Genomic DNA, 72,089 nt, shown 5'->3' with positions numbered 1-72,089 from the left:
AATGATAAAAATGAACTCATTCCACAAAGGATTGTTACTGGCTATAGAATGGTAATAGATTTTAGAAAATTGAATAAAGCTACTAGAAAGTATCATTACCCTCTGCCATTTATTGATCAAATGCTAGAAAGATTGTCTAAGCAGACACACTTTTTTTCTTGATGGATATTCTGGTTTTTCTCAAATACCTGTTTCACAACCTGATCAAGAGAAAACCACCTTTACTTGTCCTTTTGGAACTTATGCTTATAGACGTATGCCTTTTGGTTTATGCAATGCACCTGATACCTTTCAAAGATGTATGACCGCTATATTCTCTGATTTTTGTGAAAAGATTGTTGAAGTTTTCATGGATGATTTTTCCGTTTACGGAACTTCTTTTGATGATTTATTAAGCAACCTTAATCGAGTTTTGTAGAGATGTAACAAACTAATCTTGTCTTGAATTGGGAGAAGTGTCACTTTATGGTTAATGAAGGTATTGTCTTGGGGCATAAAATTTCTGAACGAGGTATTGAGGTGGATGATACGTCTCCAACGCGTCTATAATTTTTTTATTGTTCGATGCTGCTATATTATCAATCTTGGATGTTTTATAATCATTTTGTAGTCATTTTATATCATTGTTTGGTACTAACCTATTGACATAGTGCCAAGTGCTGTTTTCTGCATGTTTTTTACATCGTAGGAAATCAATACCAAACGGAGTCCAAATGCCACCAAACTTTACAGATATTTTTTATGGACCAGAAGACACCTAATGGGCCAAGGCGGCGCCTGGGGGGCTCCGAGGGGAGCACAACCCACCATGGCGCGCCATGAGGCCCAGGCGCGCCCTGGTGGGTTGTGCCCACCTCGGGGCCCCCCCAGACCGCCTCTTTGCTCTATAAATACCCCAATATTCTAGAAACCCTAGGGGAGTCGACGAAAATCAATTCCAACTGCCACAGAGTCTAGAACCACCGGATCCAATCTAGACGCCATCACAGAGGGGTTCACCACTTCCATTGGTGCCTCTCTGATGATGCGTGAGTAGTTATTTGTAGACCTTCGGGTTCGTAGTTAGTAGCTAGATGGCTTCCTATCTCTCATTTCATTCTCAATACAATGGTCTCTTGGAGATCCATATGATGTAACTCTTTTTGCGGTGTGTTTGTTGGGATCAGATGAACTTTGAGTTTATGATCAGATCTTTTTATATCCATGAAATTTATTTGAGTTTCTTTGATCTCTTATATGCATGATTGCTCATAGCCTCGTATTTCTTCTTCGACATTTGGGTTTTGTTTGGCCAACTTGATCTATTTATCTTGCAATGGGAAGAGGTGCTTTGTAGTGGGTACGATCTTTCGGTGCTTGATCCCTGTGACAGAAGGGGAACCGACACGTATGTATCATTGCTATTAAGGATAAAACGAGGGGTCTATCTCTACATAGATAGATCTTTTCTACATCATGCCATCGTTCTTATTGCATTACTCCATTTCCCCATGAACTTAATACACTAGATGCATGCTGGATAGCGGTCGATGTGTGGAGTAATAGTAGTAGATGCAGGCAGGAGTCGATCTACAAATCTTGGACGTGATGCCTATATAATGATCATTTCCTTGATATCGTCATGATTATTTGAAGTTCTATCAATTGCCCAACAGTAATTTGTTTACCCACCATTTGCTAATTTTTTCTTGAGAGAAGCCACTAGTGAAACCTACGGCCCCTGGGTCTCTTTCTCATATTATTTGCCTTTGCGATATACTTTTCCTTTGCTTTTATTTTCAGATCTATTAAATCAAAAATACAAAAATAACTTGTTGCAATTTATTCTTATTTATTTTATTTGGCTTTCGATCTATCAATATACTACAATTTATTTCACGTCCTTTTGCCTATCTTGAGGCGCCGCTAGCTGAAAGGGATTGACAATCCCTTTTACACGTTGGGTTGCGAGTATTTGTTATTTGTGTGCAGGGGCCGTTTATGTTTTGTTGCTTGGTTCTCCTACTGGTTCGATAACCTTAGTTTCATATCTGAGGGAAATACTTACCGTTGTTGTGCTGCATGATCCCTTCCTCTTTAGGGAAGTACCGACGTAGCTTCAAGTCGCATCAAAAGGAATTTCTGGCGCCGTTGCCGGGGAGGATCTGCAACATATACCAGGTTCCTAATCACAAATCTCATCTCCTCGCAATTTACATTATTTTCCATTTGCCTCTCGTTTTTCTCCCCCCATTGCCGTTTTATTCGCCCTCTTTTTCGTTCGCCATTTTCTTGCCGGATCTGTTTTTGAGTGCAATCTTGTTGTGTAGTCATCATGACTCAAGAGAACACCAAGTTGTGTGATTTATCAAATACCAACAACAATGATTTTATTTGCACTCCGATTGCTCCTCCCGCCACTAGTGCGGAGTCTTGTGATATTAATACTGCTTTGCTGAATCTTGTTATGAAAGATCAATTTTCCGGTACTCCTAATGAGGATGCCGCGCCCTATCTTAATACCTTTGTGGAATTATGCAATATGCAAAAGAAAAAAAGATGTGGACAATGATGTGGTGAAGATGAAATTATTTCCATTTTCTTTGTGTGATTCTGCAAAAATTTGGTTTTCTTCTTTGCCCCGCAATAGTATCGATTCTTGGAATAAGTGCAAAGATGCTTTTATCACTAAGTATTTTCCGCCCGCAAAAATTATTTCCCTTAGAACCCAGATCATGAATTTCAAGCAACTTGAACATGAGCATGATGCACAATCTTGGGAAAGGATGAAAATGATGCTAAGGAATTGCCCAACTCATGGGTTAAATCTTTGGATGATCATACAATTTTTTTATGCGGGATTGAATTTTGTTTCTCATAATCTTTTAGATTCCGCCGTGGGTGGTACTTTTATGTAAATTACTTTGGGTGAAGCCACCAAATTTCTTGACAATATAATGGCAAATTATTCACAATAGCATACCGAAGAGCTCCTACTAGTAGAAACATTAATTCAATTGAAGAAATTTCTTCTTTGCGTGAAAAAGTTGATGCTCTTATGAAATTGGTTGCTAGTAGAAGTGCTCCTATTGATTTCAATGATATGAGTTGTGTGCTTATTTTGATGGCTCTATGGTTTTCTTTGATGAGTTTTTGCCATAGAAAAGTTGGAATACAATAGATATAATGCAAGAAAAAAATATGAATTGGTTTGCTACACTTATAGTAGTGATTTGTTTTCTTATACTAACGGATCTCACGAAGGCTTTGTTGAGTTTTGTGTGATTGAAGTTTTCAATTTTTGGGTTATCTTATGATGGATGAAGGAATAAGGAGTAAGAAGAGCCTAAGCTTGGGGATGCCCCGGCATCCCAAGCTATTATCCAAAAGAGAGCAAGCAACTAAGCTTGGGGATGCCCCAGAGTGGCATCCCCTCTTTCTTCTAACGACCATTGGTATTTTACTCGAAGCTATATTTTTATTCGTCACACACTATGTGTTTTGCTTGGAGCGTCTTCTATGATATGAGTCTTTGCTTGTTTTATTTTGTGTTTTAAGTCTTGATTCCTTACTGGACACACCTATTTGAGAGAGCCAAAATTATGTCATGACTTGTTAGAATTTCTCCCTTTGCTTCACTTAAAATTTTATGAGCTATGGACTTGCTCTAGTGCTTCACTTATATCTTTTTGAGCATGGTGTGCTTTAGTATTTTTGAAGAAATTCTCTTTTGCTTCACTTAAATTAATTTGAGAGAAAGAAATATTATGCTCATGATCTTCACTTATATTTGTTTGAGCTTATCAAAATCAACATATGAAAATTAGTTCAAAAGTGATAGATATCCAAGAAGGATATAATAAAAACTTTCATGAAGATCATCGGACAAAATAAACTTGATTCTTAGTAATAGTTTTGAGATATGATGATGTGATACTTGAGTCATGTTGTAATTATGCTTTAGTAAGAATATTGGTGTTAAGGTTTGTGATTCCCTATGCATGCACGAAAGTCAATAGTTATGCAATGAAATTATATCCTACTTGTGGTGCATTATTCGGTGTTAATTATGCTTAATGCTCGCTTATGAGATTATTCGTTTCTTGGTTGGTCGCTTCTCAATCTTTTGCTAGCCTTCATTTTGCATTAAGTATGATCACTACTTGTGCATCCAAAATCCTTTAAACTAGTTTTGCCACATGAGTCCACTATATCTACCTATATGCGGTATTCTTTTGCCGTTCTAAGCAAATTTGTATGTTCCATCTCTAATTGTCAAAATAAACTTCTCTTCTGTGTGTTCGTACCGCTCGCGAAGCGGTGAAGGGTGGCTAATATTTTCCATGCTAGTTGTGTTATTCCCATGATGAGTGTTTATTCACTTGTCATTGCACGAGAGTAAGGCAAAGGTATTAGGGATGCCTAGTCCCGAAATGAAAAATTAATTTATTTTATGTTGTCAAATAATAAATTCCTTGGAAAGTGTTGGTATGGAGGGCAACCGTGGATACGGCTAGCCATGGAAAGTGAAAGTATGGTTGAAAAAGGAATAAACTTTATTTTCTATTTGGGAACCGCCTATTATATATCTAGCATGGAAAGTGTTGGGAACTCTAAGTCGTTTTCGTTAGTGAGAAAGGCACACCTCCCAAAATGTTTTTATCTCTAAGTTTTTCGCTTTGAGATCTAGCACCTCGACAAATCCCTACTTCCCTCTGCGAAGGGCCTTTCTTTTACTTCATGCAATTTTTATTTTTGAATTTGACTCTCCATCTTCTCTTATAAAGCACCAACTAGGAGGCACTATGACCGTACTTGAGCATTGGGTGTAGTTAATATCCGAGTGTGTTTCATGAATGGATCAATGACTGAGCATGATGGGCTAGGGATAGCTTATTTTAGCGTTGATATTTTGAAAGACATGGTTGCTTGTTGGTATGCTTGAGTATCTAAATTATCATGTCAAAACTAGACTATTGCTTTGAACAATATAAAATTCCAAATGTCCATGCTATAAAGAAAATAATATGATATGACATGTTAGGCAACATTCCACATCAAAAATTCTGTTTTTATCACTTACCTACTCGAGGACGAGTAGGAGTTAAGCTTGGGGATGCTGATGCATCTCCAACATATCTATAATTTTTTATTGTTCCATGCTGTTATATTATCAATCTTGGATGTTTTATAATCATTTTATATCATTTTTGGTACTAACCTATTGACATAGTGCCAAGTGCCAGTTGTTGTTTTCTGCATGTTTTTTACATCACAGGAAATCAATACCAAACGGAGTCCAAATGCCATGAAACTTTACAGATTTTTTTATGGACTAGAAGACACCTAATGGGCCAAGGCAGTGCCTGGGGGGTGCTCCAAGGGGAACACAACCCACCAGGGCGCACCAGGAGGCCCAGGCACGCCCTGGTGGGTTGTGCCCACCTCGGTAGCCCCCGGACCGCCTCTTTGCTCTATAAATACCCCAATATTCCAGAAACCCTAGGGGAGTCGACAAAAATCAATTCCAGCTGTCGCAGAGTCCAAAACCACCAGATCCAATCTAGACACCATCACGGAGGGGTTCACCACTTCCATTGGTGCCTCTCCGATGATGCGTTAGTAGTTCTTTGTAGACCTTCGGGTCCGTAGTTAGTAGCTAGATGGCTTCCTCTCTCTTGTTTGATACTCAATACAATGGTCTCTTGGAGGTCCATATGATGTAACTCTTTTTGCAGTGTGTTTGTTGGGTTCAGATGAACTTTGAGTTTATGATCAGATCTATCTTTTTATATCCATGAAAGTTATTTGAATTTCTTTGATCTCTTATATGCATGATTGCTTATAGCCTGATGTCTACTACACAACCTTCTTCTTGTAGACGTTGTTGGGCCTCCAAGTGCAGAGGTTTGTAGGACAGTAGCAAATTTCCCTCAAGTGGATGACCTAAGGTTTATCAATCCGTGGGAGGCGTAGGATGAAGATGGTCTCTCTCAAACAACCCTGCAACCAAATAACAAAGAGTCTCTTGTGTCCCCAACACACCCAATACAATGGTAAATTGTATAGGTGCACTAGTTCGGCGAAGAGATGGTGATACAAGTGCAATATGGATGGTAGATATAGGTTTTTGTAATCTGGAAATATAAAAACAACAAGGTAACTAATGATAAAAGTGAGCGAAAACGGTATTTCAATGCTAGGAAAAAGGCCTAGGGTTCATAGTTTCACTAGTGCAAGTTCTCTCAACAATAATAACATAATTGGATCATATAACTATCCCTCAACATGCAACAAAGAGTCACTCCAATGTCACTAATAGCGGAGAACAAACGGAGAGATTATTGTAGGGTACGAAACCACCTCAAAGTTATTCTTTCTGATCGATCTATTCAAGAGTCCGTAGTAAAATAACACGAAACTATTCTTTCCGTTCAATCTATCCTAGAGTTCGTACTAGAATAACACCTTAAGACACAAATCAACCAAAACCCTAATGTCACCTAGATACTCCAATGTCACCTCAAGTATCCGTGGGTATGATTATACGATATGCATCACACAATCTCAGATTCATCTATTCAACCAACACAAAGAACTTCAAAGAGTGACCCAAAGTTTCTACCGGAGAGTCAAGACGAAAACGTGTGCCAACCCCTATGCATAAGTTCACGAGGTCACGGAACTCGCAAGTTGATCACCAAAACATACATCAAGTGGATCACGTGAATATCCCATTGTCACCACAGATAAGCACATGCAAGACATACATCAAGTGTTCTCAAATCCTTAAAGACTCAATCTGATAAGATAACTAAAAGGGAAAACTCAATCCATTACAAGAGAGTAGAGGGGGAGAAACATCATAAGACCCAACTATAATAGCAAAGCTCGCGATACATCAAGATCGCTTCGAATCAAGAACACGAGAGAGAGAGAGAGAGAGATCAAACACATAGCTACTGGTACATACCCTCAGCCCCGAGGGTGAACTACTCCCTCCTTGTCATGGAGAGCGCCGGGATGATGAACATGGCCACTGGAGAGGGATTCCCCCTGATACGTCTCCAATGTATCTATAATTTTTGATTGCTCCATGCTATATTATCTACTGTTTTAGACATTATTAGGCTTTATTATCCACTTTTTTATTATTTTTGGGACTAACATATTAACCAGAGGCCCAGCCCAGAATTGCTGTTTTTCCTGTTTTAGGGTTTCGAAGAAAAGGAATATCAAACGGAGTCCAAATGGAATGAAACCTTCGGAAACGTGATTTTCTCATCAGATAAGATCCAGGAGACTTCGACCCTCCATCAAGAAAGCAACGAGGCGGTCACGAGGGTTTAGGGCGCCCCCCCCTAGGGTGCGCCCCCTGCCTCGTGAGCCCCTCGAAGCTCCACCGACGTACTAATTCCTCCTATATATATCCACGTACCCCCAAACGATCGGGGACGGATCCAAAAACCTAATTCCACCGCCGCAACTTTCCGTATCCACGAGATCCCATCTTGGGGCCTGTTCTGGAGCTCCGCCGGAGGGGGCATCGATCACGGAGGGCTTCTACATCATCATCCAAGCCCCTCCGAAGTGTGAGTAGTTTATTTCAGACCTACGGGTCCATAGTTAGTAGCTAGATGGCTTCTTCTCTCTTTTTGGATCTCAATACAATGTTCTCCTCCTCTCTCGTGGAGATCTATTCGATGTAATCTTCTTTTTGCGGTGTGTTTGTTGAGACCGATGAATTGTGGGTTTATGATCAAGTCTATCTATGAATAATATTTGAATCTTCTCTTAATTCTTTTATGTATGATTGGTTATCTTTGCAAGTCTCTCCGAATTATCAGTTTGGTTTGGCCTACTAGATTGGTTGTTCTTGCCATGGGAGAAGTGCTTAGCTTTGGGTTCGATCTTGCGGTGTCCTTTCCCAGTGACAGAAGGGGCAGCAAGGCACGTATTGTATCGTTGCCATCGAGGATAACAAGATGGGGGTTTTATCATATTGCATGAAACTATCCCTCTACATCATGTCATCTTGCTTAAGGTGTTACTCTGTTTTTAACTTAATACTCTAGATGCATGCTGGATAGCGGTCGATGAGTGGAGTAATAGTAGTAGATGCAGGCAGGAGTCGGTCTACTTGTCTCGGACGTGATGCCTATATACATGACCATACCTAGATATTCTCATAACTATGCTCAATTCTGTCAATTGCTCAACAGTAATTTGTTCACCCACCATAGAATACTTATGCTCTTGAGAGAAGCCACTAGTGAAACCTATGGCCCCCGGGTCTCTTTCTCATCATATCAATCTCCATCACTTTATTATTGCTTTGCTTTTACTTTTTACTTTGCATCTCTATACCAAAAATACCAGAAATATTATTTATCATCTCTATCAGATCTCACTTTCGTAAGTGACCGTGAAGGGATTGACAACCCCTAAGCGCGTTGCTTGCGTTGAGCTATTGTTTTGTGTAGGTACGAGGGACTCGCGCGTAGCCTCCTACTGGATTGATACCTTGGTTCTCAAAAACTGAGGGAAATATTTACGCTACTTTGCTGCATCATCCTCTCCTCTTCGGGGAAATCCAACGCAGTGCTCAAGAGGTAGCAAGAATAATTTCTGGCGCCGTTGCCGGGGAGGCTCACGAGAAGTCAAGTTAAAATTTTATCTCCCGCCAACGAGCCATTTCTGGCGCCGTTGCCGGGGAGTCTGCGCAAAAGTCAACATACCAAGTACCCATCACAATCCCTATCTCCCGCATTACATTATTTGCCATTTGCCTCTCGTTTTCCTCTCCCCCACTTCACCCTTACCGTTTTATTCTCCCTCTCTCTCTATCCTCCCTCTCTTTCTCTATTTACCTCTTTTGCCTGTTTGCTTTTTGTTTGCTCATGTGTTGGATTGCTTGTTTGTCGTGATGGCTCAATATAATACTAAATTGTGTGACTTCACCAATACCAACAACAATGATTTCCTTAGCACTCCGATTGCTCTTCTTACCGATGCTGAATCTTGTGAAATTAATGCTGCTTTGCTGAATCTTGTCATGAAAGATCCATTCTCCGGCCTTCCTAGTGAAGATGCCGTACCCATCTTAATAGCTTTGTTGATTTGTGTGACATGCAAAAGAAGAAAGATGTCGATAATGATATTGTTAAATTGAAGCTGTTTCCTTTTTCGCTTAGAGATCATGCTAAAGCTTGGTTTTCGTCTTTGCCTAAAAATAGTATTGATTCATGGAACAAGTGCAAAGATGCTTTTATCTCTAAGTATTTTCCTCCCGCTAAGATCATCTCTCTTAGAAACGATATTATGAATTTTAAACAACTTGATCATGGACATGTTGCACAAGCTTGGGAGAGAATGAAATTAATGATATGTAATTGCCCTACTCATGGTTTGAATTTGTGGATGATCATACAAAACTTTTATGCCGGATTGAATTTTGCTTCTAGAAATCTTTTAGATTCGGCCGCGGGAGGCACTTTTATGGAAATCACTTTAGGAGAAGCTACTAAACTCCTAGATAATATTATGGTTAATTATTCTCAATGGCATACTGAAAGATCTACTAAAAAGGTGCATGCGATAGAAGAAATTAATGTTTTGAGTGGAAAGATGGATGAACTTATGAAATTATTTGCTAATAAGAGTGTTTCTTTTGATCCTAATGATGTGCCCTTGTCTACTTTGATTGAGAATAATAATGAATCTATGGATGTGAATTTTGTTGGTAGGAACAATTTTGGTAACAATGCGTATAGAGGAAATTTCAATCCTAGGCCTTATCCTAGTAATCTCTCTAATAATTATGGTAATTCCTACAACAATTCTTATGGAAATTATAATAAGATGCCCTCTGATTTTGAATCTAATATTAAAGAATTTATTTCTTTGCAAAAGAATTTTAATGCTATGATTGAAGAAAAATTGCTTAAGATTGATGATTTGGCTAGGAACGTTGATAGAATTGCTCTTGATGTTGATTCTTTGAAACTTAGATCTATTCCACCTAAGCATGATATCAATGAGTCTCTCAAATCCATGAGAATTTCCATTGACGAGTGCGAAGAAAGAACCGCTAGGATGCGTGCTAAGAAAGATGCCTTTATAAAAGCGTGTTCTTCTAGTTCCTATGAAAATAAAGATGAAGATCTAAAAGTTATTGATGTGTCCCCTATTAATTTTTTTTCAATATGAATCTTGATAATGATGGGACTGAATATGATCCACCTTTACCTAGAAGGCATTCTAAGAATTCGGAATTTGTTGATCTTGATGCTAAATTTGATAAAAGTGGGATTGAAGAAATTAAAACCTTAGATGTTGCTAAACCCACTATATTGGATTTCAAGGAATTTAATTATGAAAATTTCTCTTTAATTGATTGTATTTCCTTGTTGCAATCCGTGCTAAAATCTCCTCACGCTTATAGTCAAAATAAAGCATTTACTAAACATATCGTTGATGCCTTGATGCAATCTTATGAAGAAAAACTTGAATTGGAAGTTTCTATCCCTAGAAAACTTTATGATGAGTGGGAACCTACTATTAAAATTAAAATTAAAAATCATGAGTTTTATGCTTTGTGTGATTTGGGTGCTAGTGTCTCTACTATTCCCAAAACTTTGTGTGATTTGCTAGATTTCCGTGATTTTGATGATTGCTCTCTAAACTTGCATCTTGTGGATTCCACTATTAAGAAACCTATGGGAAGAATTAATGATGTTCTTATTGTTTCTAATAGGAATTATGTGCCCATAGATTTTATCATTCTTGATATAGATTGCAATCCTTCTTGCCCTATTATTCTTGGTAGACCTTTCCTTAGAACGGTTGGTGCAATTATTGATATAAAGGAAGGGAATATTAGATTTCAGTTTCCATTAAAAAAGGGCATGGAACACTTCCCTAGAAATAAAATAAAATTACCATATGTATCTATCATGAGAGCCACTTATGGATTTCCTACCAAAGATGGCAATACCTAGATCTATTCTTGCTTGTTATGCCTAGCTAGGGGCGTTAAACGATAGCGCTTGTTGGGAGGCAACCCAATTTTATTTTGATTCCTTGCTTTTTGCTCATGTTTAGTAATAAATAAATTATTTCGCATCTGTTTTGTTTGTGTTTTTTGTGTTTAATTAGTGTTTGTGCCAAGTAGAACCGTTGGGAAGACTTGGGGAAAGTCTTGTTGAACTTGCTGCAAAAAACAGAAACTTTAACGCTCACGAGAACTGCTGTCATTTTTATTTGGAAATTGCTATTTAGTTATTATTTTTGCAGATGATTAATAGATAAATTCCTCACGTCCAGCAATTTATTTTAGAATTTTTGGGGTTCCATATCTTGCGCTAGCTACAGATTACTACAGACTGTTCTATTTTTGACAGATTCTGTTTTTCGTGTGTTGTTTGCTTATTTTGATGAATCTATGGCTAGTAAAATAGTTTATAATCCATAGAGAAGTTGGAATACAGTATATATAACACCAATATAAATAAAGAATGAGTTCATTACAGTACCTTGAAGTGGTCTCTTGTTTTCTTTCGCTAACGGAGCTCACGAGATTTTCTACTTAAGTTTTGTGTTGTGAAGTTTTCAAGTTTTGGGTAAAGATTTGATGGATTATGGAACAAGGAGTGGCAAGAGCCTAAGCTTGGGGATGCCCATGGCACCCCCAAGATAATCTAAGGACACCTAAAAGCCAAATCTTGGGGATGCCCCGGAAGGCATCCCCTCTTTCATCTACTTCTATCGGTAACTTTACTTGGAGCTATATTTTTATTCACCACATGATATGTGTTTTTCTTGGAGCGTCTTTTATGATTTGAGTCTTTGCTTGTTAGTATACCACAATCATCCTTGCTGTACACACCTTTTAAGAGAGCCATACATGATTTGGAATTTGATAGAATACTCTATGTGCTTCACTTATATCTTTTGAGTTTTATAGTTTTGCTCTAGTGCTTCACTTATATCTTTTAGAGCACGGTGGTGGATTTGTTTTATAGAAACTATTGATCTCTCATGCTTCACTTATATTATTTTGAGAGTCTTAATAGCATGGTAATTTGCTTAAAATCCTAATATGCTTGGTATGCAAGATTAATAATAAAACTTTCATATGAGTGTGTTAAATACTAAGAAAAGTTTGATGCTTGATGATTGTTTTGAGATATGGAGGTAATAATATCAAAGTAATGCTAGTTGAGTAGTTGTGAAATTGAGAAATACTTGTGTTGAGGTTTGCAAGTCCCGTAGCATGCACGTATGGTAAACGTTATGCAACAAATTTGAAACATGAGGTGTTATTTGATTGTCTTCCTTATGAGTGGCGGCCGGGGACGATCTATGGTCTTTTCCTACCAATCTATCCCCCTAGGAGCATGCGCGTAGTGCCGAGGTTTTTGATGACTTGTAGATTTTTGCAATAAGTATGTGAGTTCTTTATGACTAATGTTGAGTCCATGGATTATACGCACTCTCACCCTTCCATCCTTGCTAGTCTCTTCGGTACCATGCATTGCCCTTTCTCACATTGAGAGTTGGCGCAAACTTCGCCGGTACATCCAAACCCCGTGATATGATACGCTCTTTCACACATAAACCTCCTTATATCTTCCTCAAAACAGCCACCATACCTACCTATTATGGCATTTCCATAGCCATTCCGAGATATATTGCCATGCAACTTTCCATCATTCCGTTCATCATGACACATTCATCATTGTCATATTGCTTAGCATGATCATGCAGTTGACATAGTATTTGTGGCAAAGCCACCGTTCATAATTCTTTCATACATGTCACTCTTGGTTCATTGCATATCCCGGTACACCGCCGGAGGCATTCATATAGAGTCATCTTTGTTCTAGTATCGAGTTGTAATCATTGAGTTGTAAATAAATAGAAGTGTGATGATCATCATTATTAGAGCATTCTCCCAAGTGAGGAATAAAAAAAGAGAAAGGCCATAAAAAAAGAGAAGGCCCCCAAAAAAAGAAAGGCCATAAAAAAGAGAAGGCCCAAAAAATGAGAGAAAAAGAGAGAAGGGACAATGTTACTATCCTTTTACCACACTTGTGCTTCAAAGTAGCACCATGATCTTCATAGTAGAGAGTCTCTCATGTTATCACTTTCATATACTAGTGGGAATTTTTCATTATAGAACTTGGCTTGTATTTTCCAACAATGGGCCTCCTCAAGTGCCCTAGGTCTTCATGAGCAAGCAAGTTGGATGCACACCCACTAGTTTCTTTTGTTGAGCTTTCATACATTTATAGCTCTAGTGCATCCGTTGCATGGCAATCCCCACTCCTGGCATTAACATCAATTGGTGGGCATCTCCATAGCCCATTGATTAGCCTCATTGATGTGAGACTTTCTCATTTTTTTTCTCCACATAACCCCCCTCATTATATTCTATTCCACCCATAGTGCTATGTCCATGGCTCGCGCTCATATATTGCGTGAAAGTTTATATGTTTGAGATTACTAAAGTATGAAACAATTGCTTGGCTTGTCATCGGGGTTATGCATGATGAGAGCATTCTTGTGTGATGAAAATGAAACATGACTAAACTATATGATTTTGTAGGGATGAACTTTCTTTGGCCATGTTATTTTGAGAAGACATAATTGCTTAGTTAGTATGCTTGATGTATTATCATTTTTATGTCAATATGAACTTTTGTCTTGAACCTTTCGGATCTGAATATTCATACCACAATTAAGAAGAATTACATCAAAATTATGCCAAGTAGCACTCCGCATCAAAAATTCTGTTTTTATCATTTACCTACTCGAGGACGAGCAGGAATTAAGCTTGGGGATGCTTGATACGTCTCCAACGTATCTATAATTTTTGATTTCTCCATGCTATATTATCTACTGTTTTAGACATTATTGGGCTTTATTATCCACTTTTATATTATTTTTGGGACTGACCTATTAACCGGAGGCCCAGCCTAAAATTGCTGTTTTTTGCCTGTTTTAGGGTTTTGAAGAAAAGGAATATCAAACGGAGTCCAAACGGAATTAAACATTCGGAAACGTGATTTTCTCATCAGATAAGATCCAGGAGACTTGGACCCTCCGTCAAGAAAGTCACGAGGCGATCACGAGGGTGGAGGGTGCGCCCCCCTAGGGCGCGCCCCCTGCCTCGTGGGCCCCTCGAAGCTCCACCGACGTAGTTCTTCCTCCTATATATATCCACGTACCCCCAAACGATCGGGGACGGAGCCAAAAACCTAATTCCACCGCCGCAACTTTCTGTATCCACGAGATCCCATCTTGGGGCCTGTTCCGGAGCTCCGCCGGAGGGGGCATCGATCACGGAGGGCTTCTACATCATCATCCAAGCCCCTCCGATGAAGTGTGAGTAGTTTACTTCAGACCTACGGGTCCATAGTTAGTAGCTAGATGGCTTCTTCTCTCTTTTTGGATCTCAATACAATGTTCTCCCCCTCTCTCGTGGAGATCTATTCGATGTAATCTTCTTTTTGCGGTGTGTTTGTTGAGACCGATGAATTGTGTTGGTTTATGATCAAGTCTATCTATGAATAATATTTGAATCTTCTCTTAATTCTTTTATGTATGATTGGTTATCTTTGCAAGTCTCTTCGAATTACCAGTTTGGTTTGGCCTACTAGATTGGTTGTTCTTGCCATGGGAGAAGTGTTTAGCTTTGGGTTCGATCTTGCGGTGTCCTTTCCCAGTGACAGAAGGGGGAGCAAGGCACGTATTGTATCGTTGCCATCGAGGATAACAAGATGGTTTTTTTTATCATATTGCATGAAACTATCCCTCTACATCATGTCATCTTGCTTAAGGCGTTACTCTGTTTTTAACTTAATACTCTAGATGCATGCTGGATAGCGGTCGATGAGTGGAGTAATAGTAGTAGATGCAGGCAGGAGTCGGTCTACTTGTCTCGGACGTGATGCCTATATACATGACCATACCTAGATATTCTCATAACTATGCTCAATTCTGTCAATTTCTCAACAGTAATTTGTTCACCCACCATAGAATACTTATGCTCTTGAGAGAAGCCACTAGTGAAACCTATGGCCCCCGGGTCTCTTTCTCATCATATCAATCTCCATCACTTTATTATTGCTTTGCTTTTACTTTGCTTTTTACTTTTTACTTTGCATCTCTATACCAAAAATACCAAAAATATTATTTATCATCTCTATCAGATCTCACTTTCGTAAGTGACCGTGAAGGGATTGACAACCCATAAGCGCGTTGGTTGCGTTGAGCTATTGTTTTGTGTAGGTACGAGGGACTCGCCCGTAGCCTCCTACTGGATTGATACCTTGGTTCTCAAAAACCGAGGGAAATACTTACGCTACTTTGCTGCATCATCCTCTCCTCTTCGGGGAAATCCAACACAGTGCTCAAGAGGTAGCACCCCCTCCGGCAGGGTGCCGGAACGGGTCTAGATTGGTTTTCGATGGCTACGGAGGCTTGCGGCGGCGGAACTCCTGATCTAGGTTATTTTCTGGAGGTTTCAGTATTTATAGGAATTTTTGGCGTTGGGAACAAGTGAGGGGGGTCTCCGAGTCGTCCACGAGGGTGGAGGGCGCTCCCTACCCCCTGGGCTCGCCCTCCTATCTCGTGGACGGCTCGGGACTCTTCTGGCCCAACTATTTACTCCGGGGGCATCTTTTGGTCCATAAAAAATCATCAAAAAATGGCACGTCAATTGGACTCCGTTTGGTATTCCTTTTCTATAAAACTCAAAAACAAGGACAAAAACAAAAACTGGCACTGGGCTCTAGGTTAATAGGTTAGTCCCGAAAATCATATACAATAGCATATAAATGCATATAAAACACCCAAGGTCGATAATATAATAGCATGGAACAATCCGAAATTATAGATACGTTGGAGACGTATCAAACATCCCCAAGCTTAATTCTAGCTCGTCCTCGAGTAGGTAAATGATAAAAACAGAATTTTTGATGTGGAATGCTACCTAACATATTTATCCATGTAATTTTCTTTATTGTGGCAAGAATATTCAGATCCGAAAGATTCAAGACAAAAGCTTAATATTGACATAAAAATAATAATACTTCAAGCATACTAACAAAGTAATCATGTCTTCTCAAAATAACATGGCCAAAGAAAGCTATCCCTACAAAATCATATAGTCTGGCTGTGCTCTATCTTCATCACACAAGATATTTAAATCATGCACAACCCCGATGACAAGCCAAGCAACTGTTCCATACTTTTGATGTTCTCAAACTTTTTCAATCTTCACGCAATACATGAGCGTGAGCCATGGACATAGCACTATAGGTGGAATAGAATGGTGGTTGTGGAGAAGACAAAAAAGGAGAAGATAGTCTCACATCAACTAGGCGTATCAACGGGCTATGGAGATGCCCATCAATAGATATCAATGTGAGTGAGTAGGGATTGCCATGCAATGGATGCACTAGAGCTATAAGTGTATGAAAGCTCAAAAATAAACTAAGTGGGTGTGCATCCAATTCGCTTGCTCACTAAGACCTAGGGAATTTTGAGGAAGCCCATCATTGGAATATACAACCCAAGTTCTATAATGAAAGATTCCCACTACTATATGAAAGTGACAACATAGGAGACTCTCTATCATGAAGATCATGGTGCTACTTTGAAGCACAAGTGTGGTAAAAGGATAGTAGCATTGCCCCTTCTCTCTTTTTCTCTCATTTTTTTATTTTTTTATTTGGGCCTTTCTCTTTTTTTATGGCCTCTTTTTTCTTCTTTTTTTGGGCTTCTTTGGCCTCTTTTATTTATTTTTTTTCGTCCGGAGTCTCATCCCGACTTGTGGGGGAATCATAGTCTCCATCATCCTTTCCTCATTGGGACAATGCTCTAATAATGATGATCATCACACTTTTATTTACTTACAACTCAAGAATTTCAACTCGATTCTTAGAACAAAATATGACTCTATATGAATGCCTCCGGCGGTGTACCGGGATGTGCAGTGACTCATGAGTGACATGTATGAAATAATTATGAACGGTGGCTTTGCCACAAATACGATGTCAACTACATGATCATGCAAAGCAATATGAAAATGGTGAAGCATGTCATAATAAACGGAACGGTGGAAAGTTGCATGGCAATATATCTCGGAATGGCTATGGAAATGCCATAATAGGTAGGTATGGTGGCTGTTTTGAGGAAGGTAAATGGTGGGTTTATGGTACCGGTGAAAGTTGCGCGGTACTAGAGAGGCTAGCAATGGTGGAAGGGTGAGAGTGCGCATAATCGATGGACTCAACATTAGTCATAAAGAACTCACATACTTATTGCAAAAATCTATTAGTTATCAAAACAAAGTTCTACGCGCATGCTCCTAGGGGGATAGATTGGTAGGAAAAGACCATCACTCGTCCCCGACCACCACTCATTAGGAAGACAATCAATAAATAAATCATGCTCCAAATTCATCACATAACGGTTCGCCATACGTGCATGCTATGGGAATCACAAACTTTAACACAAGTATCTCTCAAATTCACAACTACTCAACCGTAATATATTAAACCAAAAATACAAAAATACCTTGCTGTAATTTATTCTTATTTATTTTATTTGGCGTTTGACCTATCAATCTACTACAATTTAATTCATGCCCGTTTGCCTATCTTGAGGCGCCGCTACCCGAAAGGGATTGACAATCCCTTTTACACGTTGGATTGCGAGTATTTGTTATTTGTGTTCAGGGGCTGTTTACGTTGTGTTGCTTGGTTCTCCTACTGGTTCGATAACCTTGGTTTCATATCTAAGGGAAATACCTACCGCTGCTATGCTGCATCATCCCTTCCTCTTTGGGGAAATACCGACGTAGCTTCAAGTCGCATCAGTGGTAAAGGTAAAGTTGATGCAACTGAGAATATGCTATGCCCTAAGGATATTAAAGGTATTCTTAGTTTCCTTGGTCATGTTGGTTTCTATAGGAGGTTTATTAAAGACTTCTCTAAAATTTCTCGGCATCTTACAAATCTTTTACAAAAGGATGTTCTATTTTTTTACGATGATTGTGTAAAAGCCTTTGAAACACTTAAGAAAGCCTTAACTTCTGCACCTATAGTTCGATCGTCGTCCTTAAGTCGGATCTAATCATAAACTGAAGTCTTGCCATCCAATATAGACATGCTCTAGATATGGCCAAGCATTTCATTTAGGTGGGATAACTCTTGGGAATTTATTGCTTGGTTATAGGCGGGGCTGACTCGACGTCTGCCCAGCGTATTGCTTGAGGTGTTTTCAGGTGATCCTAGCTAGATCCTGCGCCGGGGTCGACTCTAAGGCTGATGTAACTTCAGAGGCGGGAGCGGGATCTACATCCGAGCCAGATAATGAGAGGGGACCATCCGAAATTATTGCGTCGAAGTTCTCTGGTAACGCCGAGGGTCCTTGCCCGACGTGTTGGGTAACGCTGCATGGATAACAAAAAAAATCTACGCACACGCAAGATCTATCCATGGAAATGCATAGCAACGAGAGGGGAGAGTATGTCTACGTACCCTCATAGACCGTTTAGCAGAAGCGTTTAACAACACGGTTGATGTAGTCGATCACCTTCGCGATCCAACTGATCAAGTACCAAACGTACGACCCCTCCGTGTTTAGCACACGTTCAACTCAATGACGTCCTTGCCTTGTTAATCCAGCAAGACGGGCGAAGTAGATGAGTTCTGGTAGTACAATGGCATGGTGACGGTGGAGGTGAACTTCTTCCCGCAGGGCTTCGCTGTGCACTTCGGAAAAATTGGGCGGAGGTCTAAACTGTGGAGAGGGGCGTCGCACATGGCTAAGAGATTGTTGTGGTGTTGTGTGGCGCCCCTCCCTCATATATATAGGTGGGGGGAGGGGAGGCAGCCATGAGGCGCCCCAAGGGTGGTCGACCGCCATCCTTGGGCTCCTGTCGTCAAGCGCCCCTGAGAGAGTCCTAGATTGGGGGGTCCTCGGGTGTCCGGGCTATTCGATATGGGCCGGACTAATGGGCCGTGAAGATACAAGGTAGAAGACCTTCTCTCGTGTCCGGGTAGGACTCTCCTATGTGTGGATGACAAGATTGGTGTTCGGATATGTAATTTCCTTCTTCCACAAACCGACTCTGTACGACCCTAGGCCCCTCCGGTGTGTATATAAACTGGAGGGTTTAGTCCGTAGAGGCTATCAGAATTCTCGTAGGCTAGACATCTAGGGTTTAGCCATTACGATCTCGAGGTAGATCAACTCTTGTAACCCCTATACTCATCAAATACAATCAAGCAGGACGTAGGGTTTTACCTCCATTAAGAGGGCCTGAACCTGGGTAAACATTGTGTCCCACTTGTCCCTTGTTACCTTCAATCCTCAGACACATAGTTCGGGACCCCCTACCCGAGATCGGCCGGTTTTGACACTGACATTGGTGCTTTCATTGAGAGTTCCATTGTTTTGTCGATGGAAGGATCGATGGCTCGCCTTGTCATCAATGATGATATCACTTCTGGAAGGGCCCTAACTTCAGGACAGGTCCTCTAGCTCGGCGATTTTACCATGGGCGCTCGCTCGGTCATTAAGCCAACGACGGACCCCAAAATCGCCAAACATCATCTCCGCATCGGCCTCGAACACTCTGAAAAGATGGATCCGACAGATATCTCGTCCTTGAACGAGCTTCTAGATCGCATCGCCGCCCTAGGGCTTGCAACAGACTATGATTGGATCGGGCTTAAACCCGATCAGAGGGAAATCAAGTCCCCACTGATCACCCATCTGGTAGCAGTCGTTGAGGAATGAGCCGAGAACGCTTCTTCCCCTAAGTTAAAATCTAGCTATGTTCAGATTTCCGAGCCCTTCGAGCCGTACACCCATCATCGGGAGGAGACTCCATGTCCTCTGAACTTAGGATCAGGCATTGAGCCCTCAAGTCACCTGGACCTTCCTAGTCCTCAACTGGTGACCTCGGAGATTCTTCAAGCTCCGGATCAATCTTGGGTCAGGATTCGGGTTTTAGCCCACCCACCCACCACAATAAATATTCTCCAAGTAATTCAGGCCCTCCAGACATATGTGACCTAATGTATGTACGACAGCAACCTCAGGAAACGGTCCATCACTTTTGGGCCAGATTCCTCCTTGTTAAAAACAAGATAAAAGATTGTTGTGACGACGACGCGGTTGTGGTTTTTTGTCGTAACTGTACGGATGAGGGAATTCTCAACGCCCTCAACTGCCATTGCATACAACACTTTATAGAATTGGCACACATAGTACAGAAATATTGCACGATGGAAAGCGCATGGAAGGCCCAGACAGCCCAGTGGGAACCCCTTGCCTTTAAGCAGCCCACCGTACGGGCAAAACGGATGCACCCTTACGAGGCATCCGATCACAAGCCCATTGACAAGAAAAACAAACCTTCACGGGATACAGAACCGTCCTTGACGAACTACTCGACAAGCCCTACCGGATACATATGACATCAAGCACCGAACCAACACACAGCCTTTGGGCATGTTGGGTACTCCGGCAAGTGGCTAAGAGCGGCGAGGCTATCCTCACCAGTACTACTCCAGAGATGCATTCTTCGGAGGATGATGATCTCAACATCTTTACGGTCTTTGAAATCTTCTCTTTAAATAATCGGCGCAAAAGGGCGCTCCGCGACCTCGCCGAAATCAACCAAGTAACTGCAATGAACCCTTGGAATGACACGGCCATAACCTTCACCGCAGATGACGAACCAAGGGCCCGATCAATCCGAGCACCAGCCGCCTTGGCCTTAAACCCAATGTGGATGGCTTTCAACTCACCAAAGTGCTCATGGATGGCGGCAGCGGACTTGACCTCATCTATGAAGACACGCCCGACAAAATGCAAATGGACAAGAACTGCATCGAGCAAAGCAGTACCACCTTTCGAGGCATCATCCCCAATTAAGAAGCACGATGCTCGGGGAAAATTAAACTTGATGTAGTATTCAGCACGCGTGAGAATTACAGGTCCGAAGAGTTGCTCTTCCACGTGGCCCCTTTCAATAGCGGATATCACACCCTCTTGGGATGGGACGCCTTCGCACGCTTCCAAGCCATACCCCATTATGGGTACATGCAGCTTAAAATTCCAGGGCCCAACAGAGTGATCACTATCACCAATGGTCCCGATATAGCACTCTGTGCCGAAAACAAAACTGCATCCTTGGCCCTCAAGGCACTATCCGCGGCCCTCGCGGTCAAAGAACTAACCACCCTGCGTTCCACAATGGACAAAGACGATGTGATCCTCGACAAGAGGCCCAAATCCACCTACTTCAAACGAGCAGATGAAATAGTCAAATTCCAAGTGCACCCGACGAATCCGAACAAAACAGCATCCATTGGAGCATAGCTGGATTCGGCGGTCGACGCCGCCCTACGAGCGTTCCTGCGCGAAAATTGGGACATCTTTGCCTGGCACCCTTTGGACATGCCCGGGATCCCACGCAGATTGGCCGAACATAGCCTCAATATAATAAAGGGGTTCAAACCAGCCAAGCAAATGCTGCGGCGATTTTCCAAACCCAGACGACAAGCTATGGGAGAGGAGCTAGCCAAACTACTCGAGACCGGGTTCATTAGAGAAATCAACCACCCGGACTGGCTAGCCAACCTGGTCATGGTGCCGAAGAAGGATAAATCCTGGTGACTTTGTGTCGATTTCAAAGACCTCAATAAGGCTTGTCCTAAGGACCCCTTCCCACTGCCTCGCATTGACCAAATTATTGACGCAATCGCGGGACACTACTCATTGTGTTTCCTCGATGCCTACTCTGGACCATCAGATTAAGATGAAGGAGTCTGACCAGGCTGCAACAACATTTATTACCTCGTATGGGCCTTTTTGCTTCAACACTATGCCCTTCGGGCTCAAAAATGATGGTGCCACTTACCAACGCATGATCCAAACATGTTTGGAAAAATAAATCGGCAAGACAGTGGAGGCATATGTGGATGACGTGGTCATCAAGACTAAACACGTCGAATCATTGGTGGACGATCTACGCCTCACATTTGACAACCTCCGAACATATGACATACGGCTCAATCCGGAAAAATGTGTTTTCGGCGTTCCAGCTGGGAAACTACTCGGGTTCATTGTTTCCAATAGAGGAATCGAAGCGAACCCAGCCAAAATCCGAGCCCTATCACAATTGGCAACGCCAACAGATTTAAAGTAGGTCCAAAAACTAGCTGGGTGCGTGGCAGCCTTAAGCCGCTTCATCTCCAGATTAGGAGAAAAGGAATTACCACTCTATCGACTACTCCGACTCACCGATCACTTCAAATGGACGGATGCGGCTACAGCCGAATTGGAAGAAATAAAAACATTGTTAGCAAGTAACCCAATCCTAGCCACCCCAGGTGTTGGCGAGCCTATGTTGCTCTACATATCCGCGACTCACCAAGTTGTGAGCGTTGTGCTCGTCGTCGAGCGAGAGGAAGAGGGACACAAATTTCCCATCCAGAAACCAGTATACTATGTATCGGCGGTCCTTACACCATGCAAATCTCGATACCCTCACTATCAGAAGATAGCTTATGCGGTCTTTATGGCATCCCAAAAGCTGCGACACTACTTCCAAGAGTGTTCGATCACGGTGGCATCCAAAGTATCACTCAATGACATCATAAATAATCGGGATGCCACCGGCCGCATAGCCAAATGCCATCAAGCCCCTACCATTTGAAATAACATAAAAGCCACACCGAGCTATTAAATCTCAGGTACTGGCCAACTTTGTCGCTGAGTGGACAGAAGCCAAGCTCCCTAAAGAATACATCACATAGTCCAACTGGGTCATGTACTCTGATGGCTCTAAAATGTTAGCCGTACTAGGGGTTGGTGTCATCTTGACATCCCCTACGGGAGACACAGTCCGCTACATGTTACAAATCATGTATAGACTCCAACAATGCAGCCAAATACGAGGCACATCTACTTGGTCTCCGAATGGATGTATCCATGGGCATACAATGCCTAGAGGTGCGTGGGGATTCAAACCTCGCAATATCCCAAATAAATGTAGAATTCGATGCAAAAGATCCAAAAATGGCGGCATACCAAAACGCCTTCCTCAAAATATCGGCTCGGTTCGAGGGGCTCGAGTTCCATCATGTTGCTCGGGACAGTAATCAGGCAGCAGACATCCTCACTCGAATGGGCTCTAAACGTGATCCCGTCCCGCCTAACACCTTTGTGGAAAGACTCCTTAAGCCATCCGTGGTATGGCAGGACGAGAGCGGAAATACTAGCCCAGAACCGATCATACCCTCAGCAGCTGAATACAATTCAGATATCGGGGGCTGGGGCACCGGAATAACACCCTCCGCCCATGTAATCATGGCCTTTATTGCTCCATGGACCGAACCCTTCCTGGCCTACCTTAATAGGCCGGAACTTCCTGATGATCAAAATGAGGCCCGTCGCATAGTTCGACGCTCTAAAGCCTATAAAGTTTACGAAGGTGCACTATACAAGAAAAGTACCACTGGAGTCCTTCAAAGGTGCATCTCCGAAGAGGAGGGACGCCAACTCCTGGCTAAAATACACACTGGTCTAGGAGGCCATCACGCCGTGGCTCGGGCCCTCATAAGCAAGGCCTTCCATACAGGTTTATTTTGGCCAACGGCCTGAGCAGACGCACAAGCCCTTGTGCAACGCTGTGTGGGATGTCAGCTTTTCGCCAATCAAAGTCATATGCCGCCCACTGCCTTAAGAACAATCCCCATCACTTGGACTTTTGTGGTCTGGGGGCTAGATATGGTCGGACCCCTTAAAGGGGGAAGCCACAAGAAGAAATATTTACTGGTTATGGTAGATCAATTCACTAAGTGGATAAAGGCCAAAACAGTAAAAATGGCTGAAGCAGGGCCAGTGATCGACTTTATATCCGGCGTGGTACACCGTTATTGTGTCCCGCACAGCATCATCACTGATAATGGCTCCAATTTCACAGCCGATGAGGTGAAAAATTGGTTCACTAACTTGGGCATTAAGCTCGATTATGCATCTGTATACCACCCTCAAACAAATAGTCAGGTCAAATGGGCTAATGGCCTGATAATGAGCGGCATCAAACCCAGACTGGTGCGATCTCTACTGGTGTCAGATAAGCACTAGGTTGGGGAACTCGATTCCGTGCTCTGGGGACTGCGGACTACGCCTAATCGCACGACCGGATACACACCTTTTTTTCATGGTTTACGACGCAGAGGTTGTCTTGCCCTGCGATATTATTCGCGACTCACCTCGAGTGCGCATGTATGAAGAGAGAGAAGCTGAGCTCGATCGGCAGGACGACCTAGACGGCCTTGAGGAGGAGCGTGATATTGCACGAGCCTGTTCCGCATTTTATCAACAACAGGCTCGGAGATACCAAAACAAACAAGTGCAGGCCAAGACTTATAATGTCGGCGAACTCGTCTTACGCCTCCCGGAGAAGAAGGACAAGCTCAAACCAAAATGGGAGGGCCCCTTCATTATAGATGAAATTCTCACATGAGGAGCCTATAGCCTTCGTAATGCATCGGATAATCGCCTCGAGCTGAATCCATGGAACACTGTGATAACCCACAAGTATAGGGGATTAATTGTAGCCTCTTTCGGTAAGTAAGAGTGTCGAACCCAACAAGGAGCTAAAGGTAGAACAAATATTCCCTCAAGTTCTATCGACCACCAATACAACTCTACGCACGCTTAACGTTCGCTTTACCTAGAACAAGTATGAAACTAGAAATACTTTGTAGGTGTTTTTGGATAGGTTTCCAAGATAACAAAGAGCACGTAAATAAAAAGTAGGGGCTGTTTAGATAAAGAAGCAATAAATTTAGTATAGCGAGTGTGGAAAAGTGGTGGTAGGAGTTGCGAAATTGTCCCTAGGCAACTGACTACTTTACTAGACCGATAGCAAGTTTTATGTGGGAGAGGCCACTGCTAGCATGTCATCCCTGACTTGGAATTCTATGCACTTATGATTGGAACTATTAGAAAGCATCCGCAACTACTAATGTTCATTAAGGTAAAACCCAACCATAGCATTATGATATATTGGTCCCCCTTCAATCCCGTATGCATCAATTTCTATGCTAGGTTGAAGCTTCTGTCACTCTTGCCCTCCAATACATAGTCCTATCAACATACAACTAACCCTATGGTGTGATCCACGCGCGCGCTCATATGATGGGGACCAAAGGACAGCAACATGACCACAAGCAAATTAAATCAATCATAGCAATTCATCAACCACCGATAGGACAATGAAAATCTACTCAGACATCATAGGATGGCAACACATCATTGGATAATAATATGAAGCATAAAGCACCATGTTCAAGTAGAGGGTACAGCGGGTTGCGGGAGAGTGGACCACTGTAGATAGATGGGGGAAGGTGATGGAGATGTTGTTGAAGATGACGGAGGTGTTGGTGTAGATCGCCGTCACACGATGATGGCCCCGGCGGCGTTCCGGCGCCACCGGGAGAGAGGGGGAGAGAGCCCCCCTTCTTCTTGTTCTTCCTTGACCTTCACCCTAGCTGGGAGAAGGGTTTCCCCTCTGGTCCATGGCCTCCATGGCGGCGGAAGGGCGAGAGCCCCTCCGAGATTGGATATGTCTCTCTGTCTCTCTCTGTTTCTGCGTTCCCTGATTCTGCCCTTTCACCGTTTCTTAAATTCCCGGAGATTCGTAACTCCGATTGGGCTGAAATTTTAACACAATCTCTATCCGGATATTAGCTTTCTTGAAGCAAAGGAAGGGCATCAACTGCCTTACGGGGTGGCCACGAGGGCCCAGGGCACGCCTGCCCCGTGGCCCCCTCGGGCATCGTCTCGCGTTGATTTTTCTTCCCAAAAATCACATATATTCCAAAAAAAAATCTCCGTCAGCTTTGATCCTGTTTGGACTCCGTTTGATATGGATTTACTGCGAAACAAAAAACATGCAATAAACAGGAACTGGCATTGGGCACTGGATCAATATGTTAGTCCCCAAAAATAGTATAAAAAGTTGCCAAAAATATATGAAAGTTGTATAATATTGGCATGGAACAATCAAAAATTATAGATACGACAGAGACGTATCACACTGCTCGGCTCCGAAGATTCTACGCATAAGTTCTACCGTGTGTTTTATTTCCCGTCCCTTTTTTCTCCTCTTCATTTTTTCTCTCGTTTTTATAAATTTCCTAGGATATGTTCGGATAAGCCGAACACTAAAGGGGGTCACATTTTAAATGTATACACCCCACTATGACTGGGGGATTCTTCGATGAAGCTTATTATCAAAGGCTTAGAGCTTGCACTAAACACGTCGTTTTGTTTATATACACCCTTTTGCCATTATATGCACCTCTACGACTTAAGTTTTGGCCAAGTTGGGTTGCCTCGCTCCTGTGTTTATGCCCTACGTTCCTGATTGTTCGGCTAGGGCGTAAAGGGAGCACCTATGTGATTGTTACAACCGGGTAATCCGGCCCTGTACCTCAGACGGGTGAAGCCGAAAGCTAGCGTTCTTATGAGAATATTTGGCCAGCAATCAAAGGATAGATTGTTACATTCCTGTAACTCTTCGAAAAAATAATGCGGGACAGTTTCCCCGTAATTCAGATCAAAGCCCAGGTGCGCACAATTAAAGCATGCCAACCCAAGGAAAGGAACCCTTAACGGAACTATTCTCCTTGGAAGATGTTTCTTACATATGTAATATAACATATCTACCGAACTAAATTTTTGTCTGTTCGAGCACAATGACTGGGTTGCCTAGTTTCCAAACATAATGAATGTTCCTTACATTCCACAATAGTATCCGGAAACACTCCACCATCTTGGTTTGGAGGTTAAAGCCGAAGTCCTGCAATGACAATTTTTCCACATGTTCGGCTGAAGATATATGATGATCATAGAGTCCATTGATACATTGAATCAAATGCCTACTCCTTATCTATTCCACCTATAAGACTGTCTAAATTATAGTCTTCTTGCGAATATTTTGCAGCTATCATTACTTGGTCATACACCAAGTTCAACGGAATTTCTTTCCCATCTGGTCCCTGCGGTGCCACTCGGGCCATATGATTCAGATCTAACTTGGTAAAGCGTGTTTTCACCATCGCCCAGGCTTCTCGTGCGCCCTCACAGCAGGCGGACGTCTTCCATAGCTCAAAGCAGCACCGGGCACCTTTGAATAGACTCGCCTAACTCTCCATACTTTCTGGAGGGGTATCAGATGGCCATAAAGCCTTGGCCATATTCTTCATGGCTTTCCGGGCCCGCTCATGCACCACAAACAGCTCCTTAAGCATGTCGCCTCGAAATCCGGATACTTCTTTTTCTGGGTGACCAGTTAAAAGACCTGCAGCAATAGGGTTATGACATTCCGAATTGTGGAATAATATGAGTTTCTCTGATGGTTTTAAAATTCATACCAAACATGCCGCCTTTCAACTTCTCATTCTCTTTTCGAGCGGCCAATAACTGAGCCTTTAAGCTCTCTATCTCTTCGTATTTTTGGTATTTTTCCTCCTCGTGTTTCTTCTTCTCGGAAGTGGTTACTGCGGCCTTTTTCACTTCCGCAAGTTCGGCAGTGACGACATTAAGCTGTGACTGCTTCATTTTCATCTCCTAGGATAGTGCGGTATTCTTCTCCTTGAGAACCTGCAGGTCATATCGATCCTTAAATCAGTTGGCCTCACTGCTTCAAGTCTCAGGGGCTACTGGCACATGTATATTAAAATTACACAAACTCTTACCTATATATCCTTTGAGAACAATTGAGTAACTCCGGCAAGTCCGTCTCGAGCGGCTTGGATATATGCATCCACTGAGTTGAGTGCGGTAAATTCTTGCTCAAAAAAGGCTGGAGCACGCATGGCCTCTTTCAGTCGACGGTGATTCATTACGCTCTCCACCTCGGAGTTCATGACAGATACATCATCTGAATCCTCAGGAGGGGGCGGAACTGGCATTGCATCAGCCCTCGTCCTAGTCGACGAGTCCGACGCCGGATTGGCCGACATTCGGCTAGCAAGGTATTTTCCCACTGTTTGCCATGTGCTCCTCCTGAATCAAAGATAGGAGGGAACGTTAATAATCCGGACTCATGCCCAGTCACATACCAAATAGACATACCTCTTTGAAGATTGTGGGGGCTCTACGGCGCTCCCGATCTCCTTCCGTTTTGAATGGTTACCCTGCGGAGGGGCCGCCCTCGAGGGGGTGCGGCCTGCCGAGCGCCGATCCTATGAAGTACGGTTTAGTATAATGGATAAAGGCGCAAGAAGGGACTTCTTTTTGAGAAAGGATCTTTGAATACTTACAATGGATAAGGGGTAGAGGCGGGGATAGTCGGCTGTAATAGCCATTTCCGACCCATCAAGGCTCGCCTGATAAAATACCCCATCATCGAACTCTATGTATATATTCGAATCCTCGCAGAAGCCAGGGTCTTTGTCGCGGTTGTGATCCTCTGGCTGTGGGGCAGGACAGTGAACGTCCTCGATCATCTTCCTCCATGACTGTTTTATGACAACAAAGAACAACTTGATTAGCATGTCGTGACATCAGTGAAAAGCAACACGGATATTCGAAATCTTACCCATTCAATGGGGTTATACATGGAATAACCTTCTCAGCAGTTTAAGCGGAGGAAGTCTTCTTTTTCACCCTTGTACAGAACGGCCTAAATCATGTCCAGTTCGGACAGGGTATCCGGACCCTGGCGTATGTAACGAGATGCGTCATCTTCCCCGTTGTAGCACCATAAAGGAGTTACTCTGGACTGGAGAGGCTGGATACATCTTTTTATTGCAATGGCCATGACTTCGATTATCGATAGCTCGGTATGAGCTAATAATCTGACCTTGCTGAGCAACCTTTTTATTCCGCACTGTCCTCCTCCTTGGGACTTCGGGGACGCCAGTTGAGGCATTTCTTCGGAGGAGCGCTGGAAAATACATGGAGACCGTGCCGAACTGGATCCGGCAGTGGGACATCATCGATATAAAACCACTCCGAAGATCACTCTGGATATACCTCTTTGGGAGTTCCAATGGGGTAGCCTGATCCGGCTATATGCCATACTTTGGCGCTGCCCACTTCGAATATAGAACCTCCCCAACGGCGGGGGACGAGGCAGAAGAATTTTCTCCATAGTTTGAAATGGGCCTCGTAGCCCAGGAACAGTTCGTAGAGGGCAACGAAACCTGAGATGTGCAGAATCGAACCTAGGGTGAGGTTGTGCAGCTGGATGCCGTAAAATTCCAATAAACCCCTGAGAAAGGGATGGATCGGAAATCCTAAGCCCCACAAAAGGAACGGAATGAAGCACACCCTCTCCTCCATATTGGGGTTGGGGAAATTTTCTGCCAGCACGTCGCTGCCAATTGAGGCGAATCCCACTCGTATAGAGACAATATCCGCGAGGGGAAGATATCCCTGCGTCTGGAGTCGACTCAACTGAAGATGAGACACTGAGCAACTCTACCAAGCACCCTCTTGAGGGCCATGGGGGCGCGAAGAAGAGCCTAGGGCGCTGGCCATGTTTTGAAGCTTTTTCATGGCTAGTCTTGGTGTTTTCTACACGATGTGGATGGCACTTAGGGGATCTGACCTATTTATATAGGCGTCCTCCCTGCGTGGCCATGCGTTTTCTTTTTGATAAAAAATTATGGACCGTTCGCATTCTCCCAACGCGTGGAAATCGAGGCGACATGGAAGGAGCCATAGAGGCGGAACGAGGAAGCCAGGGTCGAACTATAGTCCGCCCAATATAGCAAAGAACCAACCTTGCAAAATCCGAAGACATAAGCTGGATACTGCATTGTCATTTGAAGGCCAGTTCGGGGGCTACTGAGGAATTCCTGGATTGCGGGTCCTCGGGTGTCCGGGCTATTCGATATGGGCCGGACTAATGGGCCGTGAAGATACAAGGTAGAAGACCTTCTCCCGTGTCTGGGTAGGACTATCCTATGCGTGGATGACAAGATTGGTGTCCGGATATGTAATTTCCTTCTTCCACAAACCGAGTCTGTACGACCTTAGGCCCCTCCGGTGTGTATATAAACAGGCTAGACATCTAGGGTTTAGCCATTATGATCTTGAGGTAGATCAACTCTTGTAACCCCTATACTCATCAAAAACAATCAAGTTGGACGTAGGGTTTTACCTCCATTAAGAGGGCCCAAACCTGGGTAAACATTGTGTCCCACTTGTCCCTTGTTACCTTCGATCCACATACACATAGTTCGGGACCCCCTACCCGAGATCGGCCGGTTTTGACATAGACACCCCCTTCCTTGTATGCCTATGCGGGGGGGGGGGGGGGGGGGGGGGGGGGGGGGGGCAGGAGGAGGTGGAGCCCCCTTACCTTTCTCCTAGGTGGAGGGAAGGAAAGAGGGGCTAGCCCTCCCTCCTTTCCATCCCTAGGGCCGATGGCTAAGAGAAGGGGTGCGCCAGCCCCTTGTGGGCTGGTGTGTTCCCCCCTCTTGGCCCATACGGCACATTAACCTCCCGGGGCTTCCCGGAACCCCTTCCGGTGATCCGATGACTACCCAATACACTTAGAAACCTTTCCATTAACCAAATAGCATCATCCTATATATTAATCTTTACCCCCGGACCATTCCAAAGCTCCCCGCCATGTCCGCGATCTCATCCGGGACTCAGAACAACATTTGGTCACCAAATCACATAACTCATATATGAAGGAAATATGCCCTAGAGGCAATAATAAAGTTCTTATTTATATTTACTTATATCATGATAAATGTTTATTATTCATGATAGAATTGTATTAACCGGAAACTTGATACATGTGTGAATACATAGACAAAACAAAGTGTCCCTAGTATGCCTCTACTAGACTAGCTCGTTAATCAAAGATGGTTAAATTTCCTGACCATAGACATGTGTTGTCATTTAATGAACGAAATCACATCATTAGGAGAATGATGTGATGGACAATACCCATCCGTTAGCTTACCATAATGATCATTAAGTTTTATTTCTATTGCTTTCTTCATGACTTATACATATTCCTATGACTATGAGATTATGCAACTCCCGAATACCGGAGGAACACCTTGTGTGCTATCAAACGTCACAACAGAACTAGGCGATCATAAAGATGCTCTACAGGTGTCTCTGAAGGTGTTTGTTGGGTTGGCATAGATCAAGATTAGGATTTGTCACTCCGAGTATCGGAGAGGTATCTCTGGGCCCTCTCGGTAATGCACATCACTATAAGCCTTGCAAGCAATGTGACTAATGAGTTAGTTATGGGATGATGCATTATGGACCGAGTAAAGAGACTTGCCGGTAACGATATTGAACTAGGTATGAGGATACCGATGATCGAATCTCGGGCAAATAACATATCGATGACAAAGGGAATGACGTATGTTGTCATTGCGGTTTGACCGATAAAGATGTTCATAGAATATGTAGGAACCAATATGAGTATCCAGGTTCCGCTATTGGTTATTGATCAGAGATATGTCTCGGTCATGTCTACATATTTCTTGAACTCGTAGGGTCCGCACGCTTAACGTTCGATGACGATTTGTATTATGAGTTATGTGTTTTGGTGACCGAAGGTTGTTTGGAGTCCTGGATGAGATCACAGACATGACGAGGAGTCTCAAAATAGTCGAGAGGTAAAGATTGATATATTGGACGATAGTTTTTTGACACCCGAATGGTTTCGGGACGTTTTGGATATTTATCATAGTACCGAGGGGTTACTGGAACCCCCCGAGGAAAGTAATGGGCCTACATGGGCCATAGGGGAGAGGGGAGGCAGCCCACAAGGGGTGACTGCGCCCTCCCTCCCATAGGGAGTTTGAATTGGACTAGGGTAGGGGGCGCGCCCCCTTTCCTTCTTCTCTTCCCTCTCCCTTCCCTCTTTCCCCCTCCATGAGAAGGAAAAAGGGGGGGGGGCAGATCCTACTAGGACTCCTCCTTCCCTCTCCGTGGCGCGCCCCTGGTGGCCGGCCTCCTCCTCTCCTCCTTTATATACGGGGGCAGGGGCACCCCAAAGAACAACAGTTATTCTCTTAGCTGTCTACGGTGCCCCCTCCATAGTTTACTCCTTTGGTCATAGCGTCGTAGTGCTTAGGCGAAGCCCTACGCGGATCACATCACCATCACCGTCACCACGCCGTCGTGCTGACGAAACTCTCCCTCAACCCTCTTCTGGATCAAGAGTTCGAGGGACGCCATCGAGCTGAACGTGTGCTGAACTCGGAGGTGTCGTACATTCGGTACTAGATCGGTTGGATCGCGAAGACGTTCGAGTACATCAACCGCGTTAACTTAATGCTTCCGCTTTCGGTCTACGAGGGTACATGGACACACTCTCCCCCTTTCATTGCTACGCATCTCCTAGATAGATCTTGCGTGATTGTTGGAATTTTTTTGAAATTGCATGCTACGTTCCCCAACAGTGGTATCAGAGCCAGGTCTATGCATAGATGATATGTACGAGTAGAACACAAAGAGTTGTGGGCGATAATAGTCATACTGGTTACCAGCAACGTCTTATTTTTATTCGGCGATATTGTTGGATGAAGCGGCTCGGACCAGCCTTACATGACCACGTTCATGAGACCGGTTCCACCGACAGACATGCAACTTCTTTTGATTGCATGTGATTGCTTTACTTTATTGTAACTCCACCGGTTGTTGCTTTATTGTACGTAATGCAATCACCATGTAATTGCTTTACTTTATCACTATGCAATAGCGATAGTTGTAGAAGCAATAGTTGGCGGGACAACAACAACGCTACGATGAAGATCAAGGTGTTAAGCCGGTGACGATGGAGATCATGACGATGCTTTGGAGATGGAGATCAAAGGCACAAGATGATGATGGCCATATCATGTCATATATTTTGATTGCATGTGATGTTTATCTTTTATGCATCTTATTTTGCTTAGTACGGTGGTAGCATTATAAGATGATCCCTCACTAAATTTCAAGGTATAAGTGCTCTCCCCGAGTATGCACCATTGCTACAGTTCGTCATGCCGAGACACCACATGATGATTGGATGTGATAAGCTCTACGTTCAAATACAATGGGTGTAAGACAGTTTTGCACATGTAGAATACTCAGGTTAAACTAGACGAGCCTAGCATATACAGATATGGCCTCGGAACACTGAGACCGAAAGGTCGAACGTGAATCATATAGTAGATATGATCAACATAGAGATGTTCACCATTGAAAACTACTCCATCTCACATGATGTTTTAGTTGATATGGATCACGTGATCATTTAGATGACTAGAGGGATGTCTATCTAAGTGGGAGTTCTTAAGTAATATGATAAATTGAACTTTAATTTATCATGAACTTACTCCTGATAGTTTTTGCATATCTATGTTGTTGTAGATCAATGGCCCGTGCTACCGTTCCCTTGAATTTTAATGCGTTCCTAGAGAAAGCTAAGTTGAAAGATGATGGTAGAAACTACACGGACTAGGTCCATAGCTTGAGGATTATCCTCATTGCTGCACAGAAGAATTACGCCCTGGAAGCACCGCTAGGTGCAAGGCTTGCTGCAGGAGCAACTCCAGACGTTATGAACGTTTGGCAAGCTAAAGATGATGACTACTCGATAGTTCAGTGTGCCATGCTTTACGTCTTAGAATCGGGAGTTCAAACACGTTTTGAACGTCATGGAGCATATGAGATGTTCGAAGAGTTGAAGTTAATATTTCAAGCAAATGCCCGAGTTGAGAGATATGAAGTCTCCAAAGAGTTCTATAGCTGTAAGATGGAGGAGAACAATTCTGTCAGTGAACACATACTCAGAATGTCTGGGTACCATAACAACTTAACTCAGCTGGGAGTTAATCTTCCAGATGATAGTGTTGTTGACAGAGTTCTTCAATCACTGCCACCAAGCTATAAAGGCTTTGTGATGAACTATAATATGCAAGGGATGGAGAAGACAATTCTGGAGCTCTTCGCAATGCTTAAGGCTGTGGAGGTAGAAATCAACAAGGAGCATCAAGTGTTGATGGTTAGCAAGACCACTAGTTTCAAGAAAAAAAGGGCAAAGGGAAGAAAGGGAACTTCAAGAAGAATAGCAAGCAAGTTGCTACTCCAGGGAAGAAGCCCAAGTCTGGACCTAAGCCTGAAACTGACTGCTTCTACTGCAAAGGGGCTGGTCACTGGAAGCAGAACTGCCTCAAGTATTTGGTGGATAAGAAGGATGACAAAGTGAAAGGTATATTTGATATACATGTTATTGATGTGTACTCCCTCTGTAAACTAATATAAGAGCGTTTATATCATTAAAATAGTAATCTAAACGCTCTTATATTAGTTTATGGAGGGAGAACCTTACTAATGCTCGTAGTAGCGCCTGGGTATTTGATACTGGTTATGTTGCTCTTATTTGCAACTCGAAATAGGGCTACAGATTAAACGAAGATTGGCTAAGGACAAGGTGACGATGCGCGTCGAAAATGGTTCCAAGGTCGATGTGATCGCCGTCGGCACGCTACCTCTACATCTACCTTCGGGATTAGTTCTAGACCTGAATAACTGTTATTTGGTGCCAGCGTTGAACATGAACATTATATCTAGACCTAGTTTGATGTGATACGGTTATTCATTTAAGTTAGAGAATAATGGTTGTTCTATTTATATGAGTAATATCTTTTATGGTCATGCACCCTTGGTGAGTGGTCTATTTTTGTTGTATCTCGATCGTAGTGATACACATATTCATAATATTGAAGCCAAAAGATGCAAAGTTAATAATGATAGCACAACATATTTGTGGCACTGCCGTTTAGGTCATATTGGTGTAAAGCGCATGAAGAAACTCCATGCTGGTGGGCTTTTGGAATCACTTGATGCTTGCGAACGATGCCTCATGGGCAAGATGAATAAGACTCCGTTCTTCGGAACAATGGAGCGAGCCACTGACTTATTGGAAATAATACATACTGATGTATGTGGTCCGATGAGTGTTGAGGCTCGCTGCGGGTATCATTATTTTCTGATCTTCACAGATGATTTGAGCAGATATGGGTATATCTACTTAATGAAACATAAGTCTGCAACATTTTAAAAGTTCAAAGAATTTCAGTGTGAAGTGGAAAATCATCATAACAAGAAAATAAAGTTTATAAGATTTGATCATGGAGGTGAATATTTGAGTTATGAGTTTGGTCTTCATTTGAAACAATGTGGAATAGTTTCGCAACTCATGCCACCTGGAATACCACAGCGTAATGGTGTGTCCGAACATCGTAACCGTACTTTATTAGATATGGTGCGATCTATGATGTGTCTTACCGATTTACCACTATCGTTTTGGGGTTATGCTTTAGAGACAGCTGCATTCACGTTAAATAGGGCACCATCTAAATCCGTTGAGACGACACCATACGAACTGTGGTTTGGCAAGAAACCTAAGCTGTCCTTTCTTAAAGTTTGGGGTTGCGATGCTTATGTGAAAAAGCTTCAGCCTGATAAGTTCGAACCTAAATTGGAGAAATTTGTCTTCATAGGATACCCAAAGGAAACTGTTGGGTACACCTTCTATCAAAGATCCGAAGGCAAGATGTTTGTTGCTAAAAATGGATCCTTTCTAGAGAAGGAGTTTCTATCGAAAGAAGTGAGTGGGAGGAAAGTAGAACTTGATGAGGTAGTTGTACCTTCTCTCGAATTGGAAAGTAGTTCATCGCAAAAATCAGTTCCAACGATGCCTACACAAATTAGTGAGGAAGTTAATGATGATGATCATGAAACTTTAGATTAAGTTACTGCCGAACCTCGTAGGTCAACCGGAGTACGTTCCGCACCAGAGTGGTACGGTAATCATGTTCTGGAAATCATGTTACTAGACCATGACGAACCTACAAACTATGAGGAAGCGACGATGAGCCCAGGTTCCGCAAAATGGCTTGAGGCCAGGAAATCTGAGATGGGATCCATGTATGAGAACAAAGTGTGGACTTTGGTTGACTTGCCCGATGATCGGCAAGCCATAGAAGATAAATCGATCTTCAAGAAGAAGACTGACGCTGATGGTAATGTTACTGTCTACAAAGCTCGACTTGTTCCGAAAGGTTTTTGACAAGTTCAAGGAATTGACTATGATGAGACTTTCTCACCCGTAGCGATGCTTAAGTCTGTCCGAATCATGTTAGCAATTGCCGCATTTTATGATTATGAAATTTGGCAAACAGATGTCAAAACTGCATTCCTTAATGGATTTCTTAAAGAAGAGTTGTATATGATGCAACCAGAAGGTTTTGTTGATCCTAAAGGTGCTAACAAAGTGTACAAGCTCCAGCGATCCATTTATGGACTGGTGCAAGCCTCTCAGAGTTGGAATATATGCTTTGATAGTGTGATCAAAGCATATAGTTTTATACAGACTTTTGGAGAAGCCTGTATTTACAATAAAGTGAGTGGGAGCTCTGTAGCATTTCTAATATTATATGTGGATGACATATTGTTGATTGGAAATGATATAAAATTTCTAGATAGCATAAAATTATACTTGAATAATAATTTTTCAATGAAAGACCTCGGTGAAGCTGCTTATATATTGGGCATCAAGATATATAGAGATAGATCAAGGCGCTTGATAATCCACAAGTATATGGGATCTATTGTAGTCCTTTCGATAAGTAAGAGTGTCGAACCCAACGAGGAGCAGAAGGAAATGACAAGCAGTTTTGAGTAAGTTATTCTCTGCAAGCACTGAAATTATCGGTAGCAAATAGTTTTGTGATAAGGTAATTCATAACGGGTAACAAGTAACAAAAGTAAACAAGGTGCTACAATGTGGGCCAATCCTTTTTGTAGCAAAGGACAAGCCTGGACAAACTCTTATATAAAGGGAAGCGCTCCCGAGGACAGATGGGAATTATTGTCAAGCTAGTTTTCATCATGCTCATATGATTCGTGTTTGTTACTTTGATAATTTGTTATGTGGGTGGACCAGTGCTTGGGTAGTGCCCTTCCTTGGACAAGCATCCCACTTATGATTAACCCCCCTCGCAAGCATCCGCAACTACGAAAGAAGAATTAAGGTAAACCTAACCATAGCATGAAACATATTGGTCCAAATCAGCCCCTTACGAAGCAACGCATAAACTAGGGTTTAAGCTTCTGTCACTCTAGCAATCCATCATCTACTTATTACTTCCCAATGCCTTCCCCTAGGCCCAAACAATGGTGAAGTGTCATGTAGTCGATGTTCACATAACACCACTAGAGGAAAGACAACATACATCTCATCAAAATATCAAATGAATACCAAATTCACATGACTACTTATAACAAGACTTCTCCCATGTCCTCAGGAACAAACGTAACTACTCACAAATCATATTCATGTTCATAATAAGAGGGGTATTAATGTGCATAAATGATTTGAACATATAATCTTCCACCAAATAAACCAACTAGCATCAACTACAAGGAGTAATCAACACTACTAGCAACCCACAGGTACAAATCTGAGGTTTTGAGACAAAGATCGGATACAAGAGATGAACTAGGGTTTGGGAGGAGATGGTGTTGGTGAAGATGTTGATGGAGATTGACCCCCTCCTGATGAGAGGATCGATGGTGATGACGATGGTGACGATTTCCCCCTCCCGGAGGGATGTTTCCCCGGTAGAACAGCTCAGCCGGAGCCCTAGATTGGTTCCGCCTCGAGACGGGAGCGCTTCATCCCAAAAGCTTCCTTCTGACTTTTTTCAGGGCAAAATACACCTTATACCAAAAGATGGGCATTGGGGGGCTTCCAGGTGGCCCACGAGGCAGGGGCGCGCGCCAGGGGGTAGGGCGCGCCCTCCACCCTCGTGGACAGTGGGTTGCCCCCCTCTAGTGCTTTCTTCGCCCAATATTTTTAATATATTCCAAAACTGACTTTCGTGGAGTTTCAGGACTTTTGGAGTTGTGCAGAATAGGTCTCCAATATTTGCTCCTTTTCCAGCCCAGAATTCCAGCTGCCGACATTCTCCCTCTTCATGTAAACCTTGTAAAATAAAAGAGAAAAGGCATAAGTATTGTGACATAATGTGTAATAACAGCCCAAAATGCAATAAATATCGATATAAAAGCGTGATGCAAGATGGACGTATCAACTCCCCCAAGCTTAGACCTCGCTTGTCCTCAAGCAGAAGCCGATATCGAAAAATATGTCCACATGTTTAGAGATAGAGGTGTCGATAAAATAAAATACGGACATGAGGGCAACATGATCATTCTTATGCTGAAGTAACAATCTATTCACAATGTAAACTATGGATCAGAAACTTAATTGAAAAACTAGCAATCTATAATCTTAGTCATTGAACCAATTGCAATTTATCATAACATCGGAAAGAGTCAATATAAGAGCTTTTTAGCAAGTCCACATACTCAACTATTAGTTAGTCTTTCACAATTGCTAACACTCACGCAATACTTATGGGTATGAAGTTTTAATCAGACACAGAGAAAGATAGGGGCTTATAGTTTTGCCTCCCAACCTTTTATCTCAAGGTTAACGTCAACAATAATGCTTTATGAAAACCCACATCCATTTGGATATATATATCAGGATATTTCCAACACATAGTGCTTGCCAAAGGATAAAGTGTAAAAAGGAAAGGTGAAGATCACCATGACTCTTGTATAAGGTATAAGACAAAAATAAAAGATAGGCCCTTCGCAGAGGGAAGCAGAGGTTGTCATGTGCTTTTATGGTTGGATGCACAAAATCTTAATGCAAAAGAACGTCACTTTATATTGCCACTTGTGATAGGGACCTTTATTATGCAGTCTGTCGCTTTTATTTCTTCCATATCACAAGCTCGTATAAAGCTTGTTTTCTCCACACTAATATATCATACATATTTAGAGAGCAATTTTTATTGCTTGCAACAATAACAACTTACTTGAAGGATCTTACTCAATCCATAAGTAGATATGGTGGACTCTCATGGCAAAACTAGGTTTAAGGATATTTGGAAGCACAAGTAGTATCTCTACTTGGTGCAAATAATTTGGCTATAATGAGGGGGAAAGGAAAGCTCAATATGTTGGATGATCCATGACAATATAATTTATTTCGGATATAAGAAAACATAACCCATTACATTGTCTTCCTTGTCCAACATCAACTTTTTAGCATGTCATATTTTAATGAGTGCTCACAATCATAAAAGATGTCCAAGATAGTATATTTATATGTGAAAACCTATCTTTGTTTATTAGTTCCTATTAATTGCATAAATGACCAAAACTATGTTTGTCAACTCTCAACAAATTTTATTCATCGTACTCTTTATATGTGAAGTCATTACTCTCCATAAGATCATATGATCTCTTTATTTTTTATTCTTTCTCTTTCCTTTTATTCCCTCAAGATCATAGCAAGATAACCAAGCCCTCGAATCAAGACTAATCTTTATTATATATAGCTCATGGACTCAATTACATAGATAAGGATCAACACAAAAACTCAAAGCTAGATCATACTAAACTTTGTTCTACTAGATCAAGATATAACCAAACGGATCAAACTAAGTAAAACGTTTAAGATAGAAGTGTGATGGTGATACGATACCGGGGCACCCCCCCAAGCTTGGCAGTTGCCAAGGGGAGTGCCCATACCCATGTATTTATGTCTCTTTCTTCGGAGGTGGTGATGATGGAGTTTTTGATGATGTAGGCTTGCCGTCCATCTTCCAAGGCATAGGCTCACCATCATAGAAGGATGATCAAGTCTTCGGGATCCTCAAATCTGCAGCCAAACTCATCCTCTTGAATCTATATTCATACTCACAGTTTTGGTTTTGCAGGTCATAGATCTGGGCTTGGAGGTGCTCGATTTTCTCGTGAAGCTTGAAGATGGTCTCCCCAATGTTCTTGGCATCCAGCTTGTGGTTGTTGGTGAACTCCACGATCATCATGTGGTTGGCATTTAGTCCGCGTTCCACCATCCCCTGGCACTTGAAAACTTGTTCCTCCATTGCTTCGAGTCTTGTCTCCACGCTTCCGGTCCTCCTTGGTCCCTCAACATCGCGGATGTGCAGCACCCCCTCACACATCTCAATGGTTTGAGGGTGTTGCAGCACCTCCGCGAGGTAGGGTTGATGACCTTCTCGAAAAATTTGTCCTTGGGGGCGCTTCAAGACGTCATGGTGATCTAGATCTGTCAGAAAAACAGCTCGAAACAAAAGCAGAGGGATTTGTTGTGGTACCGTGGTTGATACGTCTCCGTCGTATCTATAATTTTTGATTGTTCCATGCCAATATTATTCAACTTTCATATACTTTTGGCAACTTTTTATACTATTTTTGGGACTAACATATTGATCCAGTGCCCAGTGCTAGTTCCTATTTGTTGCATGTTTTTTGTTTCGCAGAATATCCATATCAAACGGAGTCCAAACGGGACAAAAACTGACAGGGATTTTTTTTGGAATATATATGATTTTTGGGAAGACAAATCCATGCGAGACGGTGCCTGAGGTGGCCACGAGGAAGGGGCGCGCCTGCCCCCCCGGGCGCGCCCCTGACCATCATGGGCCACCCGTAAGGCAGTTGATGCCCTTCTTTCACCGCAAGAAAGCTAATATCCAGATAGAGATCGTGTCAAAATTTCAGCCCAATCGGAGTTACGGATCTCCGGGAATATAAGAAACGGTGAAAGGGAAGAATTTGAGAACGCAGAAACAGAGAGAGACAGAGAGACAGATCCAATCTCGGAGGGGCTCTCGCCCCTCCCGTGCCATGGAGGCCATGGACCAGAGGGGAAACCCTTCTCCCATCTAGGGAGGAGGTCAAGGAAGAAGAAGAAGAAGAAGGAGGAGGGGGCTCTCTCCCCCTTGCTTCCGGTGGCACCGGAGTGCCACCGGGGGCCATCATCATCACCGTGATCTACACCAACACCTCCGCCATCTTCACCAACATCTCCATCACCTTCCCCCCTCTATCTACAGCGGTCCACTCTCCCGCAACCCATTGTACCCTCTACTTGAACATGGTGCTTTATGCTTCATATTATTATCCAATGATATGTTGCCATCCTATGATGTCTGAGTAGATTTTCGTTATCCTATCGGTGGTTGATGAATTGCTATGATTGATTTAATTTGCTTGTGGTTATGTTGCTGTCCTTTGGTGCCCATCATATGATTGCGCGCGTGGATCACACCCTAGGGTTAGTTGTATGTTGATAGGACTATGTATTGGGGGGCAAGAGTGACAGAAGCTTCAACCTAGCATAGAAATTGATGCATACGGGATTGAAGGGGGACCAATATATCTTAATGCTATCACTACAAAAAAATACACTTCCGTGATGATATGTGTTTGTCGCAGTAGGTCGCTTTTTTGTCATGCATGTACATCCATGACAAATTTATGACAGAATCAAGATAGTCATACCTGTGCTGTCGTAGAAGTGTTCCATGACATTACCAAAATTATCATCACGGAAGTGTCCACTTCCATGACGATAAATCGCGCGTCACAGAAGTGCTTTCGTCAAGGGTGACCGACACGTGGCATCCACCCGTAACGGAACGCCGTTAAGCTATCGGGTCGGGTTTTGGATCCGATAACCCATTAACAGCCCCGACCAATGGGGATTTTCCACGTGTAAAATCATCATTGGCTAGAGGAAACACGTGTCGGCTCATCGTCTGGACAGATGTCATCCACTCACTGGACAGAAGGCGCCTATGATATGTCGACACGTGGGATGACCCAACAAGTTTAAATGGGCCGGCCCAACTAAAGGCCCACAAGATTTTGCGGACCATAATGGGCCGGCCCAGCTAAAGGCCCACGAGATTTTGCGGGCCATAATGGGCTGGCCCAGGTAAAGGCCCACAAGATTTTGCGGGCCATAATGGGCCAACCCAGGTAAAGGCCCACAAGATTTTTGTGTGCCATAATGGGCCGGCCCAGGTAAAGGCCCACAAGATTCTTGCGGGTCATAATGGGCCGGCCTAGCTAAAGGCCCACAAGATTTCGCCGACATTAATGGGCTGGCCCAGCTGTAGGCCCACAAGATTTTGAGGACCCTAGTAGGTCGGCCCATTAACTGGCTACCATGTTTTGTGCCAAATGCCGGCCCATATTTGATCCGGTCCATTTATGGCCTGCCACGCTCCGGGCCTAATAGTGGCCCATATGAGACCCGGCCCCGTTAAAAGCCTACCACGTTCTGGGCCAAATTATGGCCCAGATCAGGTCCGGCCCTTTAAGAGGCTTTGGGATCAATTATGGCCCATATCAGATTCATCCCATCAACTGGACACTATGCTTTTGGGCCCACTTGCTAAAGGCCCACTTAGTAATTTGACCTGATATTAGTTCTGGCCTGTTAAGGGCTCGTTTAACATTTCGGCCCTATATTAGTTTCGGCCTGTTAAAAGTCCGTCATATAGTTGGGCCTAACTACGGCCCGGTTTGCATTCGGCCTACTCGCAGCCGATACCTGATTGGGCCAAACAAGGACCCAGACAATTTTGGTCTGTTAAAAGCCCGTGATTTGATTCGCACAATCATGGGTCGGGGTTCATTTCGGGCTGCTGCGTAACTAGTAGGAATTAAGAACAAACATACTCTATACAATAAAGAAATTACGGCATAGTAGCTAAGAATAAACCTACACTACACAATAAAGGATTTAAGGTATATTACATCCACTGGGCATCAAAGTTCACCACCAGTGATCATAAAGCACAACAAAGAAGTAGATTATAAAAACTGGGCACCATTGCAGCGTAACAAAATAATACTGAACCAAGACCACTTCCAAGACAGTTCAAGAAAGGTTAGCCTTGCGGGGAAACTGCTGCGCAAGCTGCTAAGCAAGGTTGTGATACTGGCCTAGCATGTCGGTCATAGCTTCTAGGTGTAGCTGTTTAGCGATGAGGTTCTCACTGGTGTTCTCCGCAATATTTCTTAGAGATAGGACTTCAAGTCGAAGTTGAGTTGCAGAATGCCTTTCTGCTAGAACTTGGGACTGAAGAAGTCGAACTGATTTAGACAACGAATTCTGTGAGCTTGTCTGACTGTTAGTCTCAAGTAACTTGAACACTACATCAAGACAAGACTTTGGGGTTGTCTTGCTATCTTCAAGATGTTTTGCCTTCTTTGCTGCAATATATGTTGGGTTTGTCTCACAGCCTTCAGCAGACTTGTGCATGCCATCAGGCATATCACCCTGAAACAAAGCAGAGAGATGACAGGTTTTGCACGTGTATAAACAAAGATGATAACTGTTCTGTCAATTCTATCCAATTTCAAATTAGAAAATAAAGAGTATGTTCAAAATATCAATAGCATAATTTGGCATTGTTCATAATGCGGGGAGCTTCACCACACTACTGGATTACCATGTCAACATAACAAGCATAGATGAAGGGCAAAGAAAATCATTGTATCTATTTTGGATAATGTGCATGACATGTTGTTCATATCAGCAGCCACATCAGTAAGATAAAACAGGAGATGACAAGGTGCAAATGTGGGCTGCTTCACCACACACTGGATTATAGATCCACAAAAACAAGCATACATATAGGGAGTATTAAGTAATGTGCATGGTATGAATAAGGAATTTGGTTTTACAAGTAGAACTTAGAACTTACGGTTCTTACGAACATGCATTTTGGTAGAAACAGCAAACTAAACAGCAGTAAACGATATGGAGTATGAGCAAATTAAACAGCTGTTGAGGATAAAGGCTTTAGAAGGACTGCCTTACATTAACAGTTAACACCGGCTTTATAATGCCCTTCTCCATGGCAAGGGAAGGACAACTCAAGAATTTCAGCACATAATCTTCTTCATAAGCATTGCATGTACTCTACATTTTGTAGAGAGTAATTATAGATATGATGCAGATTGATGCTACATAATCAACTACCAATCCCTGGAAGTACAAGCATTACAGGACAAAATGTACTGACAGTAGCAATGGGCTACACTTCTGCACTGGCATTGTCTGTGTATTCTTCTTGTTGGTAAGATTAAATATAGATCTGATCTTTTTTAGTAAATGGTGGGTGTCACTGTCAAAACCGGCGGATCTCGGGTAGGGGGGTCCCGAACTGTGCCTCTAGGCCGGATGGTAACAGGAGGCAAGGGACACGAAGTTTTACCCAGGTTCGGGCCCTCTCGATGGAGGTAAAACCCTACGTCCTGCTTGATTAATATTGATGATATGGGTAGTACAAGAGTAGATCTACCACGAGATCGGAGAGGCTAAACCCTAGAATCTAGCCTATGGTATGATTGTTGTCTATGTTGTCCTACGGACTAAAACCCTCCGGTTTATATAGACACCGGAGAGGGTTAGGGTTACGCAAAGTCGGTTACAATGGTAGGAGATCTGTATATCTGTATCGCCAAGCTTGCCTTCCACGCCAAGGAAAGTCCTTTCCGGACACGGGACGAAGTCTTCAATCTTGTATCTTCATAGTCCAGGAGTCCGGCTGAAGGTATAGTCCGGCCATCCGGACACCCCCTAATCCAGGACTCCCTCAGTAGCCCCTGAACCAGGCTTCAATGACGACGAGTCCGGCGCGCAGTTTGTCTTCGGCATTGCAAGGCGGGTTCCTCCTCCAAGTACTTCACAAAGATAGTGTCCGACTCTGCAAAATAAGTTTCCACATATTGCCATAGAGAGAACAATATTTACACAAATCTAATCTGCTGACGTATTCTGTAGTGCGACACACCACGGCCAAGCCTTTGTCCGAGTCGTTTCATTATCCCACCTCAGCATGTTATGCGAGGCAGTTTCCTTGGCACGTCTTGTCAAAGCAAAGATCGTGTCCCCTTATTCCGGGATTCTCATCAATACGGGCGTGGGTAACCCAACCGCGCCATTGATTACGGCGCTTGGAGATAAGTGAGTTTTACCAGGCTGGTGGGGACATGTAGTTGCGTCCACCCATATAAGGGGATAAGGATCCACCTTTCCACCTACGCCTTCTTCCTCCTTTGCCTATCCATTCTTGCGCAATCGAGCTCCAGCGCCCAAGTCCGCACTCCCACCTCAACCTTCTCCAGCCATGTCCGGAGCAGGAGGCAAGTGGATGGTCTCCTCCGTCATGGAGGGACATATCAAAAAGCTGAGGAAGGCCGGATACCTGTCTAACGACATCGCGTACCGGCTTTCCGAAAAGGGGCAGCTCATCCCCGCCCCTAGGCCCCATGAGAGGGTGGTGTTCCTCCCCCATTTCCTCCGTGGACTGGGCTTCCCTCTTCACCCATTTGTCCGGGGGCTCATGTTCTACTACGGCCTGGATTTCCACGATCTGGCCCCGAACTTCATCCTCAACATCTCGGCGTTTATCGTCATGTGCGAGGCTTTCCTCCGCATCCGCCCCCATTTCGGCCTATGGCTCAAGACTTTCAATGTCAAGCCGAAGGTGGTGCGCGGCAACCAGGCGAAGTGCGGAGGCGCCATGGTTGGCAAGTTGGCCAACGTCTTATGGCTTGAGGGCTCCTTTGTGGAGACCTTGAAGGGGTGGCAATCGGGGTGGTTTTACATCACCGAGCCGCGCGATCCCGAATGGGTCGCACCCCCCGAGTTTCGATCCGGACCCCCTACGCGGCTCACCTCCTGGAAGGAGACGGGCCTGTTGTGGGGTAAGAAAGGAGAGCTGACCGGACTCCAAACATGTATCCAAACCCTGGTGGACAAGAAGCTCAAACTTGTCAACGTAATCCAGGTTATGCTCATCCGCCTGATCCTCCCGTGTCAACAACGGGCTTTCACCCTGTGGGAGTTCGACCCGGCGCGGCACCAAACTCTGAGCAGGCTCTTCGACACGACGTACAAAGATGCCTCGAAGGTGCTTTTCAAGGACGCCGAGGCCCCCGCATCCGCTACTGAGGATCACAAATTCAGTACGCAGCGTCACGCTCATGCGGTAAGTTGTTTTTTTCCTTTTACAGGGTATCAGTTTTTCATAGTTTGACTCCATGTGGGATCTAAGCTCCCTTACCTTTGACAGGATTGGCAGGTGACGTCCAAACAGATCAACTGTCTGGCTCCTTTGCCCGAAGGCCCAGCGGACGCTCGCTTGGCGAAGCTGCTGGTTTCGGCACCCTATGTGGTGCCGGAGAAGAAGGCCGCGAAAAAGGCCACGGGGACTCGAAAGAGTGCCCGGCGCCAGGAGGTGTCGGATCCATCATCCGGTGGTTCCGAGACGCATTCCTCTTGTGAAGACGAGGAGGAAGAAGAAGAGACCTCTCCCCCTCCAGCGGGAGGAGAGAAGAAAAGGAAGGCCGCCCTCTCTGGGGAGGCCGGAGGGTCCAAGAAGGGGAAAACCCTTCCTCCGGACTACTCCACCGACGCCGCCGACGACGGAGAGGAGTGGCAGCCCAGGGCCAAGCCCCTGGCAAAATCGTAAGTATCCGGATACCGGAGTAATTCATAGTATTCGTTTATTGCACAGCTTTCCCTTACGCCGAATATGTTTATGCAGCCCACCCAAAGACCGGCTCGACGCGTCGTCGAGCGGCTCACTGGATTCGTCGGATGTGAACTCGCTTCCGACGGCTTCCTCCCCCTGCCCTACGGACGACACCGAAGTGTTGTCCCAACAGGTCCCAAGCCGGGAGGAGGTGGTCCTGGAGGCGTCGCAAGGCGACCTCCCGGACTCCAGGAGTAAAGGGGATGAAACCCCCCAGGGCTCCAAGTCCGGCTCTAGGCCGGACACCGCTCCGGAACCTTCAAAGGTTCCAGAGTCCGGCGGGGGACCTCCTTCCAAGAGGAGCAAGCCCACCGCGCCGGTGACCCCCGTCCAACCGGAGGCGCCGAACAATATGTTGGAGGCGCTCCAAGGCGCCTCCATCGACGCGGAGCATTGCACTATTATGAGTGCGGTGGTCCAGAAGGTTCAGTCCGCCAAGAGCGGACTGACTGAAGCTTGTACTGGCCTTTTAACAGGCTTTGAGGTAAGTAAAGAATGTGTAAATAATATTACCGCATAGACAGTAGCCCCTGATGCTCTGTTTGGCGTTCGGGAAGAAAAGCCGAATAGAGGATCAAATAAAATTCGCAGGAGTCTAACAAAAAGGAGTTAATATGCGTATGCAGGCTTCTCTGCTTGCGTCCGCCATACTAACTGCGGAAGTGGACACGCTAAAGCAGAACCTCGAGCGGTCCGAGCAAGAGCTCGGGCGTGTCAAGAAGCAGCTCGAGGACAATGAAGGTAAGAGATACCTTGTTTAAATATATATAAAAAGGTGCAATTGCAAAAAATGACAGGACTATCGTGGCTATTGTAGGGGCCACGTCTGGGGTGGCAACCCTTAAGCAGGCGCTGGCCGAGGCCGAGAAGAGGGTGGCCACGGAGCGCACCGAGCGGGAGAAGTATGAGGCTGAGGTTGGCAAGGTACGGCAAGAGCTCCAGGCTCTCATGAAAAAGCATGAGAGTTTGGAGCTTGACTCAAAGACGCGAGCGTCCGAGCTCGCGGCGGCTATTGGAAATGCCAAGTCTGCCAAGGCCGAATCCCAAAAGACCCTCCAGGAGTTGGATGAGGTGAAGAAGATAGCAGTGGGTAAGGCATTCTTTATGTAAAACAAGCACATAAACGTGAGTTACTTGTTACTTACCCGAATCCGGAGCTCTCCAGGAGCGTTCGCAGATCTTCCCCGGAGTGTATCCGATGCCGCCGCATTCTATCGAGCCGAGGAGGGCAGTTCGACAGAGAAGGTGTTCTGGTCTCAGTATGCTGAGGCCGGACACCCCGTACCCCTGAGCGACCAGCTGAAGCAGCTGGTCGAGCTCCACAAGGCGGCCGAACAGGCCATGAAGGGCCTCTTGGTTCGGCTGTGGCCTGGAGAGGCTCCGCCTGGGAGCTATTTCGGGCTGGTGCAGCGGCTGGTGGAGGCCTGTCCAAGGCTCGAAGTCATCAAGCGCTCCGTCTGCATTGAAGGTGCCCGTAGGGCCCTTGCCTGTGCTAAGGTGCACTGGGGCAAGCTGGATGCCGAGAAGCTTGTGAAGGATGGGCCACCACCGGGGAAAGAGCATCGCAAGCCCGAGAATTACTATAAGGATGTTCTGAAGGGTGCCTGCCTTGTGGCGGATGAATGTTCTAGGGATGTAATTTTTGAGTGAAACTTGCTCGTTTTGTCCTGTGCGCTGAAAACTTGTTCATATGCGCTATGCAATGCTGTTTGTAATTCAAAATATTACCTTCTGTGCGGCTGTTTATCAATTCTGAGAGATGGCAAGTCGTCGGCTTCTGCCCCCGTGCCGCTAGTGCTGGGGTGTTCGGGGATAAACCTGAGCGCTCTTTTTCCCATGTTTGGGTCCTTCGAGGGAGGCGCTCAGCCCAACGAACAAGGCAATCGGACTATAATGCATGAACACTCTCACTTAGCCATAGAATTCTATAATTTTAAATTTCGGCGAAGCCCCTGGTATTCGGAAGATAGAGTTCGGGGCGCTATCCACGCCTTGGCCGAACAGAGCCGGCTCCTCGCCCTAAGCGGCATAAGTCTTTAGGGACTCGAAAGACCTCTCGAACAGCGACCAGCTCTTGCCTCATCATGACAGTCAGTTTTAGCTTTCTCCACTAAGGTGCTCGGCCCAGCTCAACTAGGGCACAATCGCAGTGGTTCTCCTAGTGCTACCTTAGCCGATATAGCGGAACGTAAGGCACCAAAACATAGGAGCCGGGCAAACCCAACTATTGACCCAAGACATGATTCGGAGCCGATGCATATAATGCTATAAGTTCCGGGTGCCGCACTTTGTTAAAGTGTTCGGACTTCTCACACCATATTGAGGGTTACTAAAGCCCCTGGCGTATTTTGGTCGTACCAACGTGCACGGGTGCAATATGTCGTTAAGGAACATATATATATAGAAAAAAGGTAATGCAAAAATAGACAAAAGCTATGCATTATTTATTAAAAAGGGGTTGCGGTCAAAGCACAACGATACAAATAATGCGATAAGTGGAAGGTTGGACTGTTTAACATGTCCGTTCCAGGGGCAAGCTGCGGAATAGTATGCGGAACAGGTATACTGCTCGTGATAGAGACCACCTGGGAGTTCCGTGATGCGGCGTGGCTTGTCTGCTTCCCTGGTTCTCGCATCGTTTGTGTGGCAATTGAACTGCCGAACAGGCCTTCCGAAGGATGGAGTCCTGAAAGTAAGAGAAAAATAAAAAAATCAGCAACCCCTGGTACAGTTTAAGCCGCGTTTCGGGCGTGCCGTGATGGTGCCCCTCCCCCTGTACCCATGGTATCTCTAGAGTGTAGTTATGTACGCGAAGTACTAGCGTCGCCTTTTTGCGAGGGTTGGGGTTGGGGACGCATTGCTACGCCTGCTCGGATCGTGCCAGGTGGTCTTGTTGTAGGTTACTCCAGGCGCGCTTGACGGTGTCCGGTCGTTTAATGGCCGGGCTGGAGAACTGCCTGGAGAGGCTGCTTTGTACTTCCGCTGCAAGGGCCGCCGTGTGCTCCTCCGTTCGGAGGGAGCGTTCGGTGTTTCCATTGACCGTAATTACTCCTCGAGGGCCTGGCATCTTGAGCTTAAGGTATGCGTAGTGCGGCACCGCATTGAACTTGGCGAATGCGGTTCGCCCGAGCAGTGCGTGATAACCACTGCGGAACGGGACTATGTCGAAGATTAACTCCTCGCTTCGGAAATTATCCGGAGATCCGAAGACCACTTCAAGTGTGACTGAGCCTGTATAGTTGGCCTCTACACCTAGTATTACGCCTTTAAAGGTCGTTTTGGTGGGCTTAATCCTCGAGGGATCTATGCCCATTTTTCGCATTGTATCCTGGTAAAGCAGGTTCAGGCTGCTGCCGCCATCCATAAGGACTCTAGTGAGATGAAATCCGTCAATAATTGGGTCTAGAACCAATGCAGCAAATCCACCATGACGGATGCTAGTGGGATGGTCCCTTTGATCAAAGGTGATCGGGCACGAGGACCATGGGTTGAACTTTGGGGCAACTGGCTCTACCGCGTATACATCCCTTAGAGCGCGCTTCCGTTCCCTTTTGGGGACATGGGTTGCGTATATCATGTTCATCGTCCGCACTTGTGGGGGAAAACCCTTCTGTCCATTGTTGTTCGGCGGCCGGGGCTCCTCCTCATCATTGCTATGCGGCCCCTTGTCTTCATTTTCGGCATTTAACTTGCCTGCCTGCTTGAACACCCAACAATCCCTGTTGGTGTGATTGGCCGGTTTTTCGGGGGTGCCATGTATCTGGCACAAGCGGTCAAGTATTCAGTCCAAACGGGACGAGCCCCTAGCATTCCTTTTGAATGGCTTTTTCCGTTGACCGGATTTAGAGCCTCTAAATCCGGCATTAACTGTCGTATCCTCAGCATTGTCGCCGTTAATGCGACGCTTCTGCTTGTTGCGACGCGACCTGCCACTGCTGTCCCTGGTGTCCGAATTACCAGGGTTCTTGGTCATGTTGTTGCTACGAGCAAGCCAGCTGTCTTCTCCCGCGCAAAAGCGGGTCATGAGTGTCGTGAGTGCTGCCATAGATTACGGCTTTTCCTGTCCAAGGTGCCGGGCCAGCCACTCGTCACGGATACTGTGCTTGAAGGCTGCTAGGGCCTCCGCGTCCGGACAGTCAACTATTTGATTTTTCTTTGTTAGGAACCATGTCCAGAATTGCCTGGCCGATTCCTCTGGCTGCTGAATTACGTGACTTAGGTCATCGGCGTCTGGGGGTCGCACGTAAGTGCCCTAGAAATTGTCGAGGAATGCAGCTTCCAGGTCCTCCCAACAACTGATTGATCCTGTTGGCAAGCTGTTAAGCCAATGCCGAGCTGGTCCTTTAAGCTTGAGTGGGAGGTATTTGATGGCGTGGAAATCATCGCTGCGGGCCATGTGGATATGAAGGAGATAATCCTCGATCCATACTGCAGGATCTGTTGTGCCATTATATGATTCGATGTTTACGGGTTTGAAACCCTCATGGATTTTATGATCCATTATTTCGTCTGTGAAGCATAGTGGGTGTGCGGCGCCTCTGTACTGGGCTATATCCCGACGTAGCTCCAATGAGCTTTGTCTACTGTGTTCGGCCCTACCGAATTTGTGGCCGGCGTGACGGTTATCATCTTGAGCCATGGGGCGCCCACGCGATCTGTAGATCGATCTTGTTTGCCTTGCCTTGTCCTCCAACATATCTCGTAAGTCCGGCGCATATTCCCGTGCCTTGGTACGGGGTGCGGCTTGAGTGGAGGGCCGAGAGGCCTCTCTATCACGGCCACATCAATTGCTTCCTCCTCTAATCGGGGTAGCAACCTGCGCTTTGGGTAGCTCTTGGAGGGGCGTTCGAGTTTATGCTCTTCGTCCGGAAGGACTTCAGTCCATCTGTCGACTAGCAAATCTTGATCAGCTCTAAGCTGTTGCGCCATGGCCATAAGCCTGCGTTGAAAACGCTCTTGCTCGACGGGATCCTCTGGCACGACGAATTCATCGTCGTCGAGGCTTGCCTCGTCTTTGGAGGGAGGCATATAATTATCGTCTTCGACCTTTATGTCAGCCACTTTCTCATGAGGGATGGTTTCTCCATCCTCCTGTGCTAAATCTCGCTGGCGGGGGTTTTCTTCGGCGCTTTCCGGAGTATTATTATCTCCCGTGCTGGAATCGCCGCATTTGTTTTGGCGGGATTTTGAGCGGCGCCGCTGACGCCGGCGCTTAGGCTATTTCTTGGAGGGGTCATCCTCCGCTGTTCCGTCGCCATCTCCTTCTTCTGGGGTGTCCACCATATATATGTCATATGACGAGGTGGCTTTCCAGGGCCTAGTAGGCGCTGATTCTTCATTATCTACTTCATCGGCGTCCATACCGTCGATGTCTTCGGAGTCGAAGTCGAGCATGTCGGTTAAATCATCGATAGTGGCTACAAAGTGGGTGGTGGGTGGGCTTTGAATTTCTTCATCGTCCGTACCCCAACCTTGCTGACCGTAGTCCGTCCAGGGCTCTCCTAATAAAGAGAGAGACTCCAGTGTCTTCAGAATATCGCCGAAAGGCGAGTGCTGAAAGATGTCCGCGGCAGTAAACTCCATGATCGGCGCCCAATCGGATTCGATCGGCGGGGGCGCGGAGGGTTCGGAGTCCAGAGAAATGTCCGGCTCCTTGGAGTCACGAGTCTCGCGGAGTGCGGGGCTGGTGTTCGGCTCAATCACCGTTGGGATCGCAGCCCCCGAGGCCGCATCCAACCGCGGGTCTCCGAATTAAGGGTCGAAGCCGATGCGGGTGCGGCCTCCAGGGCACTGTTCGGCGGCAGAGCTAGATCATGCTCGTCGGGACAGTGCGGCGCGCTCGGCAGTGGCTCGAATCCGTCGAAGATCAAGTCCCCACGGATGTCAGCCGTGTAGTTTAAACTTCCAAATCTGACCTGACGGCCAGGGGCGTAGCTTTCGATCTACTCCAGATGGCCAAGTGAATTGGCCCGCAGTGTGAAGCCGCCGAAGACGAAGATCTGTCCGGGGAGGAAGGTCTCACCCTGGACTGCATCGCTATTGACGATCGTAGGAGCCATTGAGCCTGATGGCGACGACACAGAGGAACTCTCAATGAAAGCACCAATGTCGGTGTCAAAACCGGCGGATCTCGGGTAGGGGGTCCTGAACTGTGCGTCTAGGCCGGATGGTAACAGGAGGCAAGGGACACGAAGTTTTACCCAGGTTTGGGCCCTCTCGATGGAGGTAAAACCCTACGTCCTGCTTGATTAATATTGATGATATGGGTAGTACAAGAGTAGATCTACCACGAGATCGGAGAGGCTAAACCCTAGAATCTAGCCTATGGTATGATTGTTGTCTATGTTGTCCTACAGACTAAAACCCTCCGGTTTATATAGACACCGGAGAGGGTTAGGGTTACGCAAAGTCGGTTACAATGGTAGGAGATCTGTATATCCGTATTGCCAAGCTTGCCTTCCACGCCAAGGAAAGTCCTTTCCGGACACAGGACGAAGTCTTCAATCTTGTATCTTCATAGTCCAGGAGTTTGGCTGAAGGTATAGTCCGGCCATCCGGACACCCCCTAATCCAGGACTCCCTCAGTGGGCGAGGGAGATAAGATGCAGAATGCTACAAAATGAACCAATCCCTCTTCCCATAATACAAGAGTGTTTTGAACACTGGTGTACTGTACAAAACGTTCTTATATTATGGGACGAAGGGAGTAGCTGTTAATGTAAGTATAGTGATAGACCACGTTCAGTCCTTACAAGAGGACTGCAGAGCTAAACCTCTTCAAAAGCATTGGGTTGATTCTAAATTTATGTAAGAGTCCATACGGATCTTAAAATGTCCACCAAATGGATGATTACGAGGCTAACATGTGTAGTGATGCTACATAATCAAACAGCTATGAAAGTAAGTATGGTCATACAGGGCAAGAGGTACTCACAAGAGCAATGCAGTGTGCAGTATAGTTGCGAGATTCTATGGTCCCATGAGAACGAATGTTCTTCTGCTAACAGTTTTCGTACAAGTGAGACATTAAGGCAAATGCAGAAATGTAGTTCAAACTGTGATGTGATATCATAGACAGTACCTTACGCTGCAGCCGAGACCAATGTGTAACAAGATTATTCCAGTCACCGTCGGATAAATGTAGCATCGGAGACTTTACAGAAATTTCGTTCAGAGGCTTGCCATCGAAGTGCTCTTGCCTCAGGTAGGAACGATACTTCATCAATGAGTGCTTGATAAGCGCAACCAACCCTTGCTCATCATCACAATCCAGTTTGTGCCTCGCCTATTTAAAAGAATGAAATCTTGTGTCTTCTGTCAGCAGAAACATATGCAGTAATGACCATGAATAACATTAGTACATTACTTACGCGTAAGTTGCGGAGGAAGACTGGAAATTGTTCTGTGTCTGCGGTATAATCTTTCCATGAAGGAAAGATGCGCACAAAGTTCCTGACAACAACATAATATTTGTCTTCTAAACTGGGAAGAAATGGAATAGGGGTCCTATTTGCTGCAATTGGGGCTCTCTCTGGTTCGAAAAGGGATTTGGCAACTGGATTTGGTGTACTCTTTGCTGGAATGGGGGTTTTGCATCGTACAGCTTGTGCTATGTCAACTGGCATAATCATACTGTTTGCTGCAGTTGGGGTCTGCTGAGTTGGGGCATCAGAAATGACCAGTGTAGTAGGGCTAGAGTCTGCTAGAGTTGGGGTATTTTGTGGGTCAGGTGATATTGCAACTACACCTAATGGGCTATTTGATTTATCAGGTGCCACTACCTTTTCCAAATACTTTGCTTGTGCTCCTCCAAGATCAGCAATCGCCCTCTTCCTTTTGAACGTCCGATACACAAGAACAACATTTGAATGGATAAATATGGTATGATGACAGATGGAATATGTACTGAAAATGGATAGGCGGGGCGTATTCACATACACGATGTGTAAACTAAGCTAATGGCAGTTCAACAGAGTAGAAGCAATGCAAAGCATCAGTTGCAAGATACGTGCGAGCAATGTAACCTTGGAAAGTTAGAGCAAGTACCTTGATGGGTGAATAAGATAGGGCATATTCCTCTGACTCCTCTACTAGGGAGCTACATTGACTTAGGTCTCCCTCTAGCTCAGAATCACTATTAGGATCATATTCTGAGCATGAATCTGTAGGTGGAGAGTGTTTGCATTGCATTGCATCCAGACTTGATTTCAGTCCCTTAATGCCAAGTTTGACAGCCATGGCATTGTTCTGCTTTATTCTTTTCATGCACGCAAGCTCATAATCATTATGATGCTGTTCAGAATCTGAGATTCATTAAAACATAAAAAGTAGTGAGATTATCTATGGAATGCATTGCGGTTTCAACTCGGAGAGTGTCTCCGTATAAACCCCTGCATATGCAAAGTTCACCTCCCCAACCGTGCTGACCAGACCACACACAGAGATACACACCCGAGCGGCGAACATGCATTTTCGAAACTAATTTAGGAACATTTAGCTGACCAATCAAACAACTCGGTTTTAATAATATCAGATTCGTATTTGAACAACTAAGCTTGTTTAGTTTGATGAGTGGAGCAGTGTTATTATGACACGAAGCATGTATTCTGATCGTATAGTGATCATAAAAGGGGGAAACTCTAAGCATATATTTTTTAGCAAAAGAGGGTTTCCCCTCTGATTTCTATTAAAGAAACCACCACGGAACCAACATGATCAATTAAACCCTAAGCATGATCAATTAAACCGTATTATGGCTGTGCCATGGCAGATTTGAAGCTGCAAACCGTAGAAATGATATTTAGCATCCATTGTTTGCTTCAAACTAAGAACTAAATTCTAAGAGCTGAAAAGAAAGTAGAGTAACCAAGTTAAGATCTATTTTCTGGTAGAGATCAAAAAGTTGAGGAGATATGAAGTACCACCTCTCTTGCGGCACCGTGTAGGCATCGGGGGTGCGATGGTTGTCGGTGACGTTGAATCAGAACTGCGACGGTAGACGGGTGCATCAGGGGATAAGTCCCGTTGTGGTGGAAGAGAAGGTCGTGTGAGCGGCCCCGGCAAAGAGGACGACAGCGCCGATGAAGCGAGAGGACGCGATGCAAGGCTATTGGTCCGTCGTCGTGGATGAGAAACGTCCATCTCTAGCAGTGGACGATGCGGTCTTGGTAGGCGCTCCGGCATGGTGGAGGACGGTGGCGATGGATGTGGTGGAGGACGGCGGCGATGGATGGGGTGGCAAACGGAGGCTAGTGTGGGAATGAGGTGTTTTAGCGCGCACGGTGTATGAATGGGAAAATGGAGGGAGAGGTACGGGGAACCATGTTTTCGGGACGCGCCTGTCTGAAATATGGGAAAGTTACGAACTTATCCCCCGTTTCAAATTTGAACGTCTCGTCGGTTGGGGATAGGATGGTAATCTCGCATCTCCCAAATATTTGCCGGTAACTATTTCGGGCGAGGAGAGGGTGTTTTGCCGCCCACGTTTGGCGCCCATGGTGTATGAACGGGGCTGACAGGTAGGGCGGTTGTGTCACGTCTGATGGAAGTTACACATCTGCCCCTATTTAAAATATTAGCCTACATCTATTTCGGACGAGGAGAGGGTGTTTTGCCGCCCACCGTGTATGAATGGGAAATGGAGGGAGAAACAGAGCTCTTTCAGACGAGCTTGAATCAAATGAGTTTTGCCGTCCATGTTTGACGCCCACCGTGTCGGAATGGGCTCAGAGGCGGTCGTGTCACGTCTAATTGAAGTTACTAACCTACCCCTATTTAGAGCAGTGGAAATCGGGCCGATGGATTGTCCATATAATGGGTAGACAGTAATTTCCATCTCCCAAACACTTGGCTTCGGGCAGCCGATGTGGGAGTGGACATTTTGCTGTTGCTTTCGAATTTCGGGACAATAAGCATCCACGTTTACCCTGGCAACTAAATTCGAATCCATTTTGTATTCCTATATGAATCTTTATAAATCATTCTATGTGTTTTTATATATCTTCAAAAGGACGACAAAGATGTATTCCACTGTCATATATGAATATGGTTTACAAATGCCGATACTCATATTCAGAAACTAGAATCCAGTTTAAGGTGAATTCGAATATTTGGAACACTTCATGTCCAACTCAAATGTCACACGCAACATAATGTGTACTCCCATTTAGATATGTACACAAGCGATGTATCAAGATTCAAATACCAAGTCAATCAACCAACATGTACGGAACTAACAGACATATAAACACTTATAGAGTATATGGATCAATAATATCAACTAACATACATAAGCCAGGTCGCTGTACTTTTTTTTGCTACAACAGCATCCTTTTTTTAGCCAGCATCTTGGCCCTTTCCAATGCGTGCCACTTATGGTCCATCTATACTACTATTGCTGAATGCACATTCAGCCCGATTGGCATATTTGTTGGTCTGGCACAACAATCCAAATGAAATGTCTCCGAGTCTTATCAATTAATACAGACTTGTGCTCAAATAAAATTACAAACAAAAAACAAAAAAAACAATAATTACATGATCTCTAAAACAAATGGTTTGATTGATTACATGAACAGACAACACAAAGGTTATTCAACTATGGAAAGAACATTTCACCTATGATTTACCAAGTAGGAATTTAGTTTCCTTTTTTCCTTCAGGACCTTAACAATCTGGTCAGTCTCCACTAGTTTAGCCTCTAGAGCATCAGCAGTTGGCAATTCATAATGCACGATTGGGCCGGTGCCACTGATGTGGGATGATGCAACATCCATGGGGACCTCGCTCTTTGATCTTGGGCTAACCTATTTTGCCATTAAAGTTCCGATTGGATTCAGAAAAGTTGAAGTTAGCAAAACATCTCAACTCGGAGTTATAACAGCAAACCAGTTAAACAAAAAAGGAATTAAAGAGTTTCAATTGGATGCTGAAAAGTAGTTATTAATATCATTGTAACCCGTTGTTGCAGCAGCAAAGCAGTTAAACAAACAAGTAGATATTTAAGTTAAGGCAAACAGGTAATTCTTAATAGTAATTATCAAACACATAGATAGGCACAGTCTACAATATGATTAACAGGCTGTGCCATTATGTAATCAGTAGCAAACTAAATTAAGCCAAGCAACGTAATTGAACAATTTTGCAATAAGTGGCTAACTAAAATTCCGAGAAGCAGGTAACTGAACTTACGCTAGTTCTTTGTACAGGCACACTGCAACTTCTTTTTCGCTTACAAGGTTGTACGAAGGAGTCCATGGCATCAATTGCTTGGACACGCAGTCCCAATACTTCTTTCTTCCCACACTGCATGGGTAAGTCGAATGGTTAATCTGGTAAGATGGTGTGTCCTTGATATGTTATATGAGGACATGTAGTCAGACTAGTTGTAGCCAAACACATCACACTGGCTTTTACTGTATATTTTGTGCGATTAGTTTTGGCATATTGAGATCTAAGCAATCTACAATAGGATGAAAAGACTGACATCCTTCACATTATTGGCGAACTCAGTTCATAGAAACAAGCAATTCAACCATTCTGTGGGTAAATCAAAAGCGCCACTGGAATATTTTTCACTATCCAATCATACACGCAAAAAGGGGCGACACCACCATAGGGGCTGGTATGGGCGGCCGCCTCATGTGGCTGGAAAGTGTGCACCTAGTTTGAGTCGTCCAGGTTGGCCCACGCTAGTTTTGTTCGTCCCAACGCACGAGTAGGCAATGTAAAAAATGAAGAAAAATGTTTCAATTTGGATGGGCCAATAACATAAGTGCAAGGCAGGCCCTATAGCAGGCTCGCGGCCCAAACGAGCTCCTCCCATATCGATCGACAGCAGGAAAAATCCCAATTCATTCGCTCCAGCCTCCAGTCTGGTTCGCTCCTAACCTAGCCGCCGCTAGACAGACCGACACAGCACTTCCTCGCGCCCTCGTTGGAGGGCGGTCGCTGGGCTTCAAGCGAACGGAAGGACAAGAAGATGAAGATCCAACCCTGGGTGTAGCCTGCGTGGGAGGCAGCGGCAGCAGCACGGGCATGGCATCGAGCTTGCGCAAACAGACAGTCGTAGCTTGCAAGGGTAGCATGCGCAACGAGCAGGTACATCACATCCTTGATTATATCTAATTTAACTCTTCAATTTCTGGCCAATAGTTAAACCTGGCGGTGTTGTAAAACTGCTTGTATGTACGGAATCTATGAGAAAATGAAACCAATTTCTACTTATTTTATAACTCCCCCAATCAATACTGAACTGGCTGAATCTAATGTATCTAATCAAGTTTCCGGTGCAAACATACAAGCTCATGTTGTTCTTGAGCCTGATGTGTCTAATGAATAGACTGCTAATGAAGGATTTGATGCAAACATTTTACATGCTCCTGGTGATGAACATATAGTGTCTAATGAGGGATCTAATGCAAGCATTTTGCAAGCTCATTGAAGGATTTAGTGTCTAATGATGATCTACTATGTTGAGAGAGATAGAGATTTGCAGGCATTGATGACAAGCAAATTATAGTGCATTTTCATAGCTTGAGGAAATGTCGAGGCCATCTACCAGAAAGCCCCTGTATCATGACAACATAGCATAAATAATTTTCTAATCTGTTGTTTGAAACTATTGGCATACTTGTGCGGGATAGATATATTGATATGCAGTTTGCGCACTGGTTATACGTGCAATTACACTTTGATATTTTCAGCCAGAGAACGAATAATTCAAGCAGGTACAGACCATGTTTGTAGTCCTTGTACACCATGTTGCATTTTGTGTTTTTTGGTGCTTGCATCATTTAGTGTTTATAATCTGAACTACTTTGGATCATTAGCTGGTTTTCATAAATGTTCGCCCCTGGTAACTTGAATTCGTGGATCAGCCACTGCACACAAATCATACACGAATGCCAGTACGAATTAAATGAAATGCAGGGACTTACGCTAGCTCGTTGTACAGGCTCACTGCAGCTCTGCTTGCGCTTGGGATGTTCCATGTACAAGTCCATGTTACCACTTGCTTGGATGTGCAGGCCTTGTGCTCCTTGCATCCCCCTCTGCATTTTTGACACGGCGAATGGTTGATCAAATAAGAGGAATCGACCTTGATGTTGTACCGGAGGACAGATACTTACAAGGTTATACGGGTGTGCAGGATGTGTACCAGATCCCGTAGCGCCGTCATGCTTCGCTAAAATATGGATTTGCTTGTTTCAGATGATATCTCCAGAAGAAATAAGAGTTAAGGTCAGAGTTGCATAGGCGTGTAAGCTAAGAGAGCAGTGAAAGGATATCCAAACATCGTCGGAACAGTGCACAAGGGAGTGATGTGTGGATACCTAGTTCGGGCCGGCGTTTGGGCATGCTCGCCTAGCTAGAGTGCGGGTCACTTCAGAGCCGTTGAGGGTGATGCGCTGGCGTTGGCTGGCCGCGCACGGATGCAGATCTTGAGTGGCAGCGGAGCGCTACGATGCGGTGGACGAGACCGTTGGTGAAGCCCCAACGGCCTCGGGGCGGAGGTGCGACGATGTGCTCGGTGAAGTAGCCCCGGTGAGCTGGGAGACGGCGTCGGTGAAGCGCACCTGATGCGGTGGAACTCGGTGTCTGTGAGGCACGTCGGTTGCGGCGGCCGACGTTGTCGGTGGACCACCCGGTGCGGTGGACGAGGGCGTAGATGAGGTAGCTCCGGTGCGGTGGTGAAGCGCGACCGTCGTCTTCGTCGTCGTCGTCCAGCACAGAGGTGGGGAACGGTGGGGAAAGAGACGAGACGAGGGGCGATTCGAGGGTTGGCGGCGAATTAGGGATTTGAGCAATCTGGGCGCGGAAGGGGACGGTGGAGAAGAGAGATTTTGCAGGGCTGGAATTGGGGCCGCCAGATATTTCAATCCGAAACGTGGAAGCGCGAACTTATATTGTCGTCGTCCTTTTTTTGGGGGGAGGGGGTGGGTGGCTGGGTGCTACGCGTCCGTCCGACACACGCGACCACCCCGACAGGACTATGCTTCGGTGCCTTAAGGCACCTGCCTTTGTGTCCATGACATATGGGCCCAACAGGTGGCTGGCCCACATGTCAGTGACCCAAAGGCAGTTGCCTTTAAGGCACCGAAGCAGCGTCCACCCCGACACGACCCTGGTTTGCCTGGTGCGCCTACATTTGAGAATGCAAACGAATCTTCTTTCATTTGCAAACGAATCTTTGCAAACGAATCTGTATGTATTACCATGCCCGTGTTTTCCTTGCAATAATTAGTCATTCGAAACGAGATACTCCATCCGTTCACTTTTGTAAGTCGTTTCAGACAACTTAAAATGAACTGTTTTGCACATTGTCTGAAATGTCTTCAAGGTCTTATAAAAGTGAACAGAGGGAGTACTATAAATTAATTAATGAGGAGTTATTTGAAAAAAAATCGAAACGGTACCCACGCTAACGTGGATTAGAGTGTGTGTCACATAATTAGTTATTTGAATTAGAGTGTGTGTCACGTAGTTAGTTATTTGAATTAGAGTGTGTGTCACGTAGCGATCTCCAATTCTAACGTGGATTTCGCATTTCACTGTATCCACGCTACTTTTTAATACAAATTCATATGTATATGATGAACACCATGGTAGTGAGAAAACTTTTGGATGGATTCAAACATATGACCTACAAAATAGCACAACAAACTGAGTCAATGTCAACTTTTCGAAACTTAGTATGGCACGAATTGGCACGAATTTGAAATAATTACCCGTATGCCTGGTCCTCGGTTCAAATCTTACAATGTACACCGAATTGAAACATCGATATTAAGTCTCGTACTATGTACATTCAAATGTTGTTTTTAGCCACCCCTCCCCCCGCACAAACGCTACATACTTCCTGTATCGGTCAATCTTCCTCTCGTAACCACCTTAGGAAGCTATCGGTTTCCAACACACGTTCATTCTTTCTCTCCATGTTTCGATCTCTAAGTCTCTCAACTACACAACCCCTTTTTCCACTCTGTTACCAAATGTATTTACCTCACACACCCGCCATTGCACCCCATGCCGAGCTCTCTCTCTCTCTCTCCCCTCTCCCTCTCACCCTCTCGCGCTAAATACATGCATTGCCTATCTAGCCCCCCAACCTCTCGTGCATGCGCATGCACGCACGTTGTATATCTAGGTCACTCCCTCAAGACTGTCTCACTCTTTCTTCCGCACGGCGGGCCACACTCGCTCAATCTCGCTCTCTTTATCTGAGTCTCGTTTAAACTCGTTTTCTTTCACACACAAATGATATATCTCCCTGTTCGGGCCTCGATCGACACACTCTATACTCTCTCACACAGATTGTCTATCTAGGTCAGTCCATCCAAGCCGCCACCACTCTTTCGACCTCATGGTGGACCACACTCACTCAATCTCTCTCTCTCTCTGTATGTCTCGATTGACCTTGCTCTTTCTCAGACAAAAACGATATATCACCATGTTTGAGCCCAATTCAACCTATTCACATTGTATACTCTCTCACGCACATCATCTATCTAGGTCACTCTCTCCAACCCGTCTCACTCTTTCGATCGCACGGCGACCCTATGTGATCGGTTGACCTTGCTTCCTCCCCTGCACAAAATATATCTACACGTCTGTGACTAGATCATCTCTCAAGTTCTATCTTACAGCCCTCACCCTTGCCAAAAAGCTCAATCGGACAATATCTCTCCAGAGCATATATATTTGTTCAATGAATGTCGGACCACACTCACTTTGTCTCTCTATCTATATGTCTCTCAATTGACCTCACTTTCTCACACCGTATCTTCCACGCGTTGAAGCTACTACCTCTCCATCCCTCGCAAAGCCGGAGCTATTTACATTGCAAGGGGCACTCCAACCTTGGATTAATTTGTGTAGGCATTTATTCCAGTCGGTTTAGATTATATTTTCGTAGCATTCGGCCCACAACTACTCCAAACACCATAGTGGGTAATTAAGCTACGGGGAGCACCTAATATGAGCACCGGGGAGCCGTTGGATCGAAGATGCAGTGGCACACACGAGGCCTGAATGTTTTATTTGCAAAAAAACCTTTGGAGAGTTTGGAAATTGCGCATAATTACAAAGACTACTCCCAAGCCATTGGATCTCACTTCCATCGGTGTAAAAACTCGTATCACCATAGTATCTAAGTTGCAGGGTGGATGTGATATTCTATGCCGCTGTCATTTTTGTTCGTAAACTTGCAAAAAACGTGTAACTCGTGTCGTTACTTGTCTAAAGGCGCAAAGTGTTTGTTCAAAAAAACCATCCTACACTAAAATATCGGAACAACACACGGGGGTCCCACTTGTCATTAATCAAATTTGGACCTAAAACTAACAAATCTAAAAGACGAGATTCGAACTGGCAACCTAGACTACAAAGCGTAAGTCGATAGCCTGAAAAAACGAACGGTTGTTGGCTTTGTCCCATAACTTGATTTTATACAGTACTTGCGTTGAGTAGAGTAGAGGGAGTGCCTCGTCAACACGTGCATGACCGTTATCTCACTTACTGGTGGGTCCCAGGTCTGCGATCTCAATCTCTCTTCTCTCCATCGTCTAACCTTTGCACGGGCACACACGAAGAGCGGCGCTAGCTTGCCGTGGTGTTATTACAACTAAAAAACTTGGAAAATAGAAGAATCGCCTAGAACAAGAGATGTTGTGGCTGGTCGAGACGGAGCTAACCACATCTATCCTCCGTGACACGTTTGCATGATGAAGCTGTGTGGCTAGTGGGGTGTTTTCAACCGACTGGCTGGGTCATGAGGCCGAACCATAGGTACTACGTCTGATATAGTATATTTTGACACGCACATTTTTCCTCCATGCCGACACGTGGCACACCCTACCGCGCGGTTTCGGGGTCCTCCCGGGTGGTGCACGCATATATTCTTCCTGACGTGGGACGCCCTACCACGCGTTTTCTGGGTCCTCCTCGGTCGTAGCGCCGAAGCAAGTAAATAAGTCATCAAATCACGAAAGACCACCTTTCCTGCCGAGTACATCAGTGAAGCACAGTGGCTAGCTAGTTGGGCTAGTTCGACCGATGAGCTAGGCCGCCGCCACATTTGTTTTTTCACCCCTTTTTTATCTACTTGCCGGCAGGTAAATTTAAATATCCACCGCGGCGTTGCTCTCGTGTTTGGGTGTGGCAGGATTTTTAATTTTTTGATTGACGGGAGCAGGTGCGATAGGATTTTTAATTTTTTGATTGACGAGCAGGCGCGGTAGCAATTAGTCACGATGACTCCGCCTGTACCCACTACTCCCTGATGTGAGAAGTCGTCGACTGGTGTTTTACCGTGGTGAAAACCAAAATATTCCCCGCTCCCTCCGCCTTCCCGTAGATTGCATTGCCTTTCAGCCGTTTCGCCCCCTTTGCTTCCTCTCCCCATTGCTTCTACCTGGTGCCATGGCGGCGCAGCAGATCACGGAGTCTGAGGTGAGGCTCCTGACACAGGAGCTCCATGCCAAGGATGCGGAGCTCAGGGCCAAGGACGTGGAGCTCCGTGGGCTCAAGGAGGAGAGGAGTGCCATGCACCTCTGTTATGTGCGGGAGTTCACGAAGCTTCAAAAGCGGCAGGCGTCCACCACAAAGATGCTCGAGGCGTCGGCGACGTTGCTGCAGAAAGCGGGAGATACGATAGGCCGTCAGGGGAACCGGCTGGAGCGCGAGTGGGCCGATCGTGACGAGGTCTAGAATCACCTCAACCACTTGGTGAACCAAGTTGCCACACATGTGTTGCGGCTGCGTGATGCCTACCGTCGTGCCAACGCGACGATGCTGGCCGTCGGGCTAAACCCGTTCGACCACCCGGTCGACTTCAACGATCTGCGGCTGCCCGACCTGGTCTCCTTCTTCACCTATATCTCCAAGGAGCTGAGTCGTCTCCACGCGATGGTGGGGGCTGAGCTGGACAAGGAGGGGTTGCGGGCTGCCGTCGTCGTTGCCAGGCGAATCCTTTCAGGGCTCCGTCACTGGAATCCATTCATGCCGTTGGACACCATCTTTGACGAGCTGGCTCCCGTCGACCGGGAGTGGGCTCTGCGGGCGGTTGCACCCTGCATCACCAACGTCGTGCGCCTCGAGAAGCAGAGGGACTTCGGTGGTGTTTAGGCGCCCTCTGCATGGGCATGTCCATGTCTCGGCGCAACATGACCATTGGATCAAACTCAGACGGTGCAGATCAGTCACTGTAGCACAAAGCATGTGGGTGTGTTTGGTTGCATTCTCATCTCAATATAGTTGTTTCCTCTTCGTGTATTTTTGTCAACCTACTAGTGTGGACTCATGCACCCTTCATGCACTCTGCCAAACACCCAAAAGTGGGTCGAGAAGGGAACTTTTGCTCCCATCCCGTGCACCCTTCATACACCCTGCCTAACACTATTCGTGCTTCACATGGTTCATGTTTCGTGGAGTACTGTAGCACCATACTCTCCGTGCACTGTGGACCTAGTTCTGTTAACATTGATCTCACTGTCCATTCTCGACCGGACAGTCGAAAAAGCGGTACTATGTTACATATAGGAGTAGTTGACATGCGCACAACATCATTTGTTATCGTCATATCTTACTACACTAGCAACAAGATTGTGTAGTACTGACGTATGAACCACTGCACATGCCTAGTAGTAGGAGCACTGTGTATGTTCAAGTGGCTGCCGTGTTTCGCACTCCTCCGTTGTAAGAGTGGAAACGCTTGTTGTGATCATTTTTTCTTCTGAAAAACAGTGGACACGCTCTACCGTGCGGATCCTCCTCCAGCCATGCACTAAATTACTCACTTTCGCCGACGTGTGGGACAACCAGCATCGGGGTCTACCAGCCATGCACTAAATTACTCCGTAGTAGAGTGACGGTAGACTACCCCGATCGAAGCACCGAAGTAATGCCCAATGAGCCGTCAAATCACAAAACCCCCTCCTTTCCAGCAGTAAGTTGGACGGACGAAGCAACCATCATTTCACTCTTCTCTCTCAGCTTCCTCTCTACCCAACCCTCGCTTCTACCTCATCTTGTTCCTCATTTCTTCAAGAAAACCCCGACCTGCTTCTGCCATTGTTCTTCTCTCCCAAAGAAGGAAAGGTGAGCGCATCAATGGTGTTGATTCTGGCCAAGGCCCAGTCTTGCAACCCCGAGACTGATCCTATAACTCCCTCTCTTTTCTTCTTTTGGGTTTGTGATTATGGTTTCTTTTCTTTTATTTCTATTTGACAGTTTCTTGATGGACGCTGGAGCACCGGCCAAAGTGATGTCTATGGCTGTGACCAAAACCGTCGAGGCTCATGGTACGAAGAAGCGCAAGCACCCCGCCGAGACTACCGCAGACAAGCTCAAAGCCATCGCCCTGTCCAAGCCCCCCTCTCTGGGATCCCTCATTAAGCAAGTCCAGGTAATATCTCTTCTTGACGATCTTTTTCTTGATCTTGATCGTGTTTTTTCATCTAACACGCAGTACTAGTACTAGTAGTACAACTTTCTGGGTGATCTTGCATGTGATTTTTGTGTGCCAAATGACGGTTCTAAATTCCTCTTTTGACCAAAACATGCGAGAGGTTGACACTGATTTATTATAGATTACTTTCAACTACTCCCTCTGTCCCAAATTTCTTGTCTTAGATTTGTCTAGATACGGATGTATCTAATACTAAAATGTGACTTGATACATCCGTATCTAGACAAATCTAAGAAAAGAATTTTGGGACGGAGGGAGTACTTTATGAACATCAATGCTACCTTTTAAGAGGGTATATTTGCCTCAGTAACTTGTGTTATGGATATTGCATGTAATCCATCTGCTCTCATGCCTTTGAAGACATGTTCTAGTGTCTTTGTTCACTCGTTTCTGTGTGTATATGTAGTCATATATGGAGTATAATATCGAAAAGCATCTTATATTTCTGAACGGAGGTAGTAATAAAATATGGTTTCTGTTTGAATTAGAACCAGGTCCGCGGTGGAGATGAAGTTCTCAAAGTCATGCTGTGTGAACTGGAAGACCTAATGATGAGTTCTACTGCTGAACTATCCAGCTGCTGTGTCCTTGTCGCCACGTGTCCTGAACTAGTGTTTTCCTGTAGCATTGTTGTCAGGCGTGTTCTCGAGGCTGTACTTGACCACAACAATTTCCTGGATGTGCCTTCGATTACGAAGGGTGTGGTTCTTGTAAAGCTTCCCAACAAATCTGATGCGGCATGTCTTCATCATCATGTTTATGAGTGAAAAGACCACTCTGTTAGGTTCTCCAAGGTTGACAAGATGGTGATGGTGCATTTAGACATCTCACACGAAGTCCATGGCCTAGTCAGTTATGCGGGGTTCATCCCATAGGTCGGTGGCAAAAAATAGTCTGCAGAGTTTAGTTAGTGCAACTTTGCTTGTCTGTAGTAAGTACTATTGTTCAGTACTTGATTTGTGTTTGTGAACCCTGTATTGTTTATTAGTACTGCTGCTTTTGGTGTGTGGCCAGTCCTGAGAATGGTCTATGTTAATGTCTATCCACTCAATTCAGTCTGTATATTTTGATGTATCCATATCATATTTTTTGTGAGGACGGTCTATCAATTATGGTTACACTCCAATATCTGTATGCATTGCAGGGTTTATCGCACCCACTAGGATTTCCAGCCCCATGGATGTTCGGTCCATACGATTTGTCACGACCTTTGGACTATCCTGCTTGTGGGAGTAGGCGGGGCCCCTGGATGCCACGCGTAGTTGGACGATCAATCTTCTGTTTAGTAATTCAACATAGTGATTTCCTGGTAAGGATTCACTCGTGTCACATCAAGTAAATCTTATTGATTTACTGTCTAAATCTTATTGATTTAATGTCATGTTTTCTTTCTTTTCCTGCAATTTTACGATGCAGGTTTTGCCATGTGACATTCATCACAGAATAAACCGTTTGGTTTGCTCTACGATGGCTATTTTTGCAGGTTTCACTTCTTATGTCATGTCAGTAACGAAGGCACTGTCCATCACTTATATTACTGGAAAAAATTGGATCAGTGTGTTGTCTGAGTACAAGCTGAATCCCTATGATGAATTGCAGTTTGGTTTAACAAAAATGCCACAATTAGTCCTTCTCGCGTTTAAAAGAAATGAAGAAAAAAACTGGATCACGGTCACGGATCCTAGTCAAGTTAGAAAGCTGATCATAGCAGACCAGACACGATCGCCGCTGTCTCGCACAGATCGAGCACCGACAGTTGCTCTAGCACTGACAACGACAGCAGCTCAGTCTGATCCAGCTCAGGATTGGGCACCGACCGCGTCAGCGGGTCAGTCTGATCTACCGGAGGATCGGGCATCGACACCGGCACCTGCTCCGACACCGGCACCAGCTCTACAAGGAGCACCATCTCCGGCAGCAGCAGCGGCTTCGGCACCTGCACCAACACTTCCACTTGCATCTGCTCTGGCCCATGCAGTTGCACCGGCAACAGACTGGGCTGCAGTTCACACTTCATATACCGAAGTCCATACAAAAAACCGACATGTCCACCTTCTTGGTAAGCAGTTCGTTCTTTTTTCTTTCCATGTTGTTTCACATGATTCACTGTGTTGATCTAACTATTTGGGTATGTCTTCTTGTTTGCAAACAAAGAATTAGAGCAACGAGGGAGTCGTTCAACAATCCGGGCGACCGTGACCAAGTTTCTCTTACCATGCACATCCATGGTGTGAATGAACCTGCTCAATATATCGTAAGTACAAAGGATGGTCGCATGATGATTGATGCTAAAGGATGGTCAAGGTTAAAATCTAAATCATATCTTGCGGTAGGGGATGATGTCAAAATCGAACTTTCTCGACAAGGAGAGCTGGTCCAAATCAACTTTGAAATTCGTTAGTAGCAGCACGCAACTGCCTAACTGATCTATCCTCCGAGAGATTTTGATGTAATAATCTGGCATGGTGAAACAAGTGTCCTGTGTGTATAAGTAGTACGATAGTATTATTTATCACATGGTATATCGTTGATAGAATTGCAACTCTAATTGCTGGTTAGGAACTGTCATTCGATTTCATTCCAACAGCTGACGTGCTTTATTCAATTTTGTGTATTCGCCTTGCGACAACATCTAAAACCAGCGCCATACTGATCGCTTGCAATATGAAAAGCGTTGAGGTAGAACACATGGGCCCCCAAACATGTAGGGTCGGCCTGCAACCCAAAGTCCAGAACCTGGTTTCGAGAAGCACTAGCTTAGTGCAGAAGTGGCGTCCTCGTCCTGCTGTGGGTTGGGCGAAGATGAATGTTGATGCTGCGTTATCTCGTAATGGTGAAAGGGGAGCCCTGGCAGTTGTGAGCCGGGATCATACATGCTTCTTCCTTGGAGCATCGGCACTGGTGTGCGAAAGTGTTACTGATCCAGAGATCCTAGAGGCAATGGCATGTTGCGAGGGGCTATCTCTGTCTCTTGACTAAAACCTGCAACAAGTTCAGATTAGCACCGATTGTTCAGCAACAGTTAAGCATATCAAAGAGGCATACTTGGGGCCCAGCAAAGTTATTATGGACGAGATCAAGATGAAGAAGAATATGTTCCAAACCATGGAGATCATACATGAAAAACGCGAGTGTAATGTTGAAGCGCATGTGCTCGCAAAAGCTGCTACTTCTTTGCCCTGTGGACGCCATCTTTGGCTCACAGGAACCCCCGAAATTATTTGTATACCTATGACTGTTAATCTTCAATAAAGCAGCTTTTATCCCTCAAAAAAATCTGAGTATTATATTCTCCGATGAACCCCCATAATGCCCGTGCGTTGCAGAGGGAGTATATTTCTCGGCAAGGTGAGCCTGTGATATAAAAGATTTGTATATTTCTTTACAGAGGGAGTATTTCTCTGTCAAAAAATATATTTATGTGTAATTAGTTACTCTTGTCTTTCTACTTCCTTTTGCTGATATGTGGGGCAACCGGCAACGGGGTCCACGTGCCATATGCACAAATTAGAGTGCACAACTTCACGGTAGACACACCCCGATCGTAGCGCCGCAGTAATGCCCAATGAGCCGTCAAATCACAACCCCCCCTTTCCAGCTTTAGCAGTAAGCTGGACGGACGAAGCGGCAATATTTCACTGGGCCTGAATCCCCTTCTCCCTCATCTGCTTGTTTAGAGAAAACCCCATGTCGGCGATTGCATAGGGTTTTCTCATGGAGAACCAGGTACGAATTCTTCATCCATCCCCGATAAACCCAAGTCCCTTGGTCGCAGGTAATCCTAGGATGGCAGCCACCGCCGTTGATGCATTTTTCTTCCTACTCAATCTAGTGTGTTTCATTTGCAGTGCCCAAAGTGCGAGTACCCTACAGGTTTCTGCGCCCTCGGCGAGACGCCACACTTGTTCCTTCTCATCCTAACACAGCATTTTGAAACACGCACAGTATGTTCCTAGAATCCTCTTTTCTATCCGGGAGGGTGGGGTTTTTTTGAACATGCTGTGTTCTCATATTATTTTTCCTGCAGTGTATTATTTGCTCTGCCAGAACACATGTACTCAAGATGCTCGGCCTTTCCATAACTAAATACACTAGTTTAATGGTCACAGTGAAGACAAGCCATGGATATAAGTTCCGAGTTGGGTTCATGAACCAAGAAGATCGCTGCTTTTTTTATGGCCGAACTTGGATAAACTTTCTCAAGTGTTACGGACTGAAAGTTGGTGCACTAATGTTGATGGAAATAGCAGAACCTGGTCTCATCTTCACTGCGATCGTCCACCCCGACGTCGTTCCAATTGTTCATCCATGTTAGTTTTGTATCTGGTTCTTGCTTGTTGCCTCGATTACTTCTTAATCCACATATTCTGTCTAACTAATCACAATTTAACTTTAGAAGTAGCAACGAATCTCTCATGAAGATGCTACTTCTAACTAATATTTTCTTATAATTGGTGGCACGTGTAGGTTTTTTCAGAATTAAGCAGTCTGCTCGTTTGTTACTCTGTAATAACTCGGTTGTTACTAATGGCACTGAAGTTGACTGGATCGACATCCACAAGTTCCTACACTTTATTGATCGTCTTGAGGTCCTTGTGGGGCGTTTCAACGGTGGAAGGCCACGTGGGATATGTGTGCCACTGCTGCACTCGTTGAACAGGTCCAACTGTGTCGAGAAACTTATGGTACGAGCTGTTTTCTGTTATATATGTTGTTCATAAACTATTGCTTATACATAGTTTTACAGCTGTGATCTTCTTGAAATAGGAACTGCCGAGTTCTATTGTTCCTATACAGATGCCTGACCATGGTCGGGTCAGACTTGCGCTTGGTCACAACATGATGTTTATGTCGACCTACTCAATTCCCCTTGGAGGTGAAAAGATACTTATTCATGGGTGGTCTCAAATAATGAAGGCCCGTCCATCTTGGAGAATAGGACAGAAGATTATGTTCATGCTTTACCATGGCTCTAAAGCGAATATCCTGTTTATTGACCACGTTGTGAGATGAAGCCGCTTTCAGAAGGTTGTGGATGCGCGGGGTGGCGCCTGGGCCTTGTCCTGGGGCTTGGCGGCCTCACCCTTGGTTAACTGTAGGCAAAGTAGCACTATTCGAGGCGTGCTTTGTACGGTTGAACCTGTATAAGTACTCATACTGCTTTAAGCTTTGGTTGTTAAGTGCCCCTGCTGGTTTCAGTTAAGGTTGTTAAGTACTCCTGTTGCTTTTACAGTCTGTCGTGTTTCTTCAGTCCTGTCTTCCTCCAGCCGCCAAAACCAAACCAGCGCCGGCGGGGCCACCTGCTTCCGCCTCCCATGGCTGGCTGCGCCTCAGTGCACGCATTGCCGCCCCACCGTCTCCTAAATCGTTAACACCGACATCCTCCGCGCGCTTTGGTGCACCCGCCGCGGAGCCGCCCTCTTGCGTTGTCAACATGGTCAACAAACAATAGGAATCGGCAGAATTACGTGGAGAGGATGACAGTAGGGGCCCACCACGTCAGCGTATGGAAAAATAAAATGCTTCCTCCTAGTGTTTTCCTGACATCTGGGACCCACGACATTGTGAGCGTATATAGTCAATAGACAAGAGAACAGCACAAGATCGGCTGACACCTGGGACGTAGCTACTCGAGCAGTATTTTTTTGTTTGGTATTGTTGAGACGGAGCAGGGTTTGAACTGGGCTGTGGCCCATCTAGACCAGGCTTATATTTTATGTTCACCATGTGACCAGCGCAGCTATTTTTCTTTGTGAAAATGAGCCCAGTTTATTTTTTCTGAAGAATACCCAATCCAGGCCTACTTATTTTTCTATGTCCTGATGGGCTGCAACTCTTTCAAGACGCCTGCAAATCTTGAAAGTAATATGGAATGGGTTGTAAATATAAAAACAGATGACAAATTGGCAATTAATTTATAATTTCTAAATTTTATTACATTTTCAGATTCCTATTTCACTGGGCATTAACCTAATTTAAATATATCTTCAAAGTACTTTAAATCTGGCTAGACATTTCGGTATTAAAAATAGTTTGGAACCCACAGAAATATGCGAAATTGGCCCTGGCCAACCAAAAAACGACTGCAATAAATTGCATAAGAAGTTGCCATGAGCTATATA

This window comes from Triticum urartu, chromosome 5 (assembly GCF_003073215.2).
Source record: "Triticum urartu cultivar G1812 chromosome 5, Tu2.1, whole genome shotgun sequence".
Classification (NCBI taxonomy): domain Eukaryota; kingdom Viridiplantae; phylum Streptophyta; class Magnoliopsida; order Poales; family Poaceae; genus Triticum; species Triticum urartu.
Note: the sequence above shows the minus strand (reverse complement) of the source record.